Here is a 72,089-nt window from a genome sequence, read left to right on the forward strand (position 1 = left end):
GGAAGAATAGTCTACCTCATGGGCCTCCATTACCGCGATGGGAACTTTTATAGGAAAATGAGTACACTCCACTCAACACATCTCGAGAAAATGTATTGATGGCCGTTCAAGATCAAAATACATTAAAGTGGCTGAATCCTTTGAAGTCTAACACAGGAAATCCATATCAGTACTGTCACTTTCATCGTAGTCGTGGTCACACTAGCGAAGCCTATAAGTAACTCAAGGATGAGATTGAAAGACTTATCCGCCAGGGCTACCTTCGATAATTTATTCAAGATTCATCTACCCGAGAGGAAGTTCATCCCATTGGGGGGGCAAAATTAACAACAAAGACAACCATTGAATAATTTTCAAATGGTTGGAGAGATTGAATGATCGTGCACTTCATGCATTTGTATTAGCAATACTACTTGTCTTGTTATCTCTTTTATGTTAAGCAGGATGTCACTTTGATATCTTTAATATCTTCTTCCAAGTTAAATGTTATATTGTGCCCGTACGTATACCTTATGTGTTGAGTCATTGTAACTCGTATATCCTTAAGTCATACTAGAGAACTATTGTATTGTCTTACATAATACAGTAATATGATGTTCACGTTGTTGTGATATTATTTTCTCTTATGAAAGATAAAAAACATCTCAAACTCTTTCTCCGTGATTCGAGATATTCATAATCTACATTGTATCTCAATCGTCGGATGGTCAATATCGGGGGGATTTGATCCGACCTCATCCACACAGGTTAACGTCATCAAGTAGGGATCTGAAATACATCCTTGGATAGGTCTTACATCCTTGGTGGATTCGTCCGACCTCTTTCATACAGGTTAACGTCATCGAGCAGGTCTCTGACATTCAACCTCAGATATGTCTTACATCCTTAATGGATTCTTCCGACCTCTTCCATATATGTTAACGTCATCGAGAAGGTCTCTGACATACAACCTCAGATAGGTCTTACATCCTTGGTGGATTCTTCCGACCTCTTCCACACAGGTTAACGTCATCGAGCAGGGCTCTGACATACAACCTCATATAGGTCTTACATCCTTGGTGGATTCTCTCGACCTCTTCCACACAGGTTAACGTCATCGAGCAGGGCTCTGACATACAACCTTGAATAGGTCTTACATCATTCGTGGATTCTCTCGACCTCTTCCACACATGAATATAGAATTCTGGAAGACTAAAAAACCTCAAAGAGCACGAAAGGCACATTCAAAGCATACCTCAAAGAGGCATGAAATAACTTAGTTTTCTTTAGATGACGAGTTCATTTTAAATGAAAAATAAGCATCAAGCTCATACAATAATCCCAACTTCATATACAATATCATTATAGTTATATTACAAGATTGTACATCAAGCAACAAGACATATTACAATTTGATCTTCATCAAGCCTCAACTCAGTTGGCAGTATACGTGTGTTGCCAGACCACTAACATAACACACTGCTCCGGCCCCTTGACTTAGTGATATCTGTTGTCGGTATACTTCAGTTTGGATGTATATTGCATAGGAAAATACCACTGGACTCTTTCTATCATTTCGTCATTCATCTGATATTTACTGGCGGTCCTTCACTTCATATCGGCCATCATCGGCTTCTCGCTCAACTGCTACTTGCAGCGCACCCTCGAACTCTCTCCATCAGCTCTACACTCGATCGTTGACTGCTAATGGACTTCAACTCGACCGTCCATCGCTGACAGACTTCCGCTCAAATGATGTTAAAAATTCTAACTTCTACACACGGAGAGGGGCCCCGAATTTTAATAGGGGATGCCGCCTACAACAAATAGGGGAATGCCTCAACTGTAAGAAAGTTAGAATGAAGGAGGAAAAAATCCATTCACTTCTGCATAAGAGGAGGGGCACTAAGTCGAGCAGGGAAAATTTCCCACTCTAAAATAGCGGAAAACCTCAACTGTCAGAAAGCCAGGGGGAAAAGAAAAAAGAGAAATCCCCTAACTTCTGCACAAGAAGATGGGTGCTAAGTCGAGCAGGAAAAATTTTCCACTCAAAAATAGCGAAAAACCTCAACTGTCAGAAAGCCAGGGGAAAAATAAGAGCATGAAGAAATCCCTTCACTTCTGCGCAAGAGGAGGGGCACTAATTTGAGCAGAGAAAATTTCCCACTCAAAAATAGCGAAAAACCTCAACTGTCAGAAAACCGGGGGGAAAAGAAGAACAGGAAAAAATCCCTTCACTTCTACATAAGAGGAGGGGCACTTAGTCGAGAAGGAAAAATTTTTCACTCGAAAATAGCGGAAAGCCTCAACTGTCGGAAAGCTAGGGGGAAAGAAAAAGAGAAATCTCCTAACTTTTGCACAAGAGGAGGGGAGCTAAGTCGAGCAGGAAAAATTTCCCACTCGAAAATAGCGGAAAGCCTCAACTGTAAGAGAGCCGGAGGGAGAAAAGGCGAAGGTGCAATTTTTCTATAGGCCTTGGGGGCCTATTTATAAATTTTTTGTGAGAAGAAGGGGGAAGTTACTGACATTTAAAAAAAAATCGAATTTTTCAGAATTTTTTGGGAATTTTTACGAGCCAAAAAAGCCCAAAAATAGCAATTTTCTCTTTGGTGGACAGCGGCCGACCGACTGATTCGATCGGTTCGGCTGCCCAAACAAATCTGCGTCTGTTTTTCATCCCAAAAAGACCAAATTTGACATTTTTTGGGTCCCCGGACACGTTTTTTGACATTCCGGACTCAATTTTGACACTTTTGGAGCTCAACGAGACCTCTATGATCAAGTTTCGGGGAACACTTAAATTTCGGAATGCAATTTTTGTATTTTGATCAATACAAATTTTCAAAACATATATTTTCGGACTCATGGAGCTTCGACGTCTGAAATAGGGGGTCAACTGATACGTCGTCATGAAATCATCTTGATCGGACATGAATCTCAAAGCAAAAACCAACCAGAAAACTTCAAAAATTAAATTCGAGAGCACTTGAACTTCGATTTCAACGAGCTTACAGTCAAACTGAGCGTCTCAAAAATACGAACCCAAGACACCAAATTTAACTCAATCCGAGTCCAAATGAGTTTGAATCGAAGACTTGAAGTGCGGTTATAAGGTTCGAATCACAAATTGAGTTACCAAACAGTCTCCAGTTTTAATGAGCTTATACTTGAATCGAACGGCTCGATGATACGAATCCAACGAGCCCAATATCACCAAATTCTGACATCACCAAGGCCTTCAAATGTCTGATGAACGTTGCACGATCAAGGGATTCAATATCGGGTGTCCATTCAAACCACTCCCAATTCGCCACTAATCTCACACCTATTTACGGGTTATGCCACTGCAGAAAAACTATAAATAGAGTCCTCATTTTTCATAAGAGGGGACTCAAGCAAGAAGTGAGAAGAGAGAGAAGCCAGAAGAAGAGAAGAAGAGGAGAATCAGCTCCTCCTCGACCACCGCCGAAGTTCTTCCCGCCGCCTGAATATGCCGGAATTCTGTCGGATATTCGAAAAACGTCGGGATTTTGCATAACTTTGTTTTAATTCATGAAAAACTTAGTGTAATCTGATTGTCCAAACTTGTGGGACGAATCAGCTTCTTGTAATTTACGCAACACTTGTGGAACTTTTCAACTGGGCGTGGCCCCATGGTTTTTCCCCTTTTCAAGGTTTTCCACGTAAAAATCCTGGTGTTCACTTTCTTTTCATTTTGTGTGCTGAATATTCGAACAACGCTCAGACGTAAATATGCAAACTCTACCGCCACGCATATTTTAGCCATCAACAGTGTGGCGGATAATTTTATATAAGGATGGGATTGTTTCATCAAAATCTATAAGTATAATATATTCTTATTTTTTAATATTATGAATGGGAAATACTTAGGAATTATATGATATTTTTGAATTTTTATAATTTTTTATTACTCTTGATGCCAACTACCTCTAATCCATTCATCAACATACATTTTATGGTCCATATTAATCAATCATTTATTAATTACAATGCCAATTATCTGCCCTTTATTAACAAAAGATGTTTTCAAACCAATCTTACATATTTAAAGTTGATTACCATCCACCATTAAACTTTTAATTTTTTGTGACTTTTAGATTTTGGTTGTCGTTGTATCCCTTTACTAACAATGATAATAAAACTCCCTTTTAACATCAACATTTGCAAAACTCTACTATCTTAAATTCTTAATACCTTAGTGTAGACAATTTAAATATAGATGTTCTAAGACATCCTATCTATCTCGCCCCAATATCTAAATTGAAAGAATTGTCTATTTATCTTTTAATCATTTATTTAAACTTCTATGAATTCGTCAATATAAATCACTAAAGCAGAAATAACTAAATTATATACATTAAAATATGTCACTATATTCATTCTTCCAAAATTACATATACAATAGTCAGCAAATGAGTATAATCAATAATATATCAATGGCTCCTGACTACAAAATAATAAAAGAAATTACCAAATAAAACCAAAAGAAAATATGAGAATCTTTGTTAATCTCACTCAAACTAGCTCTGACCTATTCTCTAACATGAAATCAATTAAATTCATATAATAAGCTAAAATGCCCAGCAATAATATAAATTTACTAAAGCTTTCAATGTAAGGTTGAAAGAATCAATATTGATGTTCAATTTAATTAATATGATCAATAGCATTTAATATAGTCAATAATCATGCATCATTAGTAAGACTCTAAATGATCAATAGCAAAAAAAAAAAATCAATAAAATCTATGAATTAATAAGATTAATAGCTAAAGTGAGACTATAAATGTATCAATAATAATAAACCCATGAAATAGGATATAATATGTAGTTCAAAAATTGACAAAGGAATCATAACATAAGGGTGTTAATATCATTAGTCATATCTATCTTAGCTATTATCAATCATATATGTCATATGCAATTAGTATATGTACCTATTATTATCTATCTATCAATGCTATATATATGCATGTCACAGTTATCTATCAATACTATCAAAGTATCAATACATACATGTTGAAGTGTATGATTCAGCAAGTCAGGACATCCAACTTCAATGTATGATATTTTAATCAAAATCATCTGAATTCCCAACTAATCGTCATTTATCATTGTCCTATGCTAGATACCAGTAATCACCTTTCATCAATATCATTGATTGATGCTTATAATTTTTAGCCAATTTTGACGCCACTTACTGGGCATTTAGAGTGTTTTCAATTGAGGCATTACATCATATACTTGTTATCTTACTAAAAAATACAAACTATTAATTGCTCAAATTAAGACTATAAATTGTCCTTCATTGAAAAATGAGAGCCTAATATTAAGTTAATTAGAATGATGTTTTATATTAATGAACTAGACTAATATATTATTAAATTTGAGCAAATTTGACTTTAAAAAAATTAATATTTAGCTTTACTCAATATTAAAAATCAGGGCTTTAAAAATCAAACTGACCAGTTCAATCATGAACCGATCTGAAGGTTAGTCTGATCCAACCTGAAAACCAGCTTTGCTTCAAACCAGCCAGTTTATGCAAGAACCGCCGATTCAATTGGTGAACCGGTTCCGATTTTATAAAACTCTTAAATTTGTATTAATCAAATGATTAAATATTATTTTCAATAATCTCATACATCTCAATTACTCCATTTGAGCTCCTATCATGAGTAAAAAAAAACTATAAAAAGCAAAAAAACTATATAAAATATACAAAAAAAAATTCACAAGTGATGTGGGATTAAATCATACAAAGTAAAAAAAGTTATCTATAGCTTCATGTATATACACTATACAACACATTTTTTAATAAATTTTTTAATTAATTTTTATAATATAAATAATATTTATTTTTTAGTTGGTAATATTTATTTTTTTGTCGATAATATTTAATTTTGATAATATGATTAAAACTTATTTTTTAGTTAATAATATTTATTTATTTTAGTTAATAATATTTAATTTTTATCTATTTAAATTTTTATCTATTTAATTATATATCATAAACAATTAATTTTTATATATTCAACAAAAGTTGAATTGAGCATTTCAAACCTATTTAAATTTAATTTATTTTTAATTCAAAGAAAAGGACCTCTCCATAAAAATTGATTGACGCGAAAAGTAAAGCTTGGCACGTTCATGCGATGAAGTCATTGTCCTATTGGCTGGATGGAAAGCAGCGGCCGGTTTTTACTTGTTCAATTTATAAATTATTAATATAATTTTTATATTAAAAAATAATTGTCTGAATATATTAATATTTTTTAAAAAAATATAGCAGGATGAATTTTAAAGTTTTTTAATTTAAGCTTCATTTGGGATAAATTTTTTACTGTTTTATGAAATAAATTTTTTTTAATTTAAAATTATTATAGTAGAAAGCTACTTTATAAAGTATTAGGAAATCAATCTCAAAAGAAGTTTTAGATTTCGTTTGGGACAACTTTCTTATTATTTTATAAAGTGTTTTTTTAGTATAAAATTTTTTAAATTTAAAATTTTTGTACTAAAAACTTATTTTAAAAAGTAATAGAAAAGCTGTCCCAAGTGAATATATAATATGCTAATTTTAACATATATTCATATACTTTAATTATATCTAAAGAAATATCTAGACATTAAAATTTTCTCTAAATTTATAACCGTTAACAATTAGGAGTATTAATAAATAGCCCAATCTGATAATCTCACCCAAAAAATATGATTTCTGGTTGATTGATTTAATAAACAGGTCGAATTCATATCCGAAATTTTGACCTATTTAATGAATAAGTCGAGTTAAGTTCAAATCATTCAAGTTGAAGGCGATATAGCTTCATGTTCACCTTTATGACCTGTTTACTAAACAGATCAAGTACAACTCAGCTGAATTCAGATCAGATTAATTTTAAATTAGATCTAAATCCGACCCATTAACTCATATTGACGCCCCTAATAACAATCATCCTGCTAATGAAATTAGCTTATTTACAAATTATTATTAGTTTGAATTTCAATTTAAAAAAAAAATCAAAATCTCATATTGAATGTGGATTGAACAATGTACATTAAAATTAGGGTGTCAATTTTTGACACGACACGAAACACGACCCGAACCCAATCCGGAAAAATCCGGGTTCTGGTCAACCAAAACCCGAAACGGGTCGGGTTCGGGTTCATGAAATCAAACCGTTTTAAAAATCGGGTTGGGTTCGGGTTGACCCGCCAACCCGAAATTGACCCGAAAGTGACACGAAAGTGCACGAAAAATCATTTTAACCCGAAAACCCGAGATTGACCCGTTTTTGACCCGATTGTGACCCGAAAACTCGAGATTGACCCGATTTTTGACCCGAAAATTAGCAATTTTGGGTCAATCCCTGGTCATTCTTGTCGGGTCGGGTTCGGGTTGACCCGAACAGTGCCGGGTCAGTTCCGGGTTCGACCCGAACCCGACCCGTTGACCCGAATTGACATCCCTAATTAAAATAAAATCTCTTATCACTATAAAATGTTTGGTGAAATCTAGTAATACTTGCTTTGTCATCGACAGCTATGCAGTAAAAGTTTATAAGAAATATTGTTTGATTGTTTGTCTTTAAGCTGGATGGACCCTTAATTAGTGATTAAACGTCTTCTTCTTTCTCCTTCAAACAATAAAAGAATAAAGCTTTTTTTTAATTATTCTTCTATAAATGTGGTTATCCACTTGCAAGCATGAGATGGATATTTCATATTTGCTTCTTTAATTATTATTGCATTGTTTTGATTACAATTTCCAAGATGAATTTAAAATAAGCGTTAAACAAAGTAGAATTTGATGATCAATTTATTTTTGTGAAAGAAAAAAAAATTATGTGAGAATATTTTGATGTAATTTAACCAAAAATAATTTAAGAGATATTAAGGCTTCGTTTTGGGCAGTATTTTTACTGCTTCTTAAAGCAACTTTTTAATATAAAAATTATAATTTTGTACTAAAAAATATTTTATAAACAGAAAGAAAGTCATCCCAAACGAAGCCTAAGGTTTCATTTCGGACTGCTTTCTTACTGTTTTTAAAGTAGTTTTTTGCTTCAAAAAAATTCTTGAACTAAATTTTTTTTGCTAGAAAGTTGCTATAGAGAAAAATAAGAAAATCGTCTCAAATGAAGCCTAAATTTGTATTGAGATTAATATTTAGATATGATATATGAATTGCATTAATATCAGTGCAAATTCAAGGGCTCTTAAACCCATCATAATACTTTTTTTTTCAGGACATTTAAGCCCATTAAGTCAAATTCACACAAACATCACATACGCAAGACTTGAACTCAATAGCTCTTAGTTGGTAGCCAAAGCTCCATACCAACAGATTAAGATAAGCTGCGTCATAATACAAATTTCACTAGAATATTCATATGTTATTTTTTTTCGACATATAAAATGTAAGCTTTCTCATGTATCGGTTAAAAGAGTTGATGTATTGGATTAGTCCTATGTTAAGAAAGATAGAGGTAAGCCTAAAAAGACTTTGTTAGCTAAAAATGGCTTATTTTTATTAAATTTAAATGTGAATAAGTCTTTTAACAAAACATAATGAAGAAAAATGATTCATGCAGTCAATCCCTTATAGTGGATAAATGCTTTATTTTGTTGTCGTTAGTTCTATATAATATTTTTTTATTTGTTGTCAAATTCGAAGTGGTTGACCTGTTAAGATTTGAGACTAATTATGAAATATTTATCTTACTATCAATATATTTTGTGTACACGTAAAAACAATTTATTTATTAAAAAAGATTTTATGCCCGTAGGAGTTTATTTTTTATATTGGATTTTTGACACATATTATGTGGCTCGCATAATTTTTTCTTGTGGTAGTTTGCATAGGATCACATTGGGCTGATGTGGATTGCGCTAATCCCCTTTATAGTCTCCAATATGTCCCAACTACTAGCATGTATCTATCAAGTGTATTGAACTATCCTTCATAGGAAAGGTTGTGGACAATTCTTCATTCATAGGCTCTAATATTATCTTTTTAAAGCAAAGCATTCTTCCTTTACATGCTCTTGTATTTTCTCTATCATAGGTATTGAATTAACCTTTATGTACAAAGTCATGGAAAAATAAGCATCTCTAAAATTTTCCTTTTAAAAGTTTTGATTTCAAAGACTAACAAACTATCTAGTATATGCAAATTGTATCCCTCTTCCTCTTTCAGTTACTAGTGCATCTCTACAAAGAGTAACAAACTACCCTTTATAGATGAAATTACGACAGAAGTCTATCCCCCAAGTAATCATTTATAGATTATGATTCCATCTCCTTAAAAAAGTTTGACATTGGTTTTTATTGACAAACAAATGAGCGTTATTGAACCTCTTAACAAACAATTACATCGAACATGTTCGTGAACATATTTAACGGATTTTTTTAGTTAGCATATATTATAATATTTAATAACTTTAAATTTAATTATTTAATAATAATTATATTATTATGTTATTGTAAATACAAAATATTTATATTGTGTATATTTATCAATTTTATAATCAAATATTAATTGTGTTTTTATCAAGCTTATTCAAGAGTTCTGAATCGAACACAAATCGAGTTTCTTATTGAGCTTATTCACGAGCTTTAAATGATGATGTTCATGAACATAAATGAGACAAACACATTAGTGTGCAGGATTGTTTATTTAAGAATCGAGTATTTAAAATATTGTTCAATTTGTTTGTTTAGTTAATTAAACGATCATAAACAAGCTTTAATTGAACCGAGCAACAAGCAGCTCGTAAAATAGTTGTTTCGCTTGCAGCCCTACTTGCATTAGAATTTAATTTTAAAGAGATTGCTCATTGAAAGCTTATGTAGAACTTCAAAGATCTATTTATTGTAGATGACTGTGTATTAACATGATGCAAATACTTTAGTTATGTGCATGGTTTTGAAATTTATATTTCTTCATGTATTAATATAGAATTGTAACTGATGTTTATAATGAATTTATCAAAAATAAAAAACTCTTCATCTTTTTATAAGAGTAATTCCTATGTATGAAAAGTTACCCTCAGTGGAGACTAAGGCTTCATTTGGGACGGCTTTTTTATTGCTTTCTAAGACGGAGTTTTAGTAAAAAATAAAAAAATTTGTATTAAATCTCCGTTTTAGAAAGCAATAACAAAGCCATCTCAAACGAAACCTAAATCCTTTATATGTATTTGGGACGTACTAAAAATCTTAAAGTTATGCTAAAAATCTAATATAACGTAGTTAAATATTTGAGCTAGCAACAAGATACTGCCCTATCGTTGGAATACAATGATCGCGACCTCTTTGTTATAAGGATTTTTTTAAGCTTATACCTTTTTTTATATTTTTTTTTATGAATAGAAATATTATAAATATTCTATAATAATTCAAAGTTTATGTTTTCTAGTATATTTTAATAAGCAGTAAAACCTAAAAGAAGGAACTTTTATTTGGTCCGGTGAACGTACGTTCCTTTACGTTCGGCCACCAATGTATTAGCGTCACGTAGCAGGAAGAAAAGACGCTGACCCGACCCGCTTTTTTTGGGTTCTCGCACATGCGTTTTTTTAACTCTCTCTCCCAAAGGATTTGGCCGAAGAACTGCGTATAAGAGAGATACAGCGAGCTCCCGTTTTTGCTTGCGATCAAAATGGAGTAATTTTCCATCCTGAAGAAGGGAATGACGTCGGAGATTAAGAGTTCGACAATGAATGAAGTTAGGCTGATCTCCATACCTAGTTTAAAGCAAAGCAATGTCATCCTATGCCTATGGCCTTGACACAAGACAAGAAACTTATTCTGCTCCCATTTTTTCTGTGCTGAAGGGATCGAAAGGGTTGCCTTCGGCTTGAAGAGGTGGAGGCGTCGGACTTTGCTGAAAAAATGGAGAAAGGTTAGTGGAAGATCAATGTATGGAGAAGGAGATAGGGTCGGAGAAGCTTCGGCTTGAGCTGCCTTGGAGTCGATAAAAAATAATAGTTTTTTCTAGCAATACCGAGCAAATACCTAGTAATACCGAGCAAATCCCTAGCAATACCGAGCAAATCCTGAGCAAATACTGAGTTGTACCGAGTTGTACTGAGTTTTTTCTAGCAATACCGAGCAAATACCTAGCAATACCGAGCAAATCTCTAGCAATACCGAGCAAATAAAAATTAATAGTTTTTTCTAGCAATACCGAGTAAATCCTGAGCAAATACTGAGTTTTTTCTAGCAATACCGAGTTGTACTGAGTTTTTTCTAGCAAACCGAGTTGTACCGAGTTTTTTCAAGCAAATCCTGAGCAAATACCGAGCAAATCCTGAGCAATACCGAGTTGTACTGAGTTTTTTCTAGCAATACCGAGCAAATACCTAGCAATACCGAGCAAATCTTGAGCGGTATTTCTCGTTTTTGCAAAGCAATACCTAGCAAATACCGAGATACCGAGAAAATCGCGAACATAGCATTTCCGGGTTCCGCTCCGGGTCAAGTCGTCGGGCCGCGCGGTTTAGAGTAAGAGCATGTGGCGACATGTTATTGGCGGCCGAACGTAGCTCTACGTCAGGTCAGAGGACGTAATAATTGCTCTAAAAGAAGAGTTGATATATATTTTTGATATGCACATGGACTACATAGCCCTGGCAAAGAACCGGTTTGGCCCATTCAAGTGAACCGGTTAGTTAATAAAACAAGCAGAGGCGGACGGGTTCGGGAGCAAGACGCAAGAGGATCGGGTCATTCGTTTGTGTGAGCTATCCTGATGGAGTCGAATCGTGCCGTTGAGGTGGGAATCCCGTACGTGAGAGAAATTTAGCGACTCGTGAGAGAAATATCCTTTCCACGAACTTGAGTTATAGAAATCGTGAATAAAAGTTCTGCACTGAGAGAAGGTTTTGCTAAAAAGAAGAAGAGGAGGAAAGAAGGTAAGTTCTTTTTTTTTTCTGTATTTTGGTATAAATTATTTGTGATTAAACATAAGAAACGAATCCATGGTTCATTTTAGAGAGAAATTTGAAGAGAAAGATGAAGAAATTTGAGAGGGAAAAGGGAAGAAAATTAGAAGAACGTCACTGAAGAATTCATATGAAATTACCTTTAATTTAAGATTTATTTATATTCAAATTTTAGAAATTTACCATCAACCGATGTGAATTCAAGTGTAGGATAATTTTTTATAAATTGAAAAGTTAAATGCAATATGAAGAAAAGAAAAAGAGAATTTAGAATTTGAAGTTTTGTCATTTTCTAACAATGGAGGAAAGGGTAAGTGATCTAATTATTATTTTATATTATTTTGAATTTCTTTAAATTGATGAAAAAAATAAGTAATTGTCTAATAGGGAGAAGAAAACTAGTCGTGAATCTCAACTTCAAAAAAGAATTTGAGGTAATATTAAATTTGAAAAAAAAATTATGAGAAATTCATCAAAATTAAGGATGATAATAGTTATGTAATTTGGGTTAAGGTTAACCAATTTACCATACGAGTGAAGTTCGGGATCAACAAGTTGACCCTATTTGAGCATATCAAGGTGAGCTGCGTAAGTCTTTGCCAAGCCATCGATAAATTCGTGCTCGCGACAGCGCAAGGCAGGCCAATCGACTATCTAGCTTGCCCTCTGTCGCGGCACGTTTGGACTTTCGTGCTCAGGTCGACACACCGCATGAACCACATTCAGCAACTATCACCTGGAGGTCCCAAACAGCTCGGCCTCCCATCGCCGGATGGCGACAATCCTGCTCTCTCCTCTACCGTCTTCGCCAGTCGCACTCGACACCCGCTAGTAGCTCACTCAACGCTCGATGTTCTCCCTCTTATCGATGCCCGGTCACTCGACTCTCTTGCGAAGCGACTACACTCAACCCGAGAAAATATTGGTTAGCGGGTCGGGTCAACCAGGTAACCCAACAGGTCAGGTCTGGGTCTGAAGTTTTGACTTGTTTAAAAAATCGAATCGGGTTAGGATCAACCCGTTTAAACTGAGGTAAATCCGAGTTCAACCCGAACCCGACCCACGTACCCTTTGTAATACCCCTACCCTTCACATACTAGTGTTTTAAAAAAGGCTTAATGCCATCCTATAAAGGCGAAGTAATGTTCTTTTATTTGCTTCAACTCTTTCTCTTAAAAAAACGTTCACACTATCTTGCTAAGGTAGTACATAATTCCTCTTTATAGGCTCAAGTACTTCCCTGTAGTGCTGCCAATTTCGGGTCATGGGTTGGGTTTGGGTCGAACCCGAACCAAACCATTTTTGCAAACGAGCCAGGTTTGCGGACCCGAACCCGACCCGCTTCAGGTCAGGGTCAACCCGACATGACCCGAATGGCCCAGAGTCGATACAAAATAGATAGTATTCGGGTCAAAAAAATGACTCAATATTCAATTTTCGAGTCAAAACGGGTCAATCTCGGGTTTTTGGATCAAAACGGGTTACAGGTTAAAAACAGATCAATTTCGGGTTTCTGGGTCAACCAGAACCCGATCCGATTTTTTTTGAACGGGTAGATTTGTTTAACCCGAACCCGAGCAGTTTTGGGTTTGGGTTGACTCTAACATGAAATTTCCAGGTTGGGTTCGTGTCGTATTTTCGGGCCGTGTCAAATATTGACACCCCTTCTTCTCTGCATGTGTTCTTGATAATTGTTGCGTCCAGGACTATTCGCGGCGGTAGAGAAATATAAAATTAGCGTCTTGGCATTGAACAAAAATCCAGCACGCAATCAAATAAGAGAGAGTGTGTAACATTCACATGAGACACCAATATTTTTACGTGGAAAACCCTTGAAAATGGGGAAAAAACAACGAGGCCTAGCCCAGTTTGAATGAATCCACTAGTATTGTAGTTGATTACGAATGAGGTCCTTCCTTGGGGGAAGACCTTAGCTTGATGTACATTTTATAGAGTACATTACATGATGTGAATATAAAGAATCACTATAGACATGTTCGTTTGGTCGGGAGGACCATAGTCGGCGGGCGATGGAGATAGGAAGGCTTGTAGTCGGTGGGCGACGTAAGTCAGGAGGACCGTAGTCGGCTAGCGACGGAGGTCGGAAGGACTGTAGTCGGCGGGCGACGTAAGTCAGGAGGACCGTAGTCGGCGGGCGATAGAGGTCGGAAAGACTGTAGTTGGCGGGCGACATAAGTCAAGAGGACAGTTGCCTTGCGACGGAGGCTGGAAAGACTATGTCTGACCATGAAGGTCAGAAAGACGGTGTCAGGTAGAAGTCCAACAATGGAAAGAAATCCATCTTCAGATATACGTCCAGTGAAAGTCCTATAACCGGTAGAAGTTCAGCGTCGGGTAGAAACTTGACAAAGAGTGAAGGTTATGTGTTGAGTAGAAGTCCGACGTCTATTGGTGGATGAGGAGAACTCCGACATCACTTGGGCGGAGTTTCGGCGTCAGAAGGGAACTCTGTTTTTAATTGAGAAGAATTTCCAGATCACGTGGAAGTTAGGCAGAATTCTGGCGTTCTCCCGAATATCCGGCCGAATCCCGGCGTGTTCGGGCAACGGGAAGAACTCCGGCAGTGGTCGAGGAGGAGCTGATTCTTCTTCCCCTTCTCTTCTTCTTCCCTTCTTCTTCTTGCTTGGGTCCCCCTTGTGAAGAATGAGGGCTCTATTTATAGTTTTTCTGGAGTGGCATGACTTGTAAATGAGTGTGAGATTAGGAGCAAATAGGGAGTGGTCGAATGAACGGTTGATGTTGAATCCTTCGATCGTGCACCGTTTGTTGGACATTTGAAGGCCTTAGTGATGTCGGAATTTGGAGATCTTGGGCTCGTTGGATTCGTCTTGTCGAGCCGCTCAATTTGAGTATAAGCTCGTTAAAATAGGAGACCGTTTGGTAACTCAAATTGTGGTACGAGCTTTCCAACAGCACTTCGGACGCTTGATTTGGGCTCATTTTGGCTCGGATTGAGTTGAATTTGGTATAGTTGGGTTCGTATTTCCGAGACGCTCAGTTTGACTGTAAGTTCGCTGAAATCGGAGTTCAGGTGCTTCCGAATTTAATTTTTGAAGTTTCCAACTTGATTTTTGAGCCAAGATTCGTGCCCGATCAAGATAATTTCGTGATGAAGTATCAAATAACTCTTCCATAGACGGTGCATACCTTCTCACAAGCTTCAATGCTTCTATGCTAGGAATACTACTGTGTTATATAATAAGTGTTATGAAAACTAGCAAGCCGTATGATTAATCGTCTCTGTTTAGACGGATGGGGCTCTGAAGTGCAACATTTTCATGTCATTTTCTCCCTTATAGGAAGTCAAATATTATTATTAAAATTTTAAGAAGATTGTGCAAGAGAATTTATTTCCTGGTATGCTATTTTTTGTTTAACCAAGCCATGAATTCACATCGTCAACAGCTGATTTCAAGGAACTTTTATTCTATCCAGTGAACGTACGCAGAGGAAGGTTCGGTTTTAGGCAAAAAAGTGTCTGTACCGAGTTTTTCGAGCCTGTACCGAGTTTTTTGAAAAAAAATCGGTACAGATGCTTTTTTGCCTAAAACCGAACATTCCTCTGCGTACGTTCACTGGATAAAATAAAAGTTAGATTTAAGAGTACATTTTCTTATAGTTCTCTGTGACCTTTGCTTTTAGCAAAGCACCTCACAAAAAATCCAGTGAAAGCATCGTGAGAAGGGCGAGGGACCATGGGCCAGAAAACTGGTTAGAGATGGCGTAGAATAAACTAAATGGGCCTCTAACTGGAAATCGTTATAGCGTTCAATATATATTATTTCGTCGACTTTTGCGATTGTAATTGTCAAATCAGGGGGTAAGGTTTAAAGTGAGTCAAGTTGATTTATGAGTTAATTTGAATTTAGCTTGATAAATGGTTAGTAATTTGAGCTCAATGAGCTAGCGAATTAAATTTGGCAAGTTATGCCTTGACTCGTTAGTTCACAAGACCGCTAGTTTAAAAAATATTAAAGTAAAATAAACTTAAAATATATTAGCGTTTAAGAGTTTGAGTAAATAATTTTTTTAAATACTTAAAAATTATATCTCACTTCATTATAACAAGTGATTTCTTATTATTCTTGTTGCGTCCAGGAGTATTCGCGGCGGTAGAGAAATATAAAGTTTATTTTCTTAGCGTTGTACGAAAATCCGACACGCAATCAGATAGAGAGAGAGAGTAGCATTTATGAGACACCAAGATTTTTACGTGGAAAACCCCTGAAAAAGAGGGAAAAACCACGGGGCCTAGCCCAGTTTGAATGAATCCACTAGTATTGCAGTCGATTACAAATGAGGCCCTTCCTTGCGAGAAGGCCTTAGCTTGATGTACATTTTATATAGTACATTACATGATATGAATACAAAGAATCACTATTGGCATGTTCGTTTGGTCGGGAGGACCGTAGTTAGCGGGCGACGGAGGTCGGAAGGCTTGTAGTCGGTGGGCGACGTAAGTCAGGAGGACCGTAGTCGGCTGGCGACGGAGGTCGGAAGGACTGTAGTCGGCGAGCGATGTAAGTCAGGAGGACCGTAGTCGGCAGGCGACAGATGTTGGAAAGATTGTAGTCGGCGGGCAACATAAGTCAGGAGGACCGTAGTCGGCTGGCGACAGAGGTAGGAAGGACTGTAGTCGGCGGGCGACGTAAGTCAGGAGGACCGTAGTCGGCGGACGACATAAGTTAGGAGGACCATAGTCGATTGGTAGCAGAGGTCGGAAGGACTGTAGTCTGACAACGACGATCAGAAAGACAGCGTCAGGTAAAAGTCCAACAATGAAAAGAAATCCATCTTCGCGTAAACATCCAGCGAAGTCCGATAACCAGTAGAAGTCCGGCGTCGGGTAGAAACTTGGCGAAGAGTGAAGGTGCAACGTCGGGTAGAAATCCGACGTCTGTTGGTGGCAGAAGAGAACTCCGGCCTCACTTGGGCGGAGTTTCGGCGTAAGAAGGGAAATCTGTCGTTAATTGAGAAGAATTTCTACATCCAATGGAAGTTGGGAAGAATTCTAGCATTCTCCCAAATATCTGGCAGAATCCCGGCGTGTTCGGGTGGCAGGAAGAGCTCCGGCGGTGGTCGAGAAGGAGCTTCTTCCTTCTTCTCCTTCTTCTCTTCTTCTTCTCTCTCTTCACTTGAGTCCCTTTGGTATAGAATGAGAGCTTTATTTATAGGTTTTATGGAGTGGCATAGCCCGTAAATAGGCGTGAGATCAAGGGCGAATTGGGAGTGTTTTGAATGGACGACCGATATCAAATCCTTTGATCATGCACCGTTCATTGGGCATTTGAAGACCTTAATGATGTTGGAATTCGGAGATCTTGAACTCGTTGGATTCGTCTCGTCGAGCCGTTCGATTCGAGTATAAGCTCGTCAAAATCGGAGACCGTTTGGTAACTCAAATTGCGGTTTGAACCTTCCAACAGTGCTTTGAGCCCTTGATTCGGGCTCATTTGGGCTCGGATTGGGTTGATCTTGGTGTCATTGGGTTCGTATTTCCGAGACGCTCAGTTTGACTATAAGCTCGTTGATATTGGAGTTCAGATGCTCTCGAATTTAATTTTTGAAGTTTCCGAACTGATTTTGCCTCGAGATTCATGCCCAATCATGATAATACATCAATTCTTATTGTAGTTTCTCATTCATTTAATAATTTTATTATAATAATAATTTGTATTAAAATAATTTTTTTTCTTTCATAATAAGTGAGCTTAAATTTGAGCCGACTAGAACTCATAGAATTAAGCTTGAGCTCGAGCTCTAACTCCATTAATTAATCAAGTTCAAGCTCAAGTTAATGATGACTTTGAGCTCTGCTCCACTCAATGGTGGAATCAGAAAGAGCTCAGGGTGATTCGAGCTTTATTATTTGTGTTCATGTTTGGTTCATTTAATTTAAGGGTGTTCATGTTTGGTTCATGTTTGATTCATGTTCGTTTGTTTAGTGCTTATCGAGCTTTAAACAAGCTATTTTCGTGAACATATTTTGCAAACAATCTGTTGAACAAGCAAACCTTAAATTTGTTTATGAACATCCTAAACAAACAATCTAACAAACATGGACAAATATGAAATGTTTCTTGTTATTAATAAAAAATAATTATATTATTATGTTATAATTAAAATTTTTATATTATGTATATTTATCAATTTTATAATAATATATTATTTAAGTTTTTATCGAGCGATTTTAATCGAACCCGAATCAAGCTTTTTATCGAGCTTGTTCATGAACATCAACTGATGTTGTTCGCGAACATAAACAAGCTGAACGCATTAGTGTTCAAGCTTGTTTATTTAAGAATCGAGTATTTAAAATATTGTTCAAGTTTGTTTGTTAGTTAATTAAACGATCACGAATGAGCTTTAATTGAACCGAACAACGAGTAGTTCGTCGAACGTTTGGTTCGCTTGAAGCCCTAAGTCCGAATGATCCAAACACCACACGTAATAATTTATGCTCTCTGCAAATTTTTTATACAAAAGAAAAAAAAAATGTCTATACATATATAATTGGAGTCTGAAGCACTTAATAAATTTTCCAAAATTTCATGATCCGGACTCCTCACCCAAGTAATAATTTTTCCAAAATTTCATGCCTTTCATCACAGCCCTACATTTATAAACCAAGAAAATCTGCTCCGTCAGATGACTTATATATTACGAGTGACCTTCACTGCTGAGACAACCCTAGCGTTCCGTCTCCTTCAGCCGAGCGACCAAAAAGTTCCTTTCTTTGCTTTTGCAGGCCGCGTTTGCTTTGCCTCGTAATTCCTTCTCTATAGTCGAATGTCTTTCGTTTCTCGCTTATTATTTTCCGTCTTGGTATTTTATCTCGATAGAAATTTAAGTTTTCTATATGATGAAATCTATTACAAGCGGAGCTTCCAGTTGACATATTGGATGCGATGATTTGCTGAAACTTTGAATAGGAAGATCTGATAGATTTCTCTTTTAAACTTGTCTGATTTCGTTTGAAGATCCTTTAGGGTTTTTACTTATTTATTAGAAGTATGTGGATGATGAGAACATAAATCCATACAGTTATCCCTGTCTGAGTGCAATTGGGTGCTGATAGATCTTGATCTGACACAATCTGTTCTTCCATGATTTAGTTCCTTGTGTTTTAGTTGCAGAAATTGAACATTTTACTCTCTTTTGTTCATAATTTGATGCTAATTGTGAGATGCCTATGATGACTGTGATAATTTGCTGCAAGCAATTATGATTGTTTTATGTAGAAAGAAGTACATGAACTAGGACGGTCTGAGGCTCGCACATCAAATCTTTTTTGAATTAAAGTAGCGTAAGAGGTTATATAAACATTTTTGTATATATGACTATATGTACTGGTTTCATGCTTGATCAATCTGGCCCGGTTTGATTGCATTACATATAAATTTAATGTATGGTCTCTTCTAATTAGTTTACCGTATTTTTTAAATTATCTGTTTTAAGTTTTAAATTTTAAATCTGTCGAATTAACAATCCTTACATTTGCTTATGTTTAGTCAATTTGACTGAAAATCATATTATTATTTCAATTAGGAAACATTAAACTATGAACTCATGGACTTGGAAAGTAAGTAGTTGTAGCTATTAGTTAGGGTTTTCAATATTTGATACGACCGACTTGGACTTGACCTAAAAAATTATAGGTTTGGGTTAACTTGTTTTACATACGGATTGGGTTCTAGTTTGGAAAGTCGACTTGTTTTTTTAATTAGGTCGAGTTCAGGTTGACCCTTTAGAAAACCCTAGATTCTGCTTCTGCTTATTCAGTTGTTCTGCTATTCGAGAGCTTGCACGCAAGTCGGCAACTTGTTGCCTTGTTTTGCCTACATAGTTCACTCGGAAACCAGCCATCTACTTGCACAGGCCTACCATCCGGCTTCCGCTGTCTGCCAGGCTGAGGCGGCAGCTTGTTCGACCTTCAAAGCTTTCAATTTTGTCGCTTCCGTCGCCCGTCCTCCACCATCTGTATTGCTGAGGCGCCAGCTTCTCTGACCGTCCTCTGTCGCCATCTGAGGTTTGCACTTGCTATGTTCGGCTTTCAAAGCTCCTCCAATGTCGGCAGTTCGCACAGCTAATCCCCGGTGAAGAAACTATTAGGGTTGGTTGGTGCACGGTGAGTTGTAGTTGGAGGAATGTGTGAGGTGAACTGAATGTTTGATCAGGGATTGAATTCTCTAATAATGTCCTTCAAAAGAATGTAATATTTTATACATCCTCGAGATCATCAAATAAATCAGATGCCTTTACTTCGCTATACATAATATCATTGCCCAACGAATAAAATGAGATATTGAGTTATAATCCATTAATGCGTGAACTGTTGTATGTTCTAAAAGTCATATCTACATGCCAAAAAAAGCTTTACGAATATAATAAAATTTTAGAATGAACCTAAATCTAAAACGGTGGATGCAATCACAATTACAATATATACAAAGCCATGCATGTATCCTAGTGGTTGGCCTTTGACAAACTTCTTGGTAATTACATCGAACTCTTCCATTAGAAAATTTCTAATGGAAGTTGCCTAATTGTAAGATAAAAATTGATGTGCATTATGAACTACCTAAGGATCATAGCTGTTATTCGATAATTATGGAGAGGAAAGAAAATGTTAGATAATGAGTAAATGATCAATTTCTTTCACAAGCTCTAGAAATGGACTTGAGTTGTCCAAACTGAACACCTCCTTTATATTATTTGTGAAATTTTTTGGCGATTCAAGCACTTCCAAACTCGAAATGATTTCCTCAGTTCGACAGGCCTATGATAAGGGCAACTTCATTGATAGTGAATGCTAACCTCTTTTACAACGAAACGTGGTATCAACAGAAATTGATGTACCTGTAGTTGTCTCACTATATCCACATATTCTTGGATAAATGTGTTAACCAAGCGATGACATATTTATCTGGAAGTCAAAAATTTGCACCAGAAACTTATCTTTGTAATAGATCCCTATAAAATTTGGTGTAGTGGATAAGACCAAAATGCCACCTTCACTAAAAATTACATAACATTGATACCCAATAGTACCCATATGCGGTACCTAGTGGTACCCAAATGAAGTATATAAATGTACATTGAAGCAGTACACAAAGGTACACAGAAGCACACAAGAAAGGTAAATTTGCACAAAAAATGAAAGAAATCATCACTGAAATGTATTGCTAATTTCTTCAATCGAAAAGCAAATAATGAACATCAAAACATAGTAGTATACATCGGTACACATCAATATATAGTAAAAAAAATCTTAAACCTAAACCTTAACGTGACATTTATAGAACTAACACATTTGGTGAAAATGTACATCTTATTCTTGTTACAAAAAATTGAGCGTCAAATCCTTATAAATGTAGGGTAACAAGGAATAGTAAAGTGATACAATTCTAGATTTTTTTAAGAGTAATAAATCCCTTTTAAAGTGGTTAAAGTTGTTGGTTCGACAATGATAATTTAATGCTTTGTTAGTCTGTTTTTTCTTTATTTATTTCCTAATTTTCTCCCCACCTATTTTAACATACTTAACTTACTAATCAAATCTACTAGTAATATTCATGATTATTCATTGAACAAATTTGAATTCAACAATAACAAAAATTGATTAAAAATTAAAAGGAGGGGGCATATAACATCAATTATTATATATCCATGTCTAACATTTTAATTTTGTTATTTATTTATATTCTGTTTTAGTGATTTAATCACATAAAGGGTTATATTTTATTTGTTAAAACTTAAAAGTTCATATTAATAATATTTTTGATGTGATTTAATAATTTGAGTGCTATACAAGTATTAAAATTTAGCTATTAAATTTGAAAATTCATAATAGTTGTAAAGCATGTATGGAAACCCTAAAATCTTCATTTTTCTTATTAAAAAAAATCATCAAGCATTTTTTTTCGAAAATTATTACATTCTATTAATTTAACAGTTACTAAAATCAGACTGTAAACATACTGTCTAGTTTTGTACTGATTATTTAATTTTAAGGGTGATAAAATTTATATGATCTGTATAATTATAAGAGAGTTTATGAATAAAATTTTCATATTAAATAGCTATATTAAATTTTCTCAAATTTAGAGAGGGCTACTAATTTCACCATTGATTGCTATTAAGATGGCTGGAAAGCTATAAAAAAAAAAAATCAAAAAAAAAAAAAAAAAAAATCAAAACACTTGAGAACCTGGCTAAAGCATATACACAACAGAATAGACACGTATTCCAGGTTATGTGCTCCCCGAACTGAACCTCTCTATGGTAAAGAGAAGCAATTTCTATTGGCACAGTTAAATTTTGTTTGGGATAATTTTTTTATTATTTATTAAAGTAATTTTTTAGTATAAAAATTTATTAAAAAATTATTTTAAGAAGCAGCAAGAAATCCTTCCCAATCAAAGCCTTAGAGCGTGATTCAAATTCCACCGGTGTTCCCAGTAAAAATCCTATCATTGGGAGGAGAAATTATTATGTGCGGAGTCTGACTTCAATAAAATCAAGTAACATAATTTATATATATTATGTGCACAACTTGCATATATGGTATAATCTTATAAACACGATGTGTATAATACATATCCTATATATAAATCATGTGATTTGATTTCATTGGAGTTCACAAGCATGTGGACTCTACTATTATACATACCCGTAATAATTTCTCCATTGGGAGAGAACAAGTACCAAATAGAAGATAGAATTTCACATGCAAAGCTGCATTTTATTCCCCAAGAACGGCTTAATCTTCAGCCCCAACAACTGCTTAAATTACAGAAATCCTAAATAGCAAAAAAAATTACTTTATGGTTATGTACCGATTTGTGCCGTGCTTAGCCCAGTGATCCTTAAGGTCCAGAGGTGCAGAGAGATCGTAGCCTTCAGCAGCTAATCTGGTAAGCAACTTGACAAAGGCACTGCCACTCATCTTCCTCCCTGCAACTCTCGCATGGCGTTTGTTGGGCATGACTGGCAGAGGGTACATGGAGAGCGTCTTAGTGCAACAAGCAGATTGCCATCCTCCACTTCCCCATTTGTAACAGTGCTGTAGCTTCCCTGTGCATGAACACCCCGGCGGCCGTTGCATAATTGACTCATCAAAAGGGACCTGATTCAAACCCAGATCCTGAACTTTCCATACTTTCCATTCCTGGTACTTGAAATCAGAAATCTGCTTGTTTAGATCCTCCCCACCACCAATTCTGCCTTTCTTTGGCGTCTTGGATGCTTTCTTAGCTTGATCTTTCTTCTCCTTCCTTGACCGCTTAGCCTTTCGTCCCTTAATAGCATCATCAGAAGCTGTTGTTGGCATTGGATATGGCTCAGTTAGATGCTGGGGAGGACTTGCTGGAACGCCATGGCCGTTCAGGCTATTTTGACGGGCATAGTCGAGTGCGGCGAGGGCGTTGTCACGCTCCATGATGGCGGCATTCCGCTCTGCGATGGCTCCGTCACGGTGTACAATGGCCATATCTCTCTCAGCCAAAGCAGCTCGCTTTTCGGAAATGGCTATGTTGAGTTCTTGAATGGCATTGTCGCGCTCGGTTAAGAGGGTCATAAGCTTCAGTGCAGGGCTGTCTTTCATCTGATGCTGAGGCATCATCCACTGTCATTTATCCAAATTGCAAAGAAAAAAATATCACATCAGCAATTATATAATCAATATATCTCACTAGCCGAACTAGTCCAGAAATTATTATGTGCGGAATCCGAATGCATTCAGATTCTAATCACCATGCGTCATGTCATTGGATGCACTGAGCCCAGGAGTGCATCCGGTGACGTGGCATGCGGTAATTGGAATCCGAATGCATTCGGATTTCGCACACAATAATTTCTCGAACTAGTCACATATGCATCCATTCGTCCTTGTTCCCATATTCTATGACCTGCATTCTCCAAAAATGTGTAAAAACAATAGGTATGCTAAAAAGCATGTGAGGTCATGAAAAAGTTACACAGGAACATCCAACCATGGTTGAACAACGTGGAATGCTTTCAAGTCTTGGGTTTGGATGCAAACTAAGGATTTATTTGGGATGGTTTTATTACTGCTTCTTAAAATAAATTTTTAGTACAAAAATTATTTTAAGAAGCAATAATAAAGTTGTCCCAAACGAAGCTCGACAGCTTTCTTACTGCTTCATAAAGCAGCTTTCTATTGTACTAGAAAACTGCTTTACGAAGCAAAAAAAAGATCATCCCAAACGAAACCTTAATATGCCTCGATAAGCTGAGGAAATTCTATCCAACTGAATACAAAGAGAAACTAACATTACCAAAATCTTTGCAACTTGTCATAAAGAGCTAAATATATATTGACGATTTTCGAAAAACCAAGACAGTTTTTGATGAATCAGATGAATGAGCAGTCAAGACAAAATCTTTAGGAGTAAATGATTAAAATCATCCCTAAATTTATTATATGTGCTCATTTTAGTCTCAGATTTTTTTTTCATGATTAAATTTAAGTTCTCAAATCATCAAAACTGCATCGATTTGGCATTTTCGTTATTTTTTTTTCAGTGCTTTGGAAGAAAGTTGGTTAAGTGAAGTTTTTGTAACAGAGTAATTCCATATATCAAAAACTGCCACAGTAAGCACCACACTTTAACATCACCATACAGTTAAAACCAACCAAATTACCTCAACCTCTTGTCCAAAACCAACTCTGCATCCTTTATACTAGTATAAATACAAGTATTGTAATCACATTTGGTAAGGAATGAAATACGAGTCTTAATACTACATGTATCTTCTTCTCTGTATTCTAATTCCTCATTAGTAGCTTCTTTAATGGTATTAGAGCAACCAACCCTACAACACCACACAATATGGACCCCACAGGAACATCCAACAACCACAACTCAAGTATGGATGAAGCCATGGCCTCACCAAAGAGACAGATGTCCCCATTCCAAGTCCACCCAAATTCCTTGCGTCAAGCATCAAGAACATCCTCACCACACAATTCACACCCGAAAGCCATTCACTTTGCGATCATTTGTCCTCAAAATTTTTTGGCCAAAAGGTTTGACGAGTATCTAAATGGCTCTACCCATTGCTAATAAAAAAAAACTCACCATCGCCGACATCATGGTCAATCCCAACACCCCCTCCCTACACAGTTGGATGCTCATCGACCACAACATCGCCCCACTCTTTACTCAATCATGTCCATATCACTCCTTCCATACCTTCTCACACTTGATAAATGCTTCAAAATATGGTCTACCATCAAACATCAACTACAATCATTATCCAATTAAAAAATGACCACCGAATTTCCATGACTAAGAACCATAACTCAAAATACACCTGACATCAAGATCACCATAGATGCCATAGCTGCAAGTCAACTCCCCATTGGATCCGAAAGACATCATTCTCTACCCCCTAAATGATTTCATCTCTCAGTATCAAGCTGTCAAGACATTCATCAGAACTAATCTCCAACTAATCAGTCTATATGGCTTATACTCACTATTACGTCATGAGGAAATAAATCCAAACATTGAAGCAGCCCAAGATCTTCACACTCTACAAAGCATAGCCCCACATGCAACTCTCATTGTTGCAAGGCCCATGGTAGAGTTCGCTACCCTTACCCTACTTCAAATTGATGTTGCTCATTTAGCCACTCATGCTGAAGCTGGTTGAAGTCCCTCCAACACCAACAGGTGAGGTCAATCTCCCACACTCTCCATTTTCAGTCAAATGTGCAGAAAATGGGGACATTGCATCGTCGTTTGCTAGCATCACTAGGATTTTTGCTACTACGGCCCCACAACTCAATCTCAACCACTCTTCACTATCGCCAATAACACCTCCATAGACTAGTACCTCAATTCAGGAGCTACTACACACCTCACCTCGACAATCCTTAGGCATACCACCACACACAACAGGTTACCCTTAGAAATGGCTACTCTCTGCCCATCACACATCTAGGCAAGGGAGCTACTACCCACCTCACTCTTATATCCAATTCTTAATGTACCAAACCTCTCTCATACCCTCATTTCTATTAATCATCATATCTCTGACAATTCCACTCACATATCCTTCGATGTTGTTGTCTATCAAATTAAGGACTCAAAGACAGATCAGCTTCTCCTAGTGGGGCCATTTCATAGTGGCCTCTACCACATCAACTCTAATCATCCACCTTCACATTCGGCTTGTCAGCTCGCCCTAGTCTCAACGAAACACGTCTCGGCTCTCTAGCACCGCCTCCTTGGACATCCAAGCTCAACAACTCTCTCCTCAATAGCACAACTCAATACAAAAATTTGTGTTCAACAAAGTTCTAGCCCGTACTCATCCCACAGATTAGCAAAATGTCACAAGTTGTCATTCTTAGCATCTACTTCTCATAGCTCCACTCCTCTTCATCTTCTTCATATTGATGTACGGATCCCTTCCCCCACCATATCAAATCATAGTTATAAATTTTGTCCTAGTTATTGATGAATTCTCACATTTTTTTTGGGTGTACCCTATAAAACTCAAACCTGAAACAGTCCCTTGATCCATTCAATTTAAACCATAGCTGAACAACTTTACATTTTCAAAATTAAAATATTCTACTTTGATGGAGCGTGCAAAGCCCGAAAAATGTCAATTTTAGACCTCGCACACTTTTTGATGCGCCGCGGCGAGATTTAAGTGAATTTTTCAAAGTCGTCAGAATTTGACGAAAATAATTTTATAAAATTCTACGCAAAATTTTGAACAAAACAATATAAAGAACTTATATGAAATTTTGCTTGGATTTGAAATTAAAAATAAAGAAAGATTCATAATACCTAAACTACCCCTAGCAAATACTAATGCGGATGTGTTTTAAGTGAGAGAAATTAAGACATTTTACATTAAACCTCATTCCTCTTAAGGTTTCATTTGGTCCCCATTATGTTCGTTCGGCCGAAACCGAACATGAGAAGAGGCGCGCGGAGGGTGCGCGCGGAGGGGAGAGGAAGGCGTCGGTGCTTGGGTTGTTTTTTGACGGCGGTTTTAGGAGAAAATGAAGGGGAAAACTTGAGGAGAAAGAGTATGATCTACACTTAGAAACATTTCTTTTTCTCCAAAATCTTTCATGATTAAAATCTAGGGTTATGTCCCAAACTAAAATTTTTTTAAAGAAAAAGTTAGGGAAGATTTAGGAATGATTTCCAACCATAAAAAGATAATTTTTCTCCAAATTATTTTAAGGTTTTCCCAAATGTTGATTTTTATGAAATCTCTTAACAAAGTTTATTCCTAAGGGTCTTAGGAATATTCTAATGGTGAAATTTTGAGATTTTTCTCAAAATACTATTTTTTTCCTAATTTTAATTAATTTAAATCCGAAAATAAAAATTATTTTAAATAATTTTAGGTTAGGGTAAAGGGTTAACTTGGATAAAATAAGTAATTAGACTAAAATATGAAATTTTAGAATTGTTATATGCTTTATGCATTAAATTAGAGAGAGTGAGAGAAAGAGAACCTATGAAAATTTTAGAGGAATAAAATAATTAAGTTTTAGATGATTAGCGTTAACCTATGAATATTAAATTATTTTCTTATAAGTGTTATTTGTGGTGACCTCGAAGGAATGAGGACTAGCAAAGAGAATCAATTTCATAATTTTTTGTGAGTACTCATGGTTCTTTATTACAGTGATACATTTATTTTCTCTCCAGTTATATGTTTTAAAAGTTCAATCATGTTTATGAAATTTTTATGGTTACTTTAGATCATGATTATGTTATTCTTATCCTATGACTGATCATGCAATTTATATGTTATACTTCTTGGCATTATCACATAAAGTTTATATGTTATAGAAATGAGATTATATGATTGTCATAGAATGCTTGCATGTGCATGCTGAATTGATGGAGTTCACCACCTTATGGTATTAGCTGGGGACGCTGTACTCGTGCACGTTAAAATAGTAAAGGAGTATATTTATGGTACTAAACGATGGCTCCTGTGACAGTTGTAATATATACGAAATGAGAAAGTTACGAATATTGATATGATAAATGAAAAATGAATATGAAGGATATGAATTTATGATTTATTTGTATGTTTAATGTTATGTTTATAGGAAGAGAAAAAAATTATGATATATTTTAATGAAATGTGGCATCTAACATATTACTCATTCTGCCTTGAATTACTGTAATTTAGAGTCATGTTTAACTTAATAAGCTTTGGCTTATTGTTAGTTGTTAAAAAATTTCATGTATAATTATTTTAATCTTAATGACTATAAGGGGTGGAAACGTATATCGTAGTAGAAGCGCGCCTGATGAAAGGTAATTATATGAATCTTAATGATTTTCTATATGTTTATGTGTTTTCGAATTAAATATTTTTAGTTGCTCTTTCAAATGTTATGACAATAGATTTAGAGATTGGATAGTTAGTCTACCGTCTGACCTTCGTTCCCGCCTCGCCTATGCGAGATTACCGGGCCGGGTCGTGACAGAGCGGGAGAATACCTCAATTATAACTTCAAATCCTCCTATTCTGAGCAAGCATCATTCACCATGATAGTTGTCCATCCACACTGAAGAAAAACAAAACTATTACGCACAGGCACCACCATCATGAGCACCCTACTACTTGAAGCTAATCTCCCTCGATATCTACGGGTAGACAAATTTCCATAGCTGCATACCTTGTTATTAGACTACCCTTACCTAAAACACATATGATTTCTCATATCATCTGCTACACAACAAACTACCATCCCACTCCCACCTTAAAATCTATGCTACCAATGTTTCTCATGGCTTTCCCTATATCTATTAGCTGTATATTTCTCAGCTACAACATCACTCAAAAAGGTTATAAGTTCTATGGCCACCTCTTAAGCAAAACATATATCTCACGCCACATCATCTTTAATGAAGACAACTTTAACTATCATAACCCAATCACCCCATCTCACCAAAATTTCCCCACCATAAAACAACCTCCCCTATTACTCATTCCCATATCAAGCCTCTTAAGATCACAGGCAGAACAAATTGCACCCATTTCGCATACACAACCACAACAAATTGCACCCACTCCCCCCGAAACTCCAACATCTACAACCAACAACAATACCAATCCAATGCGCCCACCATTAGCTTGGTTCCCCAAACTACACCCATTCCTTTTCCTGCCACTGTCTCAATTCCTCCACCAGTCTTCAAATCTCATATCTCACTACAACACATCTAGGTAGGCTATTCCATGCATAGTTGATTAAAAACTGGTCATCTCAATTTCAAACAACACCTCAATCTTTTTCAAACCACCACTCCCACTAACCCAAGTTACTGCTCAGACGCAACAAAGGACAAAAAATAGCATCACGCCAATTTATTAGGAGTTCTAAGCTCTACAAGCCCAAGGAACCTAGATCCTTGTTTCTCCACCAACCAACTAGCATATTATGGCCTCCAAATTGATCTACGAAGTAAAAAACAACTCAAACAATACTATAGCTCAACACAAGGCTTGCCCAATAGCTCAAGGCTTTAAATAAGAACAAGGTATCGACTAAAATGAGATATTTAGTCCAGCAACAAAAATATTAAACAATTGTATTCTTCTCAATTGCGTCATTTACGAGAAACTGGCTAATCAACTAGCTTGACTTCTCCGACACCTTTCTTCATGAAAACCTTGCTAAGACAGTGCATATGCATCCCTAAGGTTTCACAGATTAGCAATTCTCTAATCATGTTTGCCACCTTAAATGGAAATCTGCAATCTCCGCCAAGCTCCTCGACCATGGTTTGTTACCTTCACTAGATGTAATAATCCGAATTTTTTTAAATGATTTTTTTTAAAATAAAAAATCTGAATTTCAACGCTGTCCCTTGCCGAAGAGGAGAGAGGGAAGAGAGAGAAGGTTGTTCAGGGCTTTTTCTTCCGTCAATTTTGTTTAGAAATTTCTTCTATTTATTGTAAGTAACTCAAATATCATTTTAGTTTTCAATAATTTTGATTATTATATATATTTTGTTATATTGAATAAAATTGATTATTTTCCACTGTATTTTGATTGTGGCATTTGCATAAGCAAGAAAGGCTGATTGTTAACATTATAAAATGGTTTGACTGTTAAAATATAATACCCTGTGCAGGAGGGTGGGCCGATGGGCTTTCCTTAAAAAATAGTTTGTGGTGTTATCCCGGTTGTAGCATGTAAGATATGACCGATTACACCGACGGGCAGAGAGTGACGACTCTTTATTGATTTAATGAAATCACATGTAATGATAATTGATTAATTGGATAAGTAATAATTGATATGATTGATGACCAACTGGGAATTAGTTGGGGTAAAAGATGTTGAAAACACCATGTTAAAGCTAGATGTCCTGCCTTATTAAATCATATATTGATGCATGCATATATTGATAGCACTGATGACAGTGAAAATACATTAATATCATCGACAATATTTGATGCATTGATAATGCATAAATAGATGATGCATATGAATAGATAAGATAGATTTCTTTAGTGATTTATGAATGATTTATGCACAATTTTTTATCGATTTATTGAATTTTATATAAATTATTGATTTTTAGATTTATCGTAATGATTCACCGCTTTTATTGTTGATCATTTTGAGTTTTATTGATAATATTTTATTACTAACTACATTGAATGCTATTGATTATATTAGACATGATATTTCATATTGATTCTTTAGTCCTTGCATTAAAAGATTTAGTGAGTTTTAAATTACTGTTGGCTTTTGAGCTCATTATATATGATTTAAATGATTTCAGATCAAGATCATTTGAAGTGAGATTGACAGAGATCTTCAGGTTTTCTTTAGATTTTATTCTATATTTTCTTATATTTTTTTGCAGTCAGGAGCTTGTGATAGATTAGTGATTGTAGTGATCTCCAATCTAGTGTAAATGATATATTGGTGAATGAATAGCAAAATATCTTGATGTGTGTGATTTTAGCTGCTTTCACTAGTTATTGTTTATATTAATGATTTATAAAAACTCTGGTATATTCTTAAAATGATAAATAAATAATTTTTCTAAATTTTATTCTAGGACGTTACATTAGGCACTTACAATGCCTAGGTTTCTCGTCTAGTACATTAGACCCCTTGTTCTGGCTCTCTCAACAACCTAACTGCACTCTCTACCTCCTACCCTATATAGACAACATTTTACTCATTGAAAATACACACAATCATAATAAGTCTCCTACATAACCTACATGTTCAATTCCACATGAAGAATCTAGGTAATGCATCACACTTTAACATACATCAAAGTGCAGTCAACGCCATATAACATTTATCTTAATCAGTCGCAGTACGCCCATGCCATTCTTAACCACTTAGTTATGATTGACTAAAAGCCTACACAAACACATATCCCCTTAAAAATAACTCACACAGCTGACCAACTGATCTATTTTTCTAAACCCAATCTCTATCGTCATCTTGCAAGATCCCTTCAGCACCTTACCATAACTCACCCAGACATAACCTATACAATTAACCATGCGTGCCAACATATGAACAAACCTCTTCAAAACCATTTCCAATTTCTCAAACAGGTTACGCTACCTGAAAGTTATTATTCATAATGGCCTACCAATCCATCGAGACAATCTTTCCCTATGAGCATATACAAATTCAGATTTGACTGGTGCAAATCACCCACTAGCTATCGTGCCTTCTTCGATCAAACTTTAATATCCATCTATGTCAAAACACAATTTGCAATCACCCTCTCCTTGTTTGATGCCGAGTATTGTTCCTTTGTAACACCTACCACAAATATTATGTGCCTCAAGCATCTCCTACAATAGTTCAGTATCACCCTTAGCTCCCTAACCATATCTACTGGACCAATCAGAACATGACCAAATTCTGACCCAAATAAAGAAGCATCTGGATTGAGATTTTGCATTACAAGACCCAAACTGAACCCAACCTATTGATATGCCTAGTCATGCAATCACGGCAATGAAACGCATGGCTAGAAATTCATTTATTCTTTTGTGAGACGTCAAACATACCTGTGCATGAACTGATTTATAATGATCAGTCTTGTGTCTTACGTTCTCCTTATGCACATTATCATCCATGTCCACACCTAGAAGAAGCAAAATACTCTTGCAACCTGCTTTATCAATCACATAAAACATTATCAGTGGTTGATGACTTTATTCAGTAAAAAGAAAGGCAAAATATGAAACCAAGAATGCTTGTAAAAGAGGACTCTCTATGGAAAAATTAGAATAATTATAATACAGTCCAGATTAAACAATCCGCACTGAAAAATAATAGTATCATATGCTGCATATTTAATGATTTGCGTAACAAGCATGACTTTAAAATCTTCCTTACAGTAAATATCAGGCGTGTATTTTCAATAGCCTCTTGCATCAATTTTTTGTTCCCTTCAATGACTCCTCTTTAAAATCTTATAACTAACCTCGTGCCCCTTTATAAAATATATATCGGATAAGTTTCTATCCTTTATAAATATATATATATTCTTATATTAAAATTTATATCCTTATCTTGATTTCCCACATAACCAATCTCACCACCTTTGCTCTTTCATTGCATCCCAGTACTAGTGCTATAGACCTTGAGCTCCCCACCTCTCTCATCCAAGCCACAAGATTAGCTAGAAATCTTCTAAGCTCTCGCCATTCTTATCCCCACTAAGGCAACAAAAACACCCTCGATTTCAATTTTGCTGAGATGAAACTCGAAATAAAATTGCTAACCAATATTGATTTCCATTGATTACACATTATATGGGCCCTCTTACCAAAAGATAACTCTTTTTATACCCCCAGCTAACATATTGTCTGGCACTTGCTACCAAAAGAAAACTTCTCGGCTCTCATTAGTGATCCATGCACCTTCTTAAGGACAATTGAAATGAAATGCTTCAAGCATCTGTATTTATGTTTAACTCACAAGTTTCACAGGGTAAGATCTAAGCAAGAGAAGTATCTGGTTAAATGAGATTAACTAAAGGAGTGCTTCAAGGCTATTTTTTTCCTGAAAAGGCCATGGAAGGGGCGGTAAGATGAACAAATATCATATGATGCAAAAGCATGACAACTAATACAAAAAATAGTGCTTGTCCTTTAAGCTCTCATGCCAACTATTGATGTATCATCCGTAGTTTTTGATGAAATGCAGGGATATCGTTAAAAACAGAACTTCAAAAGTAAATTGCGTGTAAGCATCCTTCTAACATTAGAACAGAAATCCTATAAAACCCTTCTTCAGTTTGAGAGTCTGTTGGAAAGGTAGATGATATGGGTTTCTTTAATCAAATATTTGCCAAACAATGGATGGAATAATTATTTTCATATCTCTGGATTCTAATCCATATGCATAGCAGGTCTAGCAGCATAGATTAGTTTTAATCCTTTATACAACACTCAACAAGAATGAATGAAAAATGAAAACTTATAAAGCTACCACAAATAGTTAAGATAAGACTACTGATCATGACATTCTCTAGTTGTAGCCAAGAAGCTTATATAATAATCTCAAATTGGAAATTGGAAACTAGGCCAGTTGCCTTAAAGCTTTGAGTTGGGAGGAAATCAACAAAGACAAAATCCTTGCAGACATATTCAAATAAAAGAGAGAGGGATAGAGAAGGAAGTAATAATGTGCAAGTGTTGGTGGATTAGGGGTTTTATTTAGAAGATACGTGGATAACATAAGAATTAGAACGAGCTCCACCATCGTGATGAATGGTTGACATTTTTTCAGGAATTAAAATGGGATGAAAAAAGACAAGAATGAGCACATAAAAAATAACAAAAAATACAATGAATATTGCATGGCATATTTAAATAACCATATTCCACTTCTCATGACTTTGAATTAACAAGAATTATTTACCTGCCATGTCATCAGAATTTAAAGTATGGTTAACGGTAAAAAGGCTATATCTGCTCATAATTATGAAGCTCAAACATGTAATTGCAATCAGTCTTTTAAATTCAGGTTGAGAATATGGTCATAGCGCATTACAGAAAGAAATAGTTTACTCAGCTTAATATATGCTATTATTAGGGAACAAACTTTCTGGCAAGCCAGGGATTGATATTAAAATAGGCGCCTATAAATGCCAACCCCACACTCCCAAAAAACAAAGAGAACAAATAACTGCTACTGCTAGACAAATACAAATAGAAGGAATTCACAATGGGATATAGAAGATAAGCAAGAATAGCATTTTGATACAGAAGGAGAAGTAGGAGCAGTGGGAGCGGCAGGAGCAGCAGGAGGGCCGGGCGACATGAACCAACCCAGTGAGCCAATTTAGCAAGAGCCGAACTAGCCAAGGGCTGGCAAAAGTAGGAGGAAAGCCAGGGGGAAATTTGACCCACTTTGTGGGGCCCAAGAGAGGTAATTAATTAAGAAAATCTTTAATTACAATTGGAAGAGATTTAATTAGGAAAATAAATCAAATTTGAATTCAAATTTGATAGGAAATTATTTAGGAAAAGGGGTCTGATTTGGGAGGGAATTAGGAGAGTTTATTTAAGGCTAACTATGGGGTGATTTTAGATTATGCTTGATTTTGCTAGAACTAGTTTTGTTTAGGTTGAGTGGGCTCTAGCCAATGGCTAGGGATTTGGGAGAGCTAGATCTTCTCTCCAATTGAAGATTCAACTGTATCTTGTTGTTTTATTTCATATATCTTGCACTAAAAAAACAATTCTTATGTGTTTTGATTCCTAAATTTCTTGTTTATTTTTTGATTTTGCTAAAATTGCATCCATTTCGTATCAAATTAATATCAGAGCGAAGTTTTAGAGGGATGACAACAAATAAGGTGGATGTGTTGGAAGACAAAGTGGAGCAAATCAAATATCGGATAGAGAAAAGTTCTCAACCATGGAAGGAATGTTTTCAACCATTTAAGGAAGGATTACAATCATGGAGAGTCGATTGGGAGGGATGGAGGAAAAGATGTTGAAGCTCATTGAGATGCAATCCAAAACTTCACTGACAGTTCTGATTACTAACCCGAACCAAGATTTCACTGGATTCCCTTGACCAAATCTAAGGGAAAGGAGATTGGAAGGGAGAAGTTCAACGATGATAGTTTCTTTCGTCAAGAGCTACCTTTTAAGGCTTCAATAAGTTGTGAATCAGGGTGGGGGGGCAGCAAAGAGGAATTTTTTTGGTGGAGGTGGTAGGATGGCCAACCACTATGGGAGGCATTTCGGGCAATGGGAGTGGGCCATCAAAGGAGGGGATCAATAGCCGCCTCCTAGGGGTCCGATAAGGGACGCAATAGTGTTTTCAGATGGGGGGACAAAAGAAAAGGAGTTTCATGGTGAAGGTGGTGGGGTGACCAACTATTATGAGAGGTCATTTGAACAAGGGGAGTGGACGACCAGAGAAGGAGGGGGGTGGGCCGAATCATGGGGATCAGGTCATGTGGCGCAGAGGGAAGAAAGGTGGTATTCCTACCCTTGATACACGGGGGAAACATGCAAAGATTACAACAACCATTGCACTGGAGGAGGAAGAAGCTATTGGGGCGGTGGCAATCCCAGGGACACTACATACTAGTCTTGATGTGAAGCAAGCTGAATATCTTACAGCAAGAGCTGCACCTATTCATCCCGGTTTTCAAGAATTTAGTTCATATGGTAGAAGAATGGATGTAGATCCACATGCTTTACCCACTCTTGGCAGTTCTCGGTATGGCAAATCATAATCAACTTCAATTTTAGGAGCTCCAAAGCGGAATATTGATGATCTCAACTATACTCAAGGTTCAAATGTTGCTTATGGCATAAGTTTACTCCGAGGGTGTGATTATATGTCAAAGGCCTTCTTGGTTATGCTGGAACTGACTACCAAGGAAGCATTATTCTACGTGACCATCTAAATCTTAGAGTCCCAACAATTCAGGAAGTACCTGGATAATTCATGACATTTATGTAGTCCAACGATACTAGAGAGCTCTTTTACAGCTTCCGTCGAGATGATGTCCCAACCGATTCTCTTATGCATAAGTGCATCGTACATTTTTTTCTCCTTTACAAAAAGCTGTCAATTCATTATCAGCATCATGGGTTTGTTATTCAGAAAGTACTTATGAAGTGGAAGGATTTACTATAGCACGAATCCACATGAGAACCTTACAAGATGATTAGGAGACAATTCTCTTTTTTCCACCTTGAGGGCAAGGTGTTTTTTTTTGGTTGGGGGGGAGAGTATTGATATGGTAGGATAAGCAGGAGTAGCAGGAGGGCTGGGCAGCCTAAACCTATAATAACCAAAAGCGTGAAATAAATTTGTTTGAAAAACATGAAAATTCTGAAGTAAAACGCTATAGTGCTAGGCCACTAACAGTATTTTTATATATATTTTTATTATAAATATTTGTCTCACCCCACCACCTCTCTCGCTTGATTGCTTGGTCAAGATGAAATTGGAGAAGGAGAAGAAGAGGAAAGAGAGATAAAGGTCTTTGGGTTGAATTTGCACGCCATTTATTTTACGAATTTTGTTATATATGTTATAAGTGATTAATCTCTAACTCGTGTTTTTCATGGCTTTAATTTCTACGGATTTCATCTCTCTTAAATCTGCAAAAAATGCACTATCTCCTGATCTAGTAAGCTCATTTTTTAATTTTTGATATATTATAGATTTGATCATTCTGAATGATTTGATATGATTTTATTGCATTTTCATCAATTAAATTTGTGTATATAGATTTTTTTGTGAATGAGTAGTGAAAAAGTATATTGAAAATGAAATGTTCTGATATGAGTGATATGTACTGGGATACACTACTGATACTGATGAAATGATGTACTGATTAATATCCGATATATGATATGATAATCCCACGTGCTACTTTATTAATTCAGGTGATTAAATGATGTGAGTCATAAGGAGTTGGAGACTGATTGGGAGTCATAAAGGGCGATTGATTGGGAGTCATAAGTGCAAAAGCAAAATACCCTCACATGATAATCTGATAGAACACTGATTCACTGAAATAATTGATTGCATGTGGTACATGAAAACTCAAGATACCCTCTTCTATTTTGATATTGATTATTATCATTGATTACGCCTTACTATTACTAATATTATAGCTTACACTGTAATGATACTGATAATTATTATTTATTAGTGATTTCTATTATTGTTACTGCTATTGTGACTGATACTAAGAATATTGATATTGATATTGTTACTAATGATATAACTAACACTGATACTATTTACTAATATCGTGATTGATGATGTAATAGACTAAGATGTAATGTGTTATAAATTGATTATTCATACAGATAATCGGTATAAATATATTGATGCATATATTTCTTTATATGATTTATAGCATAGTGTTCTCTTCTATCTTACATTGATTTCAGTTGTAAGATTTTGATAACTTGTTGGGATATATGCTCATTACGTGTTTTTACATATTTTTAGAAAGGGTAATGATCCTATGATATGAGGCTCCGGACAACATGCATAATTCTCTCCACTGTTAATAAGAAATTGGTAAGCTTTAGTTAAATGGCTAAAATGAAAAACAGGTGCAATTCTTTCAATATTAGATTCCAGGGCGTGACAAAACTCATCCAACCGGCTGATTCAGCAAGAGTCGAACCAACCAAGGGCTGGGTGGAAGCAAGAGGGGAGCCAAGAGGAAATTCGACCAACTTTCTGTGGCCCATGAGAGGCAATTAATTAAGGAAAGTTTTAATTAAAATTGAGAGAAAATTAATAAGAGAAATAAATCTAATTTGAATTCAAATCTGAGAGGGAATTATTTAGAGAAAGGGGTTGATTTGGGAGAGAATTAGGAGAGCCTACTTATGACTAACTATGGGGTGATTTCATACTATGCTTGATTTAGCTGGAATTAGTTTTGCTTAGCTTGAGTGGGCTCTAACTGACGGCTAGGGGTTTGGGATAGCCGGATCTTGCTCTCCAATTGAAAATTCAATTGTATCATGCTATTTTCTTCCATATATCTTGCAATAAAAAAAAGTTCTTGTGAGTTCTTCTTCCTTAATTTATTGTGTCATTTCCTGATTTTGCTGAAATCGCATACACTTTGTATCACAACTTCATAGGACTCTTCCTCTACCTTGTCTGTGCATCATGCCGCCACAATATGTCGTAAGAGGTATTGACATCGGTAGTCGGAATTCAAGTGTGCTTGCTACTTGTTCTCTACAGCAGACTAGGATCGCTCACCATCTAGGCCCTATAGAAGAAAGTGTGGATGTTTTCTTGTTCAAGGCATAGATAACACTCGCGGTGTCTCCAAAGAATGAGTTAATAAGTGAAGTTCAGGTTGAGTGTTGAACCTGGGGAAGTACCCCAAGATCAACGCCTCAAACTAATGAGAAAAAGGCGGGCAACTGGGAAAGCAAATGCCACTGCACAAAGGGCCATAGTGTAGTTCAAGCCAGAGCTTTTGAGTTGTCCAACTAATGCAAGAGAGCACTGCAAGATTCTTCAAAAAAGCACAAATTGACTCGGAGACATGGGACCTTGGCTTAGCAATGGATGAAGGTTCGTGAAGCGAAATTGAGCTTTCCCCTAATCGTCTTATGTAGTGGTCGACCAACTAAAGCTCGCTAAGCTTTGCTTTATCTTTCTCTACCCGAGGCTCATTCATATCTTAACTGATAGAATAGAACGACCGGAAGTTAAGCCGTAAAGGAGAGAATGTAATCAATAGCCTGGCATTTGTTTCTCAACACCATCTTTCTCGACGATTAGGATGAAGTGAAGCTTGAAAAACATTCTCTGTTAATTGACTTTAACATCAGGCAGAAGATGTTGATAAGAAAGATGATCCATATGCTCTACTACCAAGAAAGTTTTCATATCCTAGATATCCAAGTCTAACAGAATCCATGGAATTTGCAAGCATTCCATTCAAAAGAAAACTTACCTATGAGTAAAAATAAAGTCCACATTTGCCTTTTTCAGAAGATAGTTGGTATAAGACAAAAGGCATCGATCTTGATAGCAATAGCATATTCCTATCTGATAAACATAGTGACTGCAATTAACCTAACATAAGCATTGTTTAAAGCTTTTGAATATATGCCATCTAGCTATCAGACTTTATTAGGACGCAGTTAATATATAAGAAAGAAAAACTTCTTCATGGCTGCATGGCAGCCATGAAATATGGACACAAATGGGAATGAAGCAAACACTATCCAGACATATGAGAAATAAAGTGTTTAAAAAATAGGGCATTTTGTTATACCAGGGTGCTAAAAATATATGATGCACGTGCATGTCCATGATAACAATTAACAAGAATATATGATGTGCGTGCGTCCATGATAACAATTAACAAAAATAGATGTATAATAGTGACTAATAGTAGATACACTAGATTATCTAGGGACACTAGGCACGTACACATTCTGTTCATAAATGGAAGAGAATAAAAAATAATTGTCTCATAAACATCAAAGATACATTCTTTACTACCATGCATATCAAATTTCTCTAAATTTCAAATACATTACTGTATTTTTCAAATTTTTGAATAGAATATTTCTTTGTCACATACATACAGAATCCAACTGTTCTTTCAGAAATTTTCCCCAATACATTAAAGAATGTCAGATATTGAGCATTGGAGAACTTAAAATATGAGCGCCCAAAAAGTATCCAATATAGATATCCCACGCCTTCAAAAGTATCCATTCCTCATGGAAAAAAAGAAAAGGAGATAGGCTTTTAAGTATTTGAATAATTGTAAAATATTATAAATAGTAAGACAGTAGAATAAATATGTACATTTGAAGTAATGCAAAAGTAAGAAAATAGATGACAGAGGAAAGGATACAACACAAACTTTAAAGTGAAAATTGAATGTGAAATATAAAAGTTAACAAAAATGCATGAAAAAACCTACATTGAGATCTTATTGTTCAACTTAACATGATCACATCATATTCATTACTGGCCATCAGACTAAGGAAACAAACCAATATAAAAATTAAAAGCAATCAAAGTTTTCATTTAAGGGATACAAACTTAAGGAAAAATTGAATGTGAAATAGAAAATTTGTCAAAATTCATGGAAAATTTTATATCTTATGGTCAACTTATCATCGCGTCACATCCATTCCCGACCATCATATGAAGGAAAAAATTCAAGATAAAAATTACGAGAAAAATAAGCTAGATATAGATTTCCTTGATCAATCATCATTTCAATGATCATCATTAGCCTTATACTAAGTATTTCGGGTCTGAATTAAACCAACTCTACACAAAATTTTCTGTACAACTTCTATTCATATTACCTTTTGGTCTACCAATTTTCTACATATACTTTGATGTTCATTTTATTTACCAATCTTATCAATGTGTTTTAAACCATTCATTATAAATATCCAAAATATTTAAGTTTATCTTCAACCATCTAATATTCATTTGATGCAAATCCCATCATTCCAATCAAATATTATGAAATGTGATACACTTCGTTACAATACTATTGAAGTGTACCCAAATCCAGCAAGCCTCTTTATTGGTGGGCAGGAAAGTGTTGATGACTAAGCATGACAGATTATCACCAAGTTTATCATAATTATTAAATCTTCGATAGTTTTTCAATTAAAACCAATCTTGAATAGACCATTTTGTGTATAAATATTCCTTAGAAATCTTCAATTGCATGTCTAAGTCCAACTTACACAGACGTTTTAAAGGATTCCATGTGTATGCATCTGTTGAATCAGGGTTTTAAACAAGCTACACTCAATTCACACAAGGTACCCGAGACACTTTTGAGAAAGAGTCCAACTCTGGAGCAACCTCTACAACAATTCACAGCTGCCTGAAATGTTTCCTATGCAAATAAGAACTCTAATGCACCCATCTCTTGTTAACAACGAAAGTTGTACTTACAAATGCCTTCCAAGCATCTTCGCCTTTATCGCATGCACAAACAAGGTCAATTCCAAGTTTTAATCCAATTTCCAAAACGTTCATCTTATCGCTTCATAGATTCAAGAATAAGAAAATGAGTATGAGGTTAAACTGAAAAGTCAGTACATCGGTCAATCCATTATCGATCGGATCAATAAGGCAGATGATAAAGCAAAGCCAAGAAAGGGGCAAAATATCTGCTAGTCAATAAAAATCAAAACTATAAGTTTATAAAATAGCAGAACATCGCCCTCCTCAGGGAAAGCAAGTCGAAATCACATAGAGAGAGAGAGAGAGAGAGACTAAAGCTCCTGAAAATCCAAATACGAAACACAAAACCGCTCACCTCTGATAGCTATTCCAGAGAGAAAGTAGTGAGGAATCTCTCTCTCTCTCTCTTCTGATCGGCGCACCCCCGCTATTGTTCTCGCAGTTGATTTTCCCCTTTTTACTCGATTCTTTCTAGATTTTCTTCGTCAAATATTGCCATTCTCTCCTCAACTTTTGAGATTTTTGAAATTCACATCAAACATTCAACCAAAAGACGAAAGTAGATTCAACCACACTTAACCCTCAAGAATTTTGCCAAGTGTATGATTCAAATTTATCCTCCAGAAAGAACCGAGGATAAGATGCTGAGTAGAATCCCTCCCTCAGTACAGTAAAACGCGCGAAGAACATTCAGGTAGAAGTAGCGGGATGACTCGATCGATAGTGTCACAAGACTGGGGAAGAAGATGCCGTTTGGGTTTGGCTTACATTTTGAGGGCTGTTCGGCTGCAAGTAGGATAACCAGATAAGTAGGATTTTATATGGAGGAATAAATTATGAAAATTTATTTAATAAGATAAATATTAAATTTAATTAAATTATAATAAATTATTGGATTATTTAATTCAGAATTTAAAAATTTATAAGATTATATTATTTTATTTTATTGACTTAACCTATATAATTCCTAATTAAACTAACTAAACTATAATTAAGACAATATCCTAATTAATTGTTATTTAACAATTTAGTTATCTCATTAAATACAATGATTTCTATTTTATCAATTAATCCCATAAATAACTTTTTTGCATCTTGGAATAATTTGCGGTGGTAGAGAAGTATAATGTTTAACGTGTTAGTTTTGTACGAAGATCCAGCAAACAAACAAATAAAAGAGAGGGTGTGGCGTTCATAAGAGACACAAGAGTTTTTACATTGAAACCCCTAAAATGGGGGAAAAATCACGGGGTCTAATCCAGTTTAAATGAATCACTATTATTTGCAATCGATTACAAATGAGGCCCTTCCTTGGGGGAATGGCCTTGGGTTGATGTAGTAAAATGTACATCATATTACATGGTGGGATTTGAAGAATTTGTTTTGAAATATTAATTTAGTCGGCATAACCATAGTCGGCGGGCGACGTAGGTCAAAAAGAGCGTAGTCTGGAGACGGTGGTCCGAAGGACCGTTGTCTGGCGAGAGAGGTCGGAAAGACTGTAGTCGGCGGGAGACTGTGATCAGAAAGATCGTTGTCTAGCGAGGGAGATTGGAAGAACCATAGTCGATGGGAGATAGTGGCCAGAAAGATCATTGTCTAGCGATGGATATCGGAAGGACCGTAGTAGGCGACGAAGGTCAAAAGGACCGCAGTCAGCAAGAGACAGTGGTTAGAAAGACCATTGTCTGGCAATGGAGGTCGGAAAGGACTGTAGCAGACGACGGAGGTCGGAATGACCATAATCAGAAGGAGACGGGGGTAAAAAAGATTGTTGTTTGACGATGGAGGTCAGAAGGACCGTAGTCAACATGAAATAGGGATCAGAAAGATCGTTATATGGCGATGGATGTCTGAAGGACCATAATATCCGACAGAGGTCGGAAGGACCATAGTTGATAGGAGATAGGGGTCAGAAAGATCGTTATATGACGATGGAGGTCAGAAGAACCGTATTATGCGACGGAGGTTGGAAGGACCATAATCGATAGGAGATGGGGGTTAGAAAGGCCATTATCTGGCAAAGGATGTTGGAAGGATCGTAGTAGGCGACGGAGGTCGGAAGGATCATAGTTGGTAGGAGTGTGGGGGTCCGAATTGAATGACTGTTATTTGGCAAGGGAGGTCGAAATGACTGCAGTAGGCGACAGAGGTCGAAAGGGCTGTAGCCGGCGGAAGATAGTGATCAGAAAGACTATAGTCGTAAGGCGGTGATCCGAGGGAAATTCGGGTGTTATTCGGTAGTCTAGAGGAACTTTGACTTATGTCGTTGGCCCAACGAAAGTTAGGGCCTCAGTCGGTGGTTGAGGAGGAGCAACGAGGCAAGAGTGATCTCCAATCTCTCTCTTGTCCTGTTGCTTGGGGTGTCCTCCCTTTCAAGAAGAAGAAGTGGTATATTTATATATTTCCTAGAGTGACATGACCCATAAATTGGAGGAAGATCAAGGTTAAATGGGGAGTGGTTTGGATGGACAACTGATGTTGAATCCCTTGATCGTGAATTGTTTTCTAGACATTTTAAGTTCTTACTGATGTCAGAATTCCATGATATTAGGCTTGTTTTATTCGTCTCGTCGAGTCGTTCAATTCGACTATAAGCATGTCATGTTTGGAAACCGTTTGATAATCCAAATTGTGGTTTGAACCTTTCAATAGAGCTTCGGGTCCTTAATTTAGACTCATTTGGGCTATGATTGAGTCAAATTTGGTACAGTGTTGTTGGGTTCGTATTCTTGAGACGTTCAGTTCGACTATAAGTTTGCTGAAATCGGAGTTCATATGATCCCAAATTTAATTTTGGAAGTTTGCAACTTGATTTTGCCTTGAAATTCGTGCCCGATCAAGATAATTTTTTGATGATACATCAAATATCAATTTCTTTAAGTTAATATTAATTATTATGGATAATTGTATTTTGTAATTAATGCATTTCTATCTAATTTATTTAATTAAATATTAACAATTCTATGCACCAAAAATCAATTAATTAAGGTCATAATTAATATAAGATAAATCCATAATAATTATTATTAGTAATTGGTTAAGTTAACTAAGCATAATAATTTTATTCACAAATAATACTAATTTATTTATTTTAATTAATTAGCATTAGTTATTAGAGCAAAATTGGACTCTATATCCATCACAATACACATAATTTAGACAAATATATCTTTTATATTTTTGTTCGACCAAATATCCCAAAAGTCTTTTAGGACCAAATTACATTTTGCTATAAACACAAAGAAACATAATCTCTTTGATTTATTTGTTCTTTGATGTGAGATTTCTTGTTATAATAGGATAAGAAGAATGTGATAATATCATTGAAATTGGCGACGTGGTTTAATCGAATAATGATAGCCATGGTTAGCAATTTTAATGTTTAAGTAACTTTATAATATATGATTAAAGTGATTTTTAATTATTTTTATGAATAATATTTATTATGAGAAAGAAAATGTATGAAAATGGAGTTCATTTTGATAGATTATGAAAATAAAATCAAATAAGCAGTTTGAATACATATGTGATAACATTGAAAATTTTAAAAAGTTCATTGATGATTACACATTAAGAGTTAAATATCTAGATTCTCTTTCTCATATTAATAATATAGAATATTTAACATTAAAAAATATTAAATAATTCATTTTATATTTAGGACTGATTTTAAGGTATGATGACAATCTTTTGAAGCATTTATTTTTTAAATGTATTTATTTGTGATTGTATATATATATATATATATATCGGTTATTTTTGTAGTATAATTTATTTTTTCTGAAATATGCTAGTAATTATATAAATAAATACGAAACTTTGCGGCAACGAAGCTTCTCCGTGCTCCGTCGAGGTGAGTCCGGCGAGGCCAGCCGCTATACTAGTCACGTTTGAGGTTTTGCCCGCCTCCATGGCTAGGGGAAATCATCAGGGCCACTCGTGGGCCGTGGCCGCCGGACTTAATGCCGCTCTGGCTGCAGTCTCCGCCAAGTTTTTTGCTTCGCTGGTACAACTACTTAATCTCTACCCTCTCCTCCATTCTTCTGCCTCCTTCCAAATCCTTTGCACGATTATTTGCCACAGTCTATATATCGGATCCTCCAGCCAGGTCTCCCATCACTTTAAACCTATGATTTAATTAATTTTGTTCTGGCCTGATTTAGCTCGCTTTGATCAGGAGACGCCTTTTGCTTTCATTTCCTTTGATCCTATCCACTCTTCTTATCAGACAAGTGTACCAGATATCGATGTAAGAAAGGTGAGGAGTTGCGAGAAACCCTAATTGTGTTAGTAAATCAAGTATGATTGGAGCCTTCTAAGAAAACCTGGCAGAGTTTTCATGCTCAAGCTAGATGAGTCACTGTTGCATATGATGAGTTATGTTTACTGGGTTGCTTTTTTCTGATTAAACTGTGGGTAGTTTCTAATTCTGCTTTATTTGTTTAACTGATAGCTTATCTTGCTATATTGTTCTGTAATTTTCGTAGGGCTCATTTGGTAGCTTGTAGAAGTTTTTGATTTTCTGTTATTTTCAAACATTGGACCTCCACTTTAGAGATCAAAGGCAATACCACTCAGTCAAATAGTTGGTGGTTGTTGATATATGTCTTGGAAAAAAACATATTTTCAATTTCATTCATTTTATGTGTGAAAATTAAATCTTTACTTTAAGGGTTTCTTGGAGCTCAAACGCAATCTAACCATATCCAACCAAATGATGATTTCTAGTAAAGTTTACCTTTTTGTGAAAAATGCTTTCTAACTTCAAGAAACTAAATGGGCACTGAAAATTTACCTGAATCATGATGTCCTTCATATGGATGTGTTATGACTATTGGTATTTACAACTTAAATCTTTTAATGGGATTTTACTTTCGAGGATTTTTAGAACATGAGTGGCTTATGAACTATATATTCCTTTTGCAACCTTGTGCTGGTTATTATGAGTGGTGCTTTATATGGAATAACAATCCGCTACTGTTGTAGTTTTGTTATGATTATTAACCTTATACATCCTTTAGAATGCATTCAAAACAAAAACCAAAGAGAATTTTATTAGGGAGAATGATTTAACCATCTTTATTCCATTGATTGCCTTTTGGCTTCATATTTGAGGAGGGCCTAATGCAAGGACTGACATTTATGCTCTTCCTGCAGTTTCTTAGATATGGCCTAGTCTTATTCTTCAATGTGACAATGTGGGGTTGCTATATCAATAGCCTTAAAGCGCTTTCATCTCTCCAAGCTACAGTTACAAACTTTGCAACTAACTTCTTATCTTCAGGTGTAGCAGGGTTTTTTCTCTTTCAGGAGTCGCTTCCTTCTCGGGTAAGTTTTGCATCTATATTCATAGACAAAATGTTCTGTGCGATTAAAAAACAATTTAATTTTCTTGATGGCTCCTTTTTATAGGGGCTGATATTTTAGGGTTTCTTTTGGTTCAATCATACTTTCGTTGTATTGTATGAAATAAATCATCATTTCTCTCACATTGAATTATGAGTTACTCCCTAAATTGATCTTTGTGCACATGAAGTCACGGGGAATGTGGACATGCGAAATGGTGATTTTCTAAGCACATTTGTCAATAAACCAAAACAGATTTTCAAAAAATTAATGGAGACAAAAGCTATATCTTACAAAATAAGTATTGGATTCTTCCTGTCTACTGCCTCTCTAAGGTGGTAGAGAGGGCGTTATTGGATTCTTCCTACCTATTGCCTCATTGAGTTTAAGTAAGCAGGACTTCTTATAGATTGCTTGTTCTTTTTGAAACTTACATTTGACCTAAAGAATATTTTATGATGATAAGACTTTGAAAAACTCAAGACTTGTGTATATATATATATATATATATATATATATATATAGATGCTTTATTATTTCTAAAACTTTCTTTTGAAGATGTTATCTAGGGCGGATGAGAATAAGAAACATTCCTGAAACTCTTTGTTCCCAGATAACATACTTTCTAGGCGCGCTTAATAAAGAAAATATAAAATAGATTGCTTGTTCTATTTGAAACTTGCAGTATGTTTTTATCACATTTTGTTAGAAGTAACCTCGAGTTACTCAGGAAAATGACTTAAGAGGGAAAGAGTTTATTTAGTAAACCATGCGGTTGATCCGCTTACATGATAAGATTTTATCATTTTTCCACCCATGCCCATAAAGAGATCCAAGGCATATGGCAAGATTGATTTTGTTTTGGCCAAACCGACATCAGATGTATGGCTTGTTGCTAGGGCTCCAAGATGTAACGATGACTTATTCAAAATATCCATTTTTGTGTTCTTCTGATAGAGATGCCTTAGTTGGTCTAGAAACAAGCTGAGGAAGAAGACATTTATCATAGTGGAAATGTGGAATCCACAAATTATGCAAATGTGTGCTCCTCAATCATCAAACAACACATATTCAATCATTTACAAAATGTCTCGTGTGGTTAAGAGCTCCAAAATCAGAGGCTGATACATGTCCAATTTACTTAATCATGCCCCATTAGTTATAAAAACACTTAGATGTGTTTTGTTTATCTTGTGATTTTTTTACCCTTCACTAGGTGGGAAATAATATATGATTGCTTATGAATGTCTACTATGATGCTTTGTCTAGCAGAGAATCTTGAAATAGGAGTAAGTATTCCACTTGATTGCTCCTCTCCTTCAAATCTATTTTCCCTTTAATCTATGTTCAACTCAAAGAGTATCAATCAGTTTTCACATCCCAAGTTAATATTTATAGCGGTTGAACTTGGGAAGCCTTGAGAATTAGGACAAATATAATGAGACTGAAGTTGAAAGAATATGTCAAATGGCACAAGATTTTTTATTGTTTCAACTTCTCAATCAAGCCTACACCAACTCTTCTTCAAACTTGTTTTTTTGAAAATTCTTATTGTAATCCTTTTCATTTTGACGTGTAAAGTGCTAGTTCTTACATCTTCCTATTCAAGGCACAATGAGTAAAACAACATTCTTTTTCTTGGGATTTAAAAACGACCCCTGGCACAATTTTTTTTTTAAAACTCAAGAAGCAAAACCTTTACTTTTCCAAAGATGAAGTCAATAAGTTGATATAATTGTGTGAAGTTAAGGCTTTACCAATTAACATTGAAAATATAATTCAAATAGAGAAGAGAGGCTCTACAGTTTCTAGTGAAACTGGATGATGTGATGTATGAAAGCACACAATTCATATTTGAAATTCATAGCTTGGAGTACCATCAATTGAAAAATTATTTGCTAATTTTTTATGAAAATTTGAAAATATAAACAATCCATGGCAAATGATGATTTAATAATTTTCTAAATCTAGGATATTTAGTTGAAAATTTAAACCTACAGAAATTCACAAATTGATTTGAATTTACATCATAACAAATTTAATTAAAAATCAAGCATGTTCGCAAAACCAACACAAAATATTTATTCCTTACATTATGTCCGCTTGCGCGTGTATTGGAGTTCTTGTTGTGAACATAATGAATAATGATTGTAGCATAGTTTTTACACCCGTCCTTTCTTTGCCTTTATATAATTAGATTTTAGCTAGATGGCCTCACGGGGAATCACTCTCCCATTTATAAATAAGAGCTCTCTTGGTTTCATTTTCATTCGAAGTTCAGTTCATCGAGTGAGTTCTCGAGGGTTGCAAATGTTTATGAGAGTTAGTTTTATTCTTGCCCATAGACGAGTTCTCTAAATCTACTATATGTCCCCTTTGAGTCCTATTCACTTCATTTTTTCTCATTTTTTTCCTTTTTTAATCTCTTTTAATTATTTTGGTTATTTCAAATTTAGCTTATCATTTTTATTTTTTATTTATGTTCAATTTTTTATTTTATTTTGTGCGGGTCTCTTATCAGTTTAAATTTTGATAGTGTCCATATTTGACACAAATCACCTAGTACCAGATATGATACGTAAAGAGGATGATCTCTAGATATCACAATGAATGAATAAAAAAAAAGAATAAGAGTTCTTGTGTCAACCATTGGAAAATTGGTATATTTATGCTTTGTTAGTTCATAAATATCACAGTGAAATTCTCTGATTTTGGTTTCTTTGAATAATGAAAGAAATAAATATTTTAACGTTGTATCAAAGTGAGTTTTGGTATTTACTCAAAGCTTCGTTGAACTCACCTAGGCGATTTAGTGTTTGATCTCCTAACACAAGTTCCGCTCATGATTTTGTCTCATTTGACCTAACTCAAAGTCTTGTATGTTGGTGCATCACTCAACTTTGCACAAAGCATCATTCAATGTTGCCCTACTGTGTAAAGCCTCACTCGAGCCTTGCAATCTCACATGACCGCTCACAAAGCCTCACTATAGGCTCGTGATTTCCACATTGAAGTCTTGCACGTATGTTCTAACCTCGCACCTTCCAATCCTTGCGATTCTTCTTTTAACATCGTGAGTTTGCTTCTTGCCATCACTTTGGTCCTCTCTAAAAACTATGAGTATGGTTAAATGTGGAATGGATTTTGAGAAAAGTTATTTCCCCCCAACGTCACTTTCAATCATGGACCTATCATTCATGGCCATGTCTACAATCATGAAAGCTTATCCTTAAATCTACCTCTTTAGTACACAAATTGAATGAGCAAAACTATTTTTAATGAGCCCAATCAATTATGATGTTCATAAGTGGGAAATGCAAGGATTATCTCATGAATGTAGTTGTTTCTCCTTATCAAATATTGGCGATAAAAAATAACATGGTTATGTATTTGCTCATTAACACCATGAAAAGTGAAATTGATCAAAATTTTATGTCTTATGTTGTGTCAGAAGAAACAGAGATGCAATAAAAATGATTTATTCAAGTAATGAAAATAACGCCAAGATACTCGGAATAAAAATTGCCCTTCACGATCTTTTGACAAGGTGATGTATTTGTTATTCAATATTATAATAATCTTAATAGATATTGGCAATGGTTGAATGTCTTTAATGAACTTGATTAAGAGTGCTTAGGAGATGCTATCAAGTATTGAAAATTTATTGTGATATATATATGATAGCCAAATTTCTTCTTGGATTAAATAAAAATCTTGATGATGTTTGAGGAAATAATATTTGGAATAAAAATCTGCACAACCATTTATTTGGGAAATTTTCTTTAAGTTTGGAGAGAGGGTCGAAAGAAAAATATGATGCTAGACAAAGGTAGGAGTGTAAGTGAGTCAAGCTAACTTGTGAATCAGCTCAAGCTTGGCTTGCTTAATGGCTCATGTTTCGAGCTCAATGAGCTAACGAGCCAAGATTGAGTCAGCTTGACTCGACTCTTTAACTCTCATGTTAGCTCATTTAAAAAATATTAATATAAAATACATTTAAAATATATTAGCATTCAACAGTTTAAGTATAAAATTATTAAAATATCTAGATATGATATCTCACTTCATTATATCTAGTGATTCTTTATTAATTCTCATCTTTTCTCTCTTTTTTAATAAATGAGTTAAGTTGTGAGATTACTCAAACTCGTATGAAGATCAAGTCAGGGTAATTTGAGCTTGGCTCGAGTAGTTTACACCCTTAAGAAATAGCCCTGGTGTGATCATTGCTTGAGGTTTGAACACACAAAAGAAATGTGTTGAAAATCATACAATTAGAAGCCAGGGAAGTGAGTTGTGGCTTCTTAGCTACCAACAGTGAAATTCTGAGGCTAGTTGTCTCCACACTTCTTCCATTCAGTCAATGGTAAATGAAAATGCTAAAAATGGTGTTCAATCAACTCCAAACCAGTCCCATGCAAGATACTTCTGATATCAGCATTAGATCATACTTATTCTGACAATTGTTACTTTGTCGAGATATCTGATTTATGAATACTTCTACTAAGGAACAGCTTTATGCAGTCTGCATATTACTAACATAACGAAAAAAATTTTGGGGGAAGGTCAATTATTCAAAAAGAAAACATACAAGTTTATATTTCATTGATGCTGACTGATTTGAGTCCATAACTAATTGAAAATCCACCTATGGCATTCCTTATTTGTGTGGGGAAACCTTGTCACTTGGAGTTACAAAAGCCAGGTGGTCGTTGTTAGTTGTAGTCTTGAAGCAAAATTTAGGATCATGGCTTTTAGAATGTGTGAAGGAATGTGACTCAAAAGATTGTTAGAAGATCTAAATATTCCCAGTAAAGAATCAATGATAATGGTATGTGATAATAGTCCCAAAGATCCAGTCTATTATGATTGAATTAAGCATGTTTAAATTGATAGACATTTTATAAAGAAAAAAATTGATCAAGGTATCATTCAAATACAACGCACTCAGATAAAACCTCAAATAGTTAGTACATAGCCCGAATAAAGTCCTTGATCAATCACAATTCGATAAGCTAATTTTCAAGTTAAGAATAATGAACATATTTTCTCAGCTTGAGGGTTACCCTAAAAATTCTAAAATTTATAAGATACACATCAATTCCTTGACAACTAGTTTGTGTACTTTGATTAAGTCAACTGCATGATGATTATCCACCTTAATAATTCGCCAATATTTGTTATTTTTATTCACATTAATTTTGTACTAATTTCTTACTTAATTTTAGTATTCTATAATTTTTTGTAGCGAATCTATAAATATACACCTCTTCTACTATTTGGAGTAAGAAATGCGATTCAAGTTTTATCCTGTTTTATTTGTCTCTTATTTTAATAGAAGGAAAGAGGTCGAAATTTTTGGTGAGTGTGGGTTTCAACGGGTAGAAATTTTGCAGGCGTTTCATAATTAATAAGTATAAGAGAGAATTATTTTGAAAAGAAACCTTGATAGGGCCAAATTAAAATATTTGAAGTTTTTGTTTTAAACAGTCCAATTCTATTTACAAGCCGCTGTTATGGATTAGCCTCGGTAAATAGGTTTGTTAGCCTCCTTATGTACTCATTTGGCTATTGCATCTGCAATTTTATAGCCAATTTAATAAGTTTGAATCTTGATTTCCCAAGCAAGCCTGAACCTTAATTTGGTACTATTGTGTGCTAGAAAATTTGAGTCGGTAAAGTCTATGTTTTATGTCTTAACGTTGTACAAAGTTTCAGCACGAACCCATGAAAATGATAAGACTAGAAGAATTTTTTACGTGGTAAACCTGATAAGGGAAAAACCATGGGACCTGGCCCAGTTGCAGAATTCATTATGAAACAAGTTATAAAAAAATTCTTCTTTCTTCACTGTTGAAGAAGAGGAAAAGTACACAAATATAATGTTTATACCAAACAACAGGGCCTAATCTTCCCAAAGGGATTTTAGAAAAATAGCATCCACATGCGGTCAAATATACCTAATAATAGGGTCAGATCTTTACAGTATTCAGGAGATGGTGGTGATTTCTGATGCTGGACGTCGGTGATGATGGTTGTTATCGGTGGCTATACCTGGTGGTGGTCGTCGGCGGTGATGGTTGGAAAATGCAAGAAAGTTCTCACTAGTTCTCTCTTCTCTTCTCTCCCTCCCTCAAAATGTGAAGAATGAGGGCCTATTTATAGGTTTTTGGGAGTTGCATGCCCTGTAAATATGAAGAATATATAGGATAAATTAGGAGTGCTTCATCCAACAATCCATATAGTTTTCTTTGATCATAGAACTTTCATCATGCTTTTAAATACCTTAATGATATCCAAATTAAGTGTTCTTGTGCTCGTTGGATTCGTCTCGTCAAACCGATCAATTTGACTGTAAGCATGCCTTATTCGGAGATCATTTGATTATTCAATTAATGCTTTGAAGCTTCCAAATATGCTTCGGCCCTTTATTTGGACCCATTTGGGCTCGGATTGAACCGATTTTGGTGTCGTTGGGTATGTCTCTTCGAGACGTTTAGTTTGACTGTATGTCTCCTGAATTTAATTTTGAAAGTTTTCAACTTGAATATGCCTCGAGATTCACGCTGGATCAAGACTATTTTTGATAACGTATCAGGTATGATGGTAATCTAAATCCAATTTTGACCTTCCAATAAATTGATCTATGCTATCTTTGGGAGCAATGTACCTTAGCGTTTTCTCTGGTCTGTGTTTGACTTTTGCTCTCTTCTTCTTCTCCGCCAAAGCACCCTTGTGCTGTTTTCTTTATGCTTGCTAACATCAAATACGAGGAACTTCTTTTTCTTTCATTTAGTCCCCCGTTTGGTAGGCTTAAGTTGGAAAACACATTGAAAACAAAAGTAAATTTACTATATTCTATTATTTCGTTGCATGCAGTTAGAAATCAGATTTTGTTTCTAACTCTGTAAGACTATAAATAACTCCAAAAAACCACACGAATATTATGAATTTATTTTCACGCTGAAATGTTTGAAAATAAAATAATCATATCGTAAAACTTGTTTTCTATTTACTGCCAACATAATGAACCCTTGCAGCACATGTAGATTAGATGGAGAACAGCTACGCATTTATCTACTTTCTTCTCGGCAAATGCCATCTTGGCCGCTTACTATGTCTCTTCTCTAGCCTGCAGTTCTTCCCTGAAACATTTGACCATGGATTTGGCTCTGGCCCATGCGTGAATCTAGAATTTTTTTTGATAGGGTCATTATAATAAAACTTAGCTTTATTATCTTAAACAAATTGTAATTTGACAAAATATTGGTGTTGATTCAAAAATATATCTGGTATCTTCTTTTAAGAGTGTGAGACATATTTTTTAATTTCTTCTTTTACATTTTAATTCTTTTTCATATTTTATTTTTTTGCAAATATTTTGACCATATAATTATTCTTTCATTTTATGGAGCTCAACCATCATTAAAAGCTCTTGGTATTTCAGTGGTTTGCAGGTGCATTTTTTATCATCATTGGGGTTTTTATCCTCAGCAAATCAAATATTGAAAAGAAGCCAAGCCAAGATTAAGAACAGCAGATTCGTAAAACTTGTGTTTTTTTTTTCTTCTTTACCTTTTGCTCGTTTTGAAGACAGATAGCATCTGTTAAATTGTGCATTTTATATTGATGACTCATATGGATTTGAATTTTTAATATCGTTTCAAACTAGAGCACATAACTGATTTGTACTTATAATCGGGTCTAGTGGATGTTATGGATTCAAATCCCAAAAATTCTTGAGGCTTAAATTTAAGCTTTGTTTGGGACGATTTTTTTACTGCTTCTTAAAGCAGTTTTTAGTGCAAAATTTTTAATTTTTATACTAGAAAGTTGCTTTAAGAAGCAGTAAGAAAGTAGTCCCAAACGAAGCCTTAGTTGATATTAATTATTTGAGAGATTGTGATAGGCCATTATTGCAGGTTATTGCTCTAACTTTCAAGTCTTGGGAGGCTTGCTTGTTCTTATGAAAAGTGCTTCTGATGTGAGTAAGCAAATATATTTTTTTCCCTGAAATATGAATGCCTCTTTAAGTTATTGACCTCGTAAAATGTAAAATTTTATTTTATTTAGTTAAAAATGCTTGATTGATTTGTTACTCTTTCTTCTTTTTTTTTTTCTGGAACAATTGTTACTCTTTTCATGTTCTTATTTGTAATGATGAGAAAACGTCGTCAGAACAAAAAAAGTATATGTTGAAGCAAATGCATTTTAAAAAGATGAAACACCAGCACAAAGAGATCAAGTTTTATATGGTTTAATTCAAGTCAAATTTATATTCAAAACGGCACAAAATGGAGATCCAAATCTCACTGTAAACTCAGTCCAATAATCAATAAAGAGTCGAACACTTTATATAAATATATAAAGTGTATATCCTACCATGGGAAGTATCGATGTTTTGCTTGATTTGGTAGGTGAGTACGGTTGAGAATGTCCAACTCGTGCTCGATTACCCTCGAGCGGTAGCGTCTTTTAAGTTGGGTCCAATCAAGTGCGGGCCAGGAAGTTTCTGGGGTGGGTGCCTCTTCTAGGTCAGCCGAGGATTAGTCAGGTCGCCAAGCATCCTTCCAGGGGTGGTAGCGGATAGATACTCTGTTCCCCTAAAAAAAATTCTCCTATGAATTTAGGATTTATCCTCAGTTAAATCTATTGATAATATAAGAAATATGACATTTAAACCTTTTAGGAGTATTATTTGTACCAAACAGCAGCAGCAACAACAAGTATTTATCCTGGGTCGGTTACAGTATTTCCACCCAGTTCGTCCAAGTCTATTAAATCGACACATTGGATGAAAGAACCTAAATCATTCTTTTCTCATTTGGATGATCTAGTCCTTAGGCTACCTTGATGGGCCAACTCGGCTAGAGTTGGCCGAGACTGCTAACGACTACTAACAACAGTGGTTGATGGTCACCCTTGGTGGTGGTCTTTGATTGGAAAACATAGGACATCTCTTCTAAGCTCTCAATGTCTAATGGTTCTAAAAACGAAGGCCTATGGGAGAGGAAATTATTGGGTTCGGACAACGTACACAACTTACCGTCCATAGACGAATCAGGTGCAGCCACTTTATCCAGTACCGAGTTCGGTACCGAGCAGTACCGAGCATGGTACTGGTTAGTATCGATTAGGGAGTGATGTGACGCATTTTTATTGGGCTCTGGATGGCGTACGCGATCTGAACGGACCGAACCCAATAATTTCCCCCATATTTCCAAAAAATACCAGATCCAAATTAGGGGCCACATGAAAACAACAACATAACTTACACATTTTTTTATGGAAATATTCTTCGCATGAGGATGTCTTTATACCAAAAATGACTCATGGTTTAATGGTCCGTGGCGATCTTAATGATTTTGGAAGCTTTGAACTGGTCTACATTGTTATGATGCGAAGGTAAATCTTGACTCTTCTTGTTGAGAGAGGTTCCAAGATGGTCTCATTTGACCCGTAGACCAGTATGGGGCAACGACTGACAGCAAACACTACAAAATTTAACCTACATGAAGTGCATGTAGAATATAATAACATTGCTTAGATTTGTGTGATTTTGGTGCTATTGGATTTACCTCATCAAACCGTATTGTCTTGATATATATATATTCTGAAATTGGAGTCCATATAGCTTATGAAATAAATTTATATAATTTCTGAACTTAATTATTTTCATCCAGAAAATTAGAAAAAATCACATTTAATTGAATTAATTTTACAAATCATATTGGTCAATGATAGCAACTAGGAGTGTAAGTGAGCCAGCTGGCTTGAGCTCAACTTGTTAACGAGCTTGCGAGCCAGGATTATCGAGTTTCGAGCTCCAAAAGAATTTCAAGCTTGTTGGATTATTGAGCTCAAGTTTGATCCAGATGATACTTGGCTCGATTAATCGTCGAACGGCTTGTTTAAATATGGAAGGAGGAAGGTGAACTGGTGGTAGGCGAAGCACGGGTGAATCATGGAAGGCATCTGCTCTTGCGAACCGTGGAAGGCCGTGGAATGATTGCAAAACTGCGCGCGAGCTCGTTTTTAGTGCATGAGCTGAGCTCGACTCAAGTTTGAACTTGAGATTTGGCTCTCGAATCGAGCTCTAGTTAGACTCGGCTCGACTCATTTGCACCCATAATAGCAACTAGCCTTATTTTTAAATTTTCTATATTTTATATTTGAACATGCATTATCCTATATATTACTGATACAAATCGTTGGTGTCTCCTATAGATATATTGTCTCCCAGTGACATATTTAGGAGTGCCAAAATCAGGTGGTGGGTCGGGTTCGAGTCGAACCCGATATTGACCCGCTATCATTTGAAACGACTCAAACCCAACACATTTTTACAAATGGTCAGAAATTGCAACCAGGAACTGACCTATCGGGTTTCCGGGTTGACCCGATCCGACACAAAAACACAGTGCGAGAATAGCGCGAATGGCAGAAAATGGTTACCTTGGCAACGAGCGAGCTCCCTTCAAACCCTCCCATCATCGTCGTTACTTCAGATTCTGATTCTTAGCTGTTTTGACTTCCGACCCAACATGAAGGAACGCCGTCGAAGGAGGCGAAGAAGTCTTCAAACACAGCAGCTCCCTTCAAAGATGGTTATCTTTGCAACGAGTGAGCGAGCTCTAAAGTCCATACCCTCCTATCGTTGTCGTTACTTCCGATTCCGATCCAACGATGAGTTTTCGTGACTTCTGATCTGATAGGAAGTAACGTCGTCGAAGGAGGAGAAGAAGTCTTCCGATCCGACAGCTCCTTTCGAAGATGATTACCTTCGCCACAAAGGAGCTCCCACCGAAGTCCAGACGAACCAGACCCTCTCGTTGTCGTTACTTCCGATTCCAAACCAACGACAAGCTGTCGTGACTTCCGACCTTACAAAAAGGAACATCGTCAAAGGAGGCAAAGAAGTCTTTTATTGACTAGTTCAAAACTTTACGGCGAGCATAAGTCAGATTGGTTGAGGCGGGAGTATCGGGTTAGATCCGGATCAGCTTCGAGTTAGCGGGTTGACTTGGACCCGACCCTATTTTCGTACGGGTTCAAATTTGAAACCCAAACCTGGCCTGTTTGTCAAATGGGTTGACCCTAACCCGGAAATTTCGGGTCGAATTCGAATCGGATTTTCGAGTCATGTCAAATATTAACACGCCTAGACATATTCCGAACTAATCTCACAACAATTTAAGCGTTATCAAGCATCATACTAGCATTATAATAATGATATGATTAACTAAATTAATGTGTAACATCTCTATTAAAGTCGTAAGTTGGTGCACAAATTACATCAACAGCAAGAAGATAGAAGTCATACCAAAACAAGAAAAGAATCTTGTTTATAATTTGAAAATTTGAAATTGTATTGGTAAGGCTGATCTCTTTTCAGAAAAGCAGTGCAACCAATGTTTATAATATTTAGCATATTATAAAGCATAGTGATAGATCTCCATACCTATCTTCAATCTAAAGCAAATGTTAATAGAATATATAATAGGAGCTATAACCGTGAGTGATATATATTACACAAATCTTACTTGATTTCCAAGTTATGATCAGATAATTGACTAATCTCGGAGCTTTTAAGCTACATCTTTTAAGTACAATTTTTTTTTAATTTTTATAGTAAAAAAATATTTTACAAAACAATAAAAAAATTATCTCAAATGAAACCTAAATATTGAACAAAGTTCAAATGTTAAATGTAAAGTGAGTTTCAATTCAATGCTAGCGACTTGTTAAAGCTGCAGGTTCATCTTTACTGTGGGTGTAAAACCTCAACCGTTCATTTAAATCTGAGTGATCCTGACTAGAATGGCTCTTTCAGGGTTCAACTATGTAGTACATTTTCAGGTTTACAAGAAACCCACGCTGAGAAGAAATTATTACGTGCGGAGTACGAACAATGAGAATCGTTCGGATTTGCTACGTATTTATTGAGTATTTGTTGCATATTTGTAAATACTCAGTAAATAATTTTCAGTTGTGAATACTATTGCGTATTTTGTAAGTATTCGTGGAGTATTTTGTAAGTATTTGTTATTTTTTTGATGATTATTGTATTTTTACTATGTATTTGTTGATTATTTACAAATACACAACAAATACTCAGTAAATATGCAGCAATCCAGACAATTCTTCCTATCCAGACTCTGCACAGAATAATTTCTCCGCCGTAGAGTGGACATGTGAAGGAGTATATATTGGATGAATCTAGCTGCTAATACTATAATGCACAGCTATCAATTCCAGAAAGGCAGCTTGTTCAAGTTTCATCTACATACATAAAAAAGGTTCAAAGGGCACATAAGAGAGAGAGAGAGAGAGGGAGAGAGAGAGAGAGGTCCATGTCTTGCTATATTTAGTAAGAAAAACGACTGGAAGTCACATTTGTTACTTTTACCATGCAATCTATTTTAGAGAGAAGACGAAGCCAGTCACTGCTATCAATTAGGTAGTGGCAGTTGAGCAGGAACCATCAGTGGCTTTTGTAGTTAATTTCCTTCTTTAGCATGCAAATCTCGCAGCCAATGCTAGGACTGCAAATTTTCTTCCATAATTGATTGTTCTTCTAAACTCAGATTTTAAGGTCTTTTTCAACTGAAATCAGACTCAAGACATCACTCGCAACAATTTTGAAGGTCTTTGTCAGCTGCACTAATAACTTGCAAAAATGGACAAATTACTTTATTGTTGCTCCATCAAATATGTCTGAAAGCTAAAACGATTATTATAAGTTTTTTTTTTGGAATGGGATATCTACCTGCTGTCACCCTCGAAGGGCGTTTGCCGCATGACTAATTTTTGGCTGACCAGAAGAGACACCTACCCCAGAAATCTCCTGACCCGCACTTGATTGGGCCTCACTTAAGAGACGTTATGGCTCGAGAGGAATCGAGCACGAGTAGTTGGGAGTTCGCAATCATATTCGCCCATCAACCAAGCTAAGCAACTGTGCGCTTTTTAAATTTTTAGTATGCATGAAAATTTCGTCCATGTGAAAGGGACATTTTCTATATTTTTGAAGCAAAAGGGACGCTTTAAGTGCAAGCAAGCGGTTCTTGATTCATACGGATTTGACACTTCAACTGTTCGACTGAATGCCATGCAGTTTGAAGCAGCTTAATTAAAATTTGCTAAAAAATGAAATTTAGATGATTTAATAATTTATTCTAGAAGCTCCTTATTGGGATACTAAAGAATTTTAAGATTTGGCCATTTACGTTAAGATTCGTATTTAATCAAATGAGTTTTTCCGGTGATTTTTCAAGATTAAACTACAGATGAAAGTCCTTAAAAATCTGGTTTCTTGTATCTATTCCACCAATCAAAATTGTTGAATATATTCTATATATTATTAAACTCTTTGAATGGTGATCCCATACCATGCATTGAGCTTCAGCTTTTACAAATATCGTTGGTTCAATAATTTCTACAAAGGAATTGTTCTAAGATTTCATTTGAGACAATTTTTTTATTAGTTTTTAAAACAGTTTTCTAGTATAAAAATTTTTAATTCAAAAAAAATTGTACTAAAAGTTTATTTTAAAAGTAGCAAGAAAGCTGTCTCAATTGAAGTCTAAGACTTTATTTAGGATGCCTTTCTTACTGCTTCTTGAAGCAGTAAAACAGCCGTCCCAAATGAAGCTAAGGCCTCGTTTGGGACAGCTTTCTTATTACTTTTTAAAGCATCTTTCTAGTAAAGTTGATTTTTACTAGAAAGCTATAAAAAATAATAAAAAAGCCGTCACATACGAAACCTAAGTTTCCAATAAAAAACAGCTCCAAATGAAGTCAAAGGCTTTGTTTGAGACGTCTTTTTTACTGCTTCTTAAAGTAACTTTCTAGCACATGAAATTTAATTTTTGTACTAAAAAGCTGTTTGAAGAAGCAGAAAAAAAACCGTCCCAAACTAAGCCTAAAGCCTCGTTCGACATGATTTTTTACTGATTTTTAAAACAATTTTTTAGTTAAAAAAATTTTAGTTTTAAAAAAGTTTTAACAAAAAAATTATTTTAAAAAACAGTATGAAAAAAGTCTCAAATGAAGCCTTATAAGTATCCCTATGAGTACAACCAAAAGCTACTCTTGTTTAAAAATGAAGAAATAACTTCCGGTGCTCGTCTGAATTCCCATAATTTAAAGCAAGTAAGGTTGTTAGCATGACAGACTATCTATCGGCATTATAATATTAAATGAAAATCGTTAGTTATAATATATATATAGTTTCGTTCTCAAGACTTTGACCATTTATCATTTTATGAAAAACAAACCTAAACAGCCTAACGCATAGTTGGAGACTCACATGGTCGCAATATTTCCAAGAGTCATTGGACAATCGGTTGGAGGACAAAAAATTGATGTGGAAATTTCTATAATAGGAACGATGGGTGTCGCTCACTACACATTAAGATTTGTGTGGATGAAAATGATGGATGGAGATCTTTCATTCCAAATTGTAGGGATTCTCTATGTAATTTTGTCACTAGTGAGTATGCCATGTGAGTATTTATAATGGCCAGCCTTTCATTGGTGCGTGGGAGATTCAAGTATGATAGGTTTTTTTTTTTAGTATGATAGGTTTTTTTTTTTTTTTTGCTGAAGGAGTGGTTTTTTTTGCTGAAGGAGTGGTTTATTATGATGTATTAGTGGAATAATATGAAAACAATAAACATTTTTTTTTTTATATTGGATTTGAAGCAAAATGAATGTAAACTATTTTGCAATTAAATTTGCAATACTCAAGAATGACCGTTTTTTTTATGAATTTCGACTTTGCCCAAATCAAATAAATTTGGAGTACAGTGCTACTATATAAATTAACATCTTCACATTATCCATGAAGATGTCGACAACCATGGGCGGAGGGAGGGGCAAGGGGGGGCACGTGCCCCCCTAAAAAAATTGATTTTTTTTAATCTCAATACAAAATTAAGTTGGTAACTTCAAAAATTAATTCGGAGACCATATGAACTCCGATTTCAGTAAACTTATAGTCGAACTGAACGTCTCAAAAACACAAACCTAACGACACCAAATTCAACTCAATCCAAACCCAAATGACTCCAAATCAAAGACCCGAAGCATATTTGGAATGTTCAAACGATAACTTGGATTACCAAATGGTTTCCAAACATAACATGCTTATAGTCGAATCGAGCGGCTAGACAAGACGAATCCAACGAGTCCAAGATCGCTAAATTATGATATCACTAAGACATTTAAATGCCCAATAAATAGTCCACGATCAAGAAATTTAACATCGGTCATCCATTCAAATCACTCCCAATTTAATTTCCTATTTATTTACATTTGTTTTCTTGATTGATATTAGCTTAATCCTTTATTTATTCAATCTTAAAGAGATTTTATGATTTTTTTTTAAATGAGATTTTTAATATCACGTATTTAGTTAATATATTTAATATCACGTATTTAGTTAATATATTAAACAAATTCTAGCAGAAATCGAGTGATTTGATGATTGAAGTCATTTTGTGAAGGAAAAAAATAAACTAATTCACTAACAAAGTTTTATCATTTTTAATATTGATTATATTGGTCCTAAGTCTGGATGTAAAAAATTGAAGAAAAATAATAATATAATAAATGTAGGGATTCTGTATGTAATTTTGTCCCTAGTGAGTATGCCATGTGAGTATTTATGATGGCCAGCCTTTCATTGGTGCGTGGGAGATTCTAGTATGATAGGAATTTTTTTTTTTTGCTCAAGGAGTGGTTTATTATGATGTATTAGTGGAATAATATGAAAACAATAAACAATTTTTTTTTTTAATTTTTTATATTGGATTTGAAGTAAAATGAATGTAAACTATTTTGCAATTAAATTTGCAATACTCAAGAATGATCATTTTTTTATGAATTTCGACTTTGCCCAAATCAAATAAATTTGGAGTATAGTGCTACTATATAAATTAATGTATTCACATTATCCATAAAGCTGTCGACAACCCTAAACTGCATTTGTCATGCCCATGTTATGATGACCTTGTATTGCACTACCGTGCCTTTGTGATGACCTCGTGCTATATTATGGCGCCCGCGAAAAATTTTGATCCCCTTTCAAAATTCTTAGCCACATTGTTGAAAGAAAAAGAGGATAATATAAGGATATTTTTTTTCATATAGGAGATTTGATAAGAAATATAAGATGAGTGTAGTGAGGTACGAACAAATAGTTGGTTTAGTAGTTTCCATAACTAACCATCATCACCATGCTAATCCTACACTAACCCTAAGTACTCTAACCATCTTATAACACCATCCTTCTTCATTTTGAATCTTGGCATACCACTTTTCTGGAGGGTTGTATCACTCATATAATAATTCCTTCGACCAAATATTGACATAAAATATTAGTACAATTTGAGTGGAGAACATAATATCAAGATAATTATCATGAGTTGAAGAGTTTTTTTGTACCAACACTAATATTGATTATATCATTTGAAAAAGTATTTTAAGTATTTAATGATTCTTCAATAAAAAGAATGATAAATGTTTTGATAGCCTATACATCTAAATAGTTGAAGTCACATGAGAAGAATTATTCAAGCTAGAGCTAATTTTGATTATGTATGCGTTGAAGATTTGGGCACATAACTAATAAGATCTAAGACATGAGATATACAGTAATCATAAAAATAATTTGAAGTACATTTTAACTCGAAAGTATTTGAATATGAGACATAGGAGATTGTTAGAATTGATTAATCATTAAGATCTCAATATTTAGTATAAGTTTAATAAGACTAATATTATTACAAATGTTTTGAGTTAGAAGCACATACAAATGGCAAGTTGTGTCATTACTAATGAAGATGCACTAATACATGAAATGAAAAAGTTTGCGCACAAAATGATTAGAGCAGTTAATGTGGATCATGGATTATTTTTGAAATCTTTAGATCCGCCATAAAATTGCTTCTATATGCCTTACAATTTCAAATCATACTCCTAATAGAGTCTACCTGAGCATACCTCATTGAGCACAACTAACTTGTCGAGGACTCAGATTGATTAAATAGAGCATGCAATATGCTTCTGCTCTAAAAGATATCTAATTAGCTAATTAAATTATGCTATTCTCTAATGGGTTGCTCCACCCCAACATTACCCCAACTCAAGTAAGGCATGATTGCCCTAGTAAACTCCCTTGAACTTAGCCATTAAATCCAAAATTAAATCTCTGAGGAATCTCCATACTAGGAACTAAATTACACAAAATTTACATCCCAATTACAGTATACTAAAGGACTTAATTAACTTAATCCCCAACAACTTATGTTAAAGGTTATTATCCTAGTTCTTACAAGTTAATCAATCTATAAGTGATTCCTACAATATTACTCTACTAACTTGTTAGCTAAAGTGTCAACCTTCTTATAAAGCAATCCTTTGAAGACTACTCGTTATGTGATCCCTTAAAGAAAATGATTGCACCTATTCGAGAGGATCATCCTAAGAATCAATTTGAGACTCACATCAAACCCAACACACTTATCCCTAATTGATGGCTTGTTGGTTGGGTACTTAGCTACTCATGTCTGAGGAACCTACTAACTAATCTACCAACTATGTTCTAACATGATTTGTCATCATTCACAGAAAAATAAAGCCTGCTCACTTCACGTTTATTGATGATGGGTAAAATGTATACCAATTATAACTAATGAGAATATTAACTCCACAAAAAAAAAAAAAGAAATATATTTGCCCATATGACTTGCTCAAGTATCTGCTTAATAAAAACCTGTCAAAACCTTGTCCAACTCAATCATCTCCTAGATTAGTTAGTACCTAGCTTATGAAAAAGTTTTAATATATCAAGAATAGAGTAATTTGGGAAGAGGCAAAATGATCACATGCTCTCAAATATTTGATTAAGATAGTATAAAGGTCATACCTAGTATGCAAAAAATATGTCAAGCCATTAATATATGTGTTGCAAGTGAAGCCAAAATATGATTGGATGGGCAGCACCCACATGAAAATCTATAGAGAAATTAAATTATTATCGCTTTTCTTTAATGAGGAAGCCTCAATAACATGGGCTAAGAAAGTTCCCAAAATGGGTTAGAAAGTTATGATAAGTCAAAAGATGATTTGCATGGCCCTACTCTAATACCATGTAATAATCCTATTTTGAATAATATGAATTTCCAAACTTCCCAAAAAAATTTGCCTGTGGGAGCACTATGGTGTTAGGTAAAGCGGCACCTTAGCATTGAGCTCTCTGGAATTTTGGAAATTAATTTGGCATGACGGCGTCTGGGGTGATGTTGTGGGCTCCCAAAGGGAGTGCTGCGGCACTGGGTATTAGGAATCACGATGCCAGATACTAAAAATAAACTTCTATATATTTTAATGTAAATATCCATGTCACCCACCATCCCCCTCCTCTCATTCTCGTTGCTTGGGTGGGAAAGGAGAAGGAGAACAGAGAGAAATCTCTCCAAAGCTTTTTCATCCATCATTCATATTGTGAAAGTTGATTTGCTCGTAATAAGTGACCTCAACTATGCATCTATTTTTAATAATTTTGAGCAATATATTTTTCTCTCTCCAAAAAATGATAAAAAAAAATAATATTTTCTATTTTAGTGAACTTTTACCACATAACTTTGGATATGTGATAGATATTATCATTATGGACATTTTCACAGTGATATTTATGAGTTACACCAAGTAATTATATTGATATTTATGATTTTTAGAAGTTGATGCATATTTTAAAGAATGACCTACATTTTATAAATCATTGCATTTTATATATGAAAATGATACTACTAATATAGAGATACGTAATAAGTGCAACATTTACATATAAATAAGGAAGATTGTTTGTTAACACTATAGTTAATGTGAGTTCGCTCTTAAAATATTACTATGCTATACAAGAGGATTGGCCAACTGCATAGTGGTTTCTTCTTATTGGCCCTGAAGTTGACTACCTTTGATGAGATGATTTGATCGAATTTCTTCTAATAAGTTCATGTACTAGAGACCTGTAGCCAATCTAGTGATCTTAGACTCAAACCAGGTGGCTTTGCATGTACAGTGGTAGATGCTTACAGATACTTTAGCACATTACCAAAGATTGATAAATGAGCCATATAATCTTTAAGGCTTGGCCTGAAGCACAATAATCCTCATTTGAGTGCATTTTGGTCCTTTGGTCAATCTAAGGATAAAACTCAAGCCATATCACCTTTAAGTCACTTTCTATGCAATCATGCCTCTAGTAAATAATGAGAGATAAATGAACTATATGCCTCAAATGTAGATCTAATGACATGATTTGATTGATTGATTTTGACACGAGCCTCAATGATACTTTGAATTGAATATTTGAATTTATTTTAGAAACTTGGCACTAATGCAAATAAGTTTTTTTTAAGGTTAATCTATGATTCAATAATAATATTAAAACAAGTATAAGATGTAAGAATTAGAAGGATCATTATCTATTCTAACTCACATTATATGATACCTCCTCCTCCGAATCCATCAAGTCTTCATCATGTGCCATCTCCCGTTGCTGATGCTGATCCGGGCCAAAACCAAGCCGACCCGGACGCAGACGTGCGTAGTTACACCCGATTTCAAAATGGCTGGAATTACAAATAAATTATTCTTCAAGAGGCTTATAAGCTTCTAATTATATGTAAATTGGTAGTAAGTAAACAAAAAGTTATCATTATTTTAGAACATAAATTTTAACTGAAGCAATCAAATTTAAAATATCCCTGAATATATCTTCGGTCTAATCCGGCCGAGCTCGACCGGAAAAAACGGTCGTTACAGTGGTGGACCCGACTCCGTTCTAGAACCAGGCAATTCTATAAGTATAAAGGCAGCTCACAGCGCTGCAAATCAAATTGCTCGAACAAATCAAGAATTTTGAATTTTATAATTATAAAATTATATAATTATCCTCGTAAAGTATGCTAGATATATATATATAAAAAGATGGGGAGACAAATGCAAAAAGGAAGAAAGTGTTTCTTTGAAGAAGAATCCCTTCCTCGCCAGTTGCCAGCTTCTCTCATTTGCCGCCAAGAATATATATTTTTTTGTTGCTTTGGAGAGGTAATTTAAACAAGTTTGGGGAGATAATGTCTTCCATCAAGCTTCCAATTCCTGGATGCCTCTTCGACCACAAGCTTTGATCAGAATCCGCTATCTTGTCTGCTTCTTCCCCTCTGATCGGCTCTGCATTCCCGCTCCAAGAAATCTCCTTAAGCTTCTTTGTCCCGCCATGTGAAACCCTAACCCTGTTTTGGCTAGCTGAGCTCCCCACATGGCTAGATTCCAGTTCCACCTGGGCTTACTCTCATCCTCTCCGCTTTCCCAGCGGGCTTCCGTCGAGGAGGCAGAGGACGAAGTGGTTGAGAGCGAGTGTGGCAAGCATGTCATCTTGTCTCCGCTGATCGCGCCGGCGGTGGAGGAGAGCGGAAGGGACGGGAGGGAGGGACGGGTTCAGCAGTTCTCCGCACTGGCGACTGTGGCGGCAGCGCTGCGGAAGTCTTTAGTGATGTGCAGCCTCGGTGCCGGAGAAGAAGGTGCTGGAGCTTCCATGGACATCGGCTGGCCGACTGATGTTCAGCACGTCGCCCATGTCACGTTCGATAGGTTCGATGGGTTTCTTGGTTTGCCGATGGAGTTTCAGCCCGATATCCCCAGTAAAGTTCCAAGCGCCAGGTGCGTAACTGTTGTTCTATTAACGGTCTTTTCTTACAAATTACTGCCTATTTTGGTTTCATTTTTTTTCCTACTTATTCTATGATTTCGGTTTGCGTGGAACCCGGGAGGAGGTTCTTTCTTGTGGAATACTGGACTTCAAAATCTGATTTGGGTCATCCTTACAGAAAATCAACCAGCCTGTAGTCGCTGGTATTACGCTTGCAATTCTCTTGAGATTCAATGGAGACGCGTCGCTGACGTTTCATATAGAATTTGAAAGTCGAATTCAGAATTTTTACGGAAACAGGATCGAGCTTGTCTGAGTTAGAGGGTGATGGATCTAGCCTTATTTTTGGATAGAATGAAGAAGAATAAATGTGTGCTGTTTGATTCAGTGTTGCCGGTGAAAAGTACTAAGCCTTACAGTAAGGTCCTTACCACAGTTTCAGATTGAGCCCAAGGGTAAAGATTCAAAGATTTCTTTAGTGATTTTGGATTTACAAGAGTGTCAATTGATTCCTTACGCAGGAAAATGTTGAACTGACCCTGCAGCAAGATATATATATATATATATATATATAGATAGATAGAGAGAGAGAGAGAGAGAGAGAGAGAGAGAGAGAGAGAGAGAGAGAGAGAGAGATTTTGGACAGACATTCTGTTGGCCCCGACGTACAGGATTGCCTCATAGATTTCCCTCTATTCTGGCCCCTCTCTTTCCCCCTTTCCTCTTATTTTATGTTTGAATGAAGGGGTGTCTCTTCATTAGAATTTAGTTGTATAAGTATTCCTTTGGACTGAAATGAAAGATTATTGTGATTCTTACTTGTTTTGGAGTGAATTCCAAGGAGACTAGATGATGCATTACCAAGACAAAGGCCAATGAAAAGTTCACAAACTAAGACTCATCATTAGAATTTGGGTCAATCATCATGCAAACTTATGTACATGGATTATAATACTTTTAAAATCATGATAGAATAATTTAAAAGCTTAATTTAAGGCACCTTGATCGGTAGGTGGGCTATACAAGTGAAAAAAGATAAAAAACTTCATAAATTGATTTCTTTCAAGACCACTTTACTTATCATTTGTGGCCAATTTGAATTTTCATGTATTTAGAAGCTTTTAATTTAATTTTATTTCTTTTATTTTCTTTCTTTTAGTATTAGGACATCTCATCAATTAATGTAATATTATTTTATTGTCTTTTAAGGCTTTCCAAAATTATCTAGGCTTGGAAGATCTATAAATATAACATTGCTTTGTACTTTTGAATCATTGAAAAAAAATTAGTTTGTGTATGCAAATTTCGTATAGAAAAGCTTGGTGACTATTTACTCATTGGTGAAGCTTGATGACTGATCCTCTAGGTTTTGGTGAGTCCTTAGTTATCTCTTATCACCATTTTTTTCTCTTCTTTTCTGACATAATTTTCATCTCCTCTATTTAGTCTCAAGCTTAGCTTCCACATCTCTCATAACCTTTCAAGACATGAGCTCCCTAAAAATCCTAGTATACCATAACCAAAGTTCTAATATATAGAAACAATTTCCTGTTGTGAACAACCAAAATAAAGGTTTCATAACTTCTCAATCACTGATCCAAAATCCATAAAAATACCATCATTAGTTCTCTAACATCCCAAACCTTTGATCTGATGTCAGGTGGACATCAGATCATTTTCCACCATTCTATCTCTATCCACAAGCTTAGAGAAATCTCAGATGTGAAACATAATTAGGGGTTGCCTCAAACTGTCTCTCAAACCTTGCAGAAAATGATAACAACTTTTTTCAGGGATGTTGACTAACTGGTGGGGAGCATATCTGGCAAGAGCTTTAAAATCTATCTCGTACTGCATCACCATCTTGCTCTCTTAGACCAACCTTAGAAAGGACCCCTGCATTTATTGTTGGCAGATGACAGCACACACTAACTTCCAGATGTTTGCGCTAACTCTTCCCAAGAAATCTCTATATTAGGTCTACCCTAGAATCTCTCCTTATGCTAGCCTATCCACCAACATTATGTTTCTCCATTTAATAGAAATACAACTAACGGAACCTTCCTGCCTTCTGGATATTGCATCTATTAAATGACTTTTCAATCCTCATTAGCAATTCCTTAGCTGCCTGATACTCTAGTGCACCCTGGAAATATGGTGGCTTCAATCTCAAAAAATAAATGCAGGTGCTTGTCAACCTTGTCTCCCTTAACTCTTGCCATCCTATACTTAGCCTCAATCATTAGCTTGGCTACTAGCCCGACAAATTGCATTATAGAAGTCAGATGTCATTGCCCCTATAGTGCTTTGAACAGTTGCAGCTTGATTGGAACTCTGTCCATCAGGTGCCTCTTGCTCTTGGGGATTCATGATGCAACAACACTTTATCTATACGAAGAAGAAAATAGTTAAATTATACACAGACTCATCATAGACTAACAATTTTTTTTTTTTGAACTAAGCCCCAAACTCCTTTCTCTTATTGATACAAATCATTTCTTATAGCCCTATTTACATTTCCAATCCTTTTAAACCGTTGCTCTGATGTCACTCTATGACACCCTAAAATCTAATGGAAGGATTGAAGCTCTAAAGCTATACTTTAACAACTCAACCATCAACCAAGAAAACCAAAGCTACTAAAATTCAATTAACAAAAGTAATTCAATATTTTTCATGTCATAAATATATATATATATAAAGATTTTGAAAACCGGACCGGACAACGAACCGGTTGAAGGAGAGGTCAAGGTTCGACCGGGGTCGAACCGGATGACGTAATAAATAATAATATTATTAAAAATAAAAAAAAAGAGAAAATTTCTTCTAATACATTCACTCTAAACCTAACCTTGCTCCACCTAATCAAGATAAACATTTTAAGAGGAACTATGCACAACCTAGGCATGACAAAGATGAAGTACTGCTATAATTAATCTAAGATTGTAAAAAATGCAAATATTCTAACGCATCAATAACAAAGAAAAGCAAATAGCAAACTGCAGCATCTAGCATATGACACTAGTCTTGACGACTGCCAATGATAGACTTCTTAATTGAGTTTGATAGTAGACATGGCGTACAAGTAGGATGAAATAAGTAGAAAGGTTAATGAAAAATCCATTGATAGTTGAAATACAGTAACTACATAAATAAGATAAGCACGTATATCTAAAAAAAACCACCACAACAATTGAAGGAAGATGATGACGAAGAAAGAGATGAGGAGATCACAGTACCTTTCACGGTTCTGAGCAAGCCGCCTAAGAATCCTTTATCAAACTGTGAAGTGGAATTAGCTATGGTTAACAAGAAAATAAAAAAAAAACATCTAAAATCAAACGAAACTCCCAACAAGGATTGCAGTAGAATTTTTGGTCTCCTCATTCTCAAATTGCTTTGATGCTGAAGTTTTTTTAAGTAAAAAACTAGGGCATATTATATTACTTTGATGCTGAAATTTTTAGCATTTAAAAAAAATAAAAATTTCCATTAGCCAAGCAGCGGAAATCACGAGATTCTTCCCTTATGGTAATGTGAAAATTACAGGAAGAAGAGAAGAAGACTCACGCCGCCAGCAATGAAGGAGCAGCTACAGCGTCGAACGGCAACGACGATTAACTGGGCTGGCAGCGACGAAGGAGGAGCTGCAGTGACGAACGGAGAAAATCTGAGGAGACGGGCTTCGGGAGTTATGGGAGGTAGAATACGAAACTAGGTTTACACTCACGTTGGTTTTACAGGTTTTACTAATACGGTAATACCTCAAATACCACCTGATTTCAATCAAAGGGCTGAAATTTGCGTTTAAGCTCAAGTGCCCGGTTCTCTCCCGGTTTCGGTTCGCCGGGTTCACGGTTCAACCGCCGGTCGGACCGGTTCAACGCCGGTCCTTTGTTATCCCGGTTTCATTGGGAAACCGAACCGGCTAGCCGGCCGGGTGCCGGTTCAACCGGTTGAACCGGCCGGTCCGGTCCGGTTTTCAAAACGTTGATCAAAACTAACAAAGAGACATACTTCTATATCACCAAGGTACACAACCCTTCAAGTTAAGTATGAAAAACGAGAAAGAAAACTCTCAACGTGACTTGCAGCGTTGCGACGTTGGCTCAGGGGCGCCGCAACTCTCCACTGTCTACCTCTAAGTCAAAATTGTAGCACCGTTGTGCTACATTCTACAACACCACAACACTCGAGTGTACAGTGCTGCAACGCTTTAGTACATGACACCGTAGCACTATACGACTGTACGAACATCAATTTTGTTTTTTTCGAGTTTTCACCCCCAAACCGTCGAGCTGCCCCCTTTGCAACCCCCAAGCGAGCTACTCCTTTAACTTGACCGACAGAATTGAGGTTTGAGTCGACACTATAATCCAATTGATCGACACAATAAGATTCCACACAAAACTAACAATAAAGTCATCAAGATTGTTGGATCGATCAAATTATGGTGCTGATTATTAAGATAAACATAACGGACCATTTGCAAAATACTTAAAAGAGTGTGAGGATGCTTGACAATATACTATACTTGGCAGTCCTGAGAAAAATTGTGTTGCCTAAAATCATAATATTACGATGAGTGGGACAAACTTACTTGAACATTTATGGGGCAAAACCATCAAAACAAATAATTTTTTATTGGTCATCCTGATCAGCATTCTAAAGGATCAAGGTTCTGATGCTCTATTTGTGGTCCTAAAATTGTGAAGTACTAAACAAAATTTTTTGGAATTGGATGTTGGTGATGTGGATTGTAAACATATTGAAGTTTCTAATGAGCATGTTGAGACAAAGGTTATTCCTAATGAACAATTTGAGACAGTTAAAATTTCTTCATCAATTACAAAATAGATTGTTTTACCGATTTCTATGTTGGGGATGCAGTGTTAAACGCAACAACTAAACAGATAAAGAAAATAGAAAAGTAGTGTAAAATAAAAAACATCAGGATTTAACATGGAAAAAATTAAAATCGGGAAAAAACCCACATAGCCACATCACACCAAGAAATTCACTATGAAAATGGGGATAAATAAGTACATATCTCTTTTCTCTCTCACTTT

General features: G+C 35.4%; 3 protein-coding genes and 2 non-coding genes across 8 annotated transcripts in view; 4 read left to right on the forward strand and 1 right to left on the reverse strand.

Annotated features, from left to right (window-relative positions):
- The first annotated feature begins 18,979 nt into the window (after positions 1-18,979).
- LOC114580347 lies at positions 18,980-19,065 on the forward strand. Its single transcript, XR_003701720.1, has one exon. It is a non-coding gene; the product is annotated as a small nucleolar RNA R38 (small nucleolar RNA).
- Positions 19,066-19,156: 91 nt separating this feature from the next.
- On the forward strand, positions 19,157-19,241 carry LOC114580349. The gene has a single exon (XR_003701722.1). It is a non-coding gene; the product is annotated as a small nucleolar RNA snoR20a (small nucleolar RNA).
- A 3,315-nt stretch (positions 19,242-22,556) lies between these two features.
- On the reverse strand, positions 22,557-41,740 carry LOC110101906 (barley B recombinant-like protein D). Of its 2 annotated transcripts, none has more exons than XM_020830002.2 (3): positions 41,308-41,740; positions 32,042-32,145; positions 22,557-23,594 (listed from the first exon to the last, which is right to left on the reverse strand). In XM_020830002.2, the coding sequence occupies exons 2-3, from the start codon at positions 32,108-32,110 to the stop codon at positions 22,788-22,790; spliced, it is 876 nt and encodes a 291-aa protein (XP_020685661.1). In that variant the 5' UTR covers positions 32,111-32,145; positions 41,308-41,740; the 3' UTR covers positions 22,557-22,787. The 2 variants fall into 2 exon arrangements, with proteins under 2 accessions (XP_020685661.1, XP_020685662.1); XM_020830003.2 differs by having other exon boundaries at positions 32,042-32,148.
- A 3,011-nt stretch (positions 41,741-44,751) lies between these two features.
- LOC110101859 lies at positions 44,752-54,037 on the forward strand. Of its 3 annotated transcripts, none has more exons than XM_020829931.2 (4): positions 44,752-45,063; positions 45,133-45,213; positions 46,113-46,283; positions 53,749-54,037. In XM_020829931.2, the coding sequence occupies exons 1-4, from the start codon at positions 44,866-44,868 to the stop codon at positions 53,830-53,832; spliced, it is 534 nt and encodes a 177-aa protein (XP_020685590.1). In that variant the 5' UTR covers positions 44,752-44,865; the 3' UTR covers positions 53,833-54,037. The 3 variants fall into 3 exon arrangements, with proteins under 3 accessions (XP_020685590.1, XP_020685591.1, XP_020685592.1); XM_020829932.2 differs by having other exon boundaries at positions 44,755-44,961; XM_020829933.2 differs by lacking the exon at positions 45,133-45,213 and having other exon boundaries at positions 44,767-44,961.
- A 12,262-nt stretch (positions 54,038-66,299) lies between these two features.
- LOC110101937 (rho GTPase-activating protein 5) overlaps positions 66,300-72,089 on the forward strand; it is a 17,665-nt gene continuing 11,875 nt past the window's right edge. The window contains exon 1 of the mRNA XM_020830047.2: positions 66,300-67,031. Within this exon, the coding sequence (XP_020685706.1) occupies positions 66,631-67,031 (401 nt within the window). The 5' untranslated portion in view covers positions 66,300-66,630. The remainder of the gene's footprint in view (positions 67,032-72,089) is intronic.

This window comes from Dendrobium catenatum, unplaced genomic scaffold, assembly GCF_001605985.2.
Source record: "Dendrobium catenatum unplaced genomic scaffold, ASM160598v2 fragScaff_scaffold_974, whole genome shotgun sequence".
In the NCBI taxonomy this organism is placed as follows: Eukaryota; Viridiplantae; Streptophyta; class Magnoliopsida; order Asparagales; family Orchidaceae; genus Dendrobium; species Dendrobium catenatum.

Coding starts and splice junctions, on each gene's coding strand:
- LOC110101906 (XM_020830002.2), bottom strand. CDS start 32,110: ATGGATGATAATGTGCATAAGGAGAACGTAAGACACAAGACTGATCAT. Junction 23,595..32,041: donor ATAAATCAGTTCATGCACAG/GTATGTTTGACG, acceptor GATAAATGACAG/TGGATGATGCCTCAGCATCA.
- LOC110101859 (XM_020829931.2), top strand. CDS start 44,866: ATGGCTAGGGGAAATCATCAGGGCCACTCGTGGGCCGTGGCCGCCGGA. Junction 45,064..45,132: donor ATATCGGATCCTCCAGCCAG/GTCTCCCATCAC, acceptor CGCTTTGATCAG/GAGACGCCTTTTGCTTTCAT. Junction 46,284..53,748: donor AGGAGTCGCTTCCTTCTCGG/GTAAGTTTTGCA, acceptor TTGGTATTTCAG/TGGTTTGCAGGTGCATTTTT.